The sequence below is a fragment of the Conger conger genome, chromosome 17 (genome assembly GCF_963514075.1).
Source record: "Conger conger chromosome 17, fConCon1.1, whole genome shotgun sequence".
NCBI classification, from domain to species: Eukaryota; Metazoa; Chordata; class Actinopteri; order Anguilliformes; family Congridae; genus Conger; species Conger conger.
The window spans coordinates 34,062,373-34,134,461 of NC_083776.1; the positions used below are offsets into that span (position 1 = coordinate 34,062,373).

The 72,089-nt window shown below is 43.4% G+C and overlaps 1 protein-coding gene across 1 annotated transcript; it reads left to right on the forward strand.

The window, feature by feature from the left end:
• The first annotated feature begins 34,610 nt into the window (after window positions 1-34,610).
• On the forward strand, window positions 34,611-59,403 carry pudp (pseudouridine 5'-phosphatase). The gene is made up of 4 exons (XM_061225444.1): window positions 34,611-34,781; window positions 35,347-35,565; window positions 35,717-35,946; window positions 58,633-59,403. Exons 1-4 carry the CDS (start codon window positions 34,715-34,717, stop codon window positions 58,807-58,809), a joined length of 693 nt encoding a protein of 230 aa, XP_061081428.1. The 5' UTR covers window positions 34,611-34,714; the 3' UTR covers window positions 58,810-59,403.
• Window positions 59,404-72,089: the final 12,686 nt, after the last annotated feature.

The window sequence follows — 72,089 nt, forward strand, 5'->3', positions numbered from 1 at the left end:
TTAATGTTGTAAGAGGTGAAAAAAAAAAAAAAAAAGGTTGCTTCTGTTTATCCATTTGTATTTGGGCTTCGCAAAGGTTTGTTTTTGACAATCTATCACATGATTGGCCTGCTTTGAACTGGGCTTGATCTGTCACATTCAGTGTCATGATTACCTTACTCTACATCAGAAAAATACAGCTAGTGAGCACACGTGATGCGAAAATAAGGACAAAGGAGGAACTGTAAAACCCAGCAAAACTACCAAAGGTAGATCCAACTAGCAACTGCCTTTGGCGATGTGTGCACTACCTTGATTCTCACAATACAATACGACTGCCACCACAGCCAAACGCTTGTTCTCAAAACTAAAAACTTATCAAGAACTGCTTAAGGCGCAGAATGGGGCAAGAGAGACTAAGTGGGTTATCAATACTTTCAATTGAAAATGACAGCCATGAATTTGGACCTGTAGAGCTTGGTGGATAATTTCACAGAGTGCAAGTTCCGCTGGATGTAATTTCAAATGAGTGAGCAGCATTTTTGCTTTTTGCCGTTAATCCATTATTATTCAGAAAGAGTAATGTAATATTGAGATGTTGTCTCCTATCTGTTAGCAACATTACTGCTGTCTGTTAGGAGGACTGGCTAGCGCTTATCCCTGTGCATTGTTTACTGTTACGGTCTGAATGGCTGGTATATGCGTGCTGCAAGTGTGAAAGTAGGTAATGTTATTGAAGGGGATATATTTAGTATATTTTGCACCAGGGCCTGATGGGTATTAGTTACGCCACTGGTCAGAAACCGTGTCCTCCAGGGCTGAAATCAAGCATTTCCTAGTGAGAAGATCCAAGGAACCTCTCTGACCGACAGATCTACTGATACAGGCAGCTTAAACCCCAACCCAGAGGATGAAGTGATTGTCCAGTCCTCTATTACTGTGGAACTGACTGTTCTGGATATAATGAATAAGGGCTTTGCAGATCTTAAAACTAATCTTGCATTTAATCAAAGGCAAATTGGTGATTTGCACAAGGAAAATATTCTCTGACATTGCCAAGGGGAATCCCTGAAAGTGGAAAAGATCATTATCCAACAGAATTTCCCAAGATGGAAAAAAGAATTGGTCGAAAATCCAGAAAGGCCCACATCAAATAGTTGCCGGCTTTGAACACTTTAAACAGGGCACTAAATACAGATTAAATAACCAGTTAAATTAAAGGAAGCTATCAAAATATGAATGGCAGAACTAGAAAAGCAGTACTCCATTGATATAGTTTACTGTGTAACACAGTAGCAGATTTATTGGCTAAACAATTCTAAATACAAATGAATATATATCTCATTCATCCATCCATCCATTATCTGAACCCGCTTATCCTGAACAGGGTCGCAGGGGGGCTGGAGCCTATCCCAGCATACATTGGGCGAAAGGCAGGAATACACCCTGGACAGGTTGCCAGTCCATCGCAGGGCACACACACCATTCACTCACACACTCACACACTCACACACTCATACCTATGGGCAATTTAGACTCTCCAATCAGCCTAACCTGCATGTCTTTGGACTGTGGGAGGAAACCGGAGTACCCGGAGGAAACCCACGCAGACAAGGGGAGAACATGCAAACTCCGCACAGAGAGGCCCGGGCCGACGGGGATTCAAACCCAGGACCTCCTTGCTGTGAGGCGGCAGTGCTACCCACTGCGCCATCCGTGCCGCCATATCTCATTCAATATATATTTATTAAGAACAAAAGAAGAATTTAAGAAAAGTCAGTTGATACTAATGATCTACCCAGTGTCATAAGTTTTGTGTGTATCTATTTTCTCCTCTATCTCCTGCTGGGCCTGTGTCTTTTCTTTTCTAATGGGGTTGTTGGGTAAGGTGTGGGGGTGGTCAGGGGTGGAGGTTTGGAGAAGAGGATGCTGGGTAAGGTGTGGGGGTGGTCTGGGGTGGAGGTTTGGAGAAGAGGATGCTGGGTAAGGTGTGGGGGTGGTCTGGGGTGGAGGTTTGGGGATGTGGTTGTTGGGTAAGGTGTGGGGGTGGTCAGGGGTGGAGGTTTGGAGAGGAGGCCTGGGGAAAGATATGTGGGTGGGGTTACAAATGAAAAAAGTTTGGGATCAAAACAAATGCATTTCTGGAAGGCCTTTAGGATACATCTGTGCCTGTGCGTACTTTAGGATACATCTGTGCCTGTGCGTACTTTAGGATACATCTGTGCCTGTGCTTACTTTAGGATACATCTGTGCCTGTACTTACTTTAAGATACATCTGTGCCTGTGCGTACTTTAGGATACATCTGTGCCTGTGCGTACTTTAGATTTACATCTGTGCCTGTGCTTACTTTAGGATACATCTGTGCCTGTACTTACTTTAAGATACATCTGTGCCTGTGCGTACTTTAGGATATATCTGTGCCTGTGCGTACTTTAGGATACATCTGTGCCTGTGCTTACTTTAGGATACATCTGTGCCTGTGCTTACTTTAGGATACATCTGTGCCTGTGCGTACTTTAGGATACATCTGTGCCTGTGCATACTTTAGGATACATCTGTGCCTGTGCGTACTTTGTGTCCCATTACTCTGCATAGCTCTGTGATGTACTGCACTATACACAAATGTTTATGCATCACTCTCACACAATCTGCCGTTGAAGATTTCTCTCCATAATTAAACCTACTGGGTTCTCCTGTGGCGTACTTGAGCGAAAGTTTCAGACTGAATTATCCCTCTGCGCTGCGTTATAAATAAGGGATCTAAAGCTCCCCCCAAGGGCTTGTGGGTAGAGGGAAGGATGCTCTTTCACACTTAGGATTATGCAGGATAGCGCATTTGCACAAGTTTGCTGTGTTATTAGGCTGAAAAAGCCTGTTTTCTTTAATGTATGAGCACACAAGGTGCATACCTTTTTCCAAGCAAAAAAAAAGAGTAGTGCTTTGCAATTGACAGAAAACTTTAGTGCTTGTAGAACAGTTAGTTTGCAAACCGCCCTCAATAAATGTGAAACTGTGAAGCTGAATACAGTATATGAGTTTAAATCAGAATAGTGTACTATTCTATCACTAACTACTGTTTTTTTCCTTGATTTTTTTCTTGTTGCTTAGTGTAAAACAATGTTTTCCCTTCTTGTGACATTTCAATTACCCCAAAATTTCACCAAATGTTGTCATTATGTAAGCAGATGGTTTGTCCGGGTCAGTGCACAGTCCTGTAATGAGAGCCAAAAACTGAAACAGGAGGACAAAACAAGACATCTGTCACACAGAACGGTGTCTCACATGTGAAAATCTTAATGACTCCTGCCTGTCTGCGGTTAATTACTGGGCCTTCATTCCATGGAGCCGTAATGTCATTATACAAGTAACTGTCTTCAGAATTTCACCATTTCTAGTATTTTTCCCCAGCTGTCATTGAGTGTACAAACACACATCTATTATTACCTTGTATATAAGACCTGTCATCAGGTCTCACATTGACATGGCTCCGGCATGCTGACATATGATAATTTCTGTGTTAGTTAATTGAAACACTATTCTACGCTAGTTAATAGCTAATGACATCTACCCTCCTATTTGTGTCTAAAGAGGACATTATCAGCAACTGCACACCACGATGATGTGAATCATGTCTGCTATAATATTATATCATTAATATTATATACTTCACACAAACAGGTATGAGTCTTAAATTAAATGTCAGATCACTGTATGTCCCCCTGAGAAAACTCCCATTACAGCCATATGGCTGTCTTAAACAGGATAGTATTGTCTCAAGCAGATGTCATAGCAGTTGTGTTTAAATGTAGGTATTTAGCGGATGTTGTTTTCCAGAGTGACTTACAGAAACATGTGCATACTACATACAGGTTTAGGCAATGAACAGCGCTGATGCAAAGTCATCAGGGTCACCGCCGATGGTAGCAGTCAGTATATAATCTATCTCTTACAACATACCAACATGTAGACACTATAGTAGGTTATAAAAACATACAATATTACTAGGACACAAGTGTGATAAGGGATGTAGTCTTACATTTAGCATACAGCTAGTACACCCATGCTAAATGCTCAGACTTCAGCATTAGGTGAGCCTAGGTGTGCGTACAGGCTACAGTGGAAGCTGGACAGTGACTCCGCTGTCCTAATTTCAGTAGGGCGCGCATTGCACAGCTAGGGAGCCTGGAGACAGAAGAGATGTGGCTGAGAGTTGAAAGAAGAGTCCCTTTAGGGAGGGGTCCGTGAGTGTGGAGCAGAGCAGTCTGGCAGGACTGCAAAGCTGGATAATAAATTGCAGGTAAGAGGGTGCTGTCCCTCCAGAGGGAACGTGGACCGGGACTAGAGTTCTGTATTTTATTCGGGCCACCACCAGTAGCCAGTGATGGGAGATGCGTGACATGCATGCTTCTCGGCCGATCGTGGAAGGGAAGAGCAGCAGCATTTTGAATGAACTGAAGGCGCCTGATGTCACCTGAGGGGAGACCAGCCAGGAGAGAGTTGCTGTGGTCCAGTGGGGACTTCATCACGAGCTGGGAAGCACAGATTGAGCAGATTTTCAAAGACAAAATTGACAACTCCAATTTACTGTCACAGTACCCCCAGTAAAAGACTCCCAGTGTTGTTCAGGACTACACCAGCATTTTTCACGGTCTGGGTTACCAGGGGTGATGGGCAGATCCTGGAGGAGAGGGTGCACAGTAGCTGGCAGAGCTAGATTAGTTTATATAAATCTCATTAGGTCTCATCGGGTTCAATTGCATTACTCCACACTCATTTTTTTTTTGCAGCAGCTCTGCCAGAACAATTGCATATGCATGAGGGCTGTGTGCAATCAGAGAAACAGACACACTAAGTTTAACCCAAGCTAAATCTAATGCACATGATTACCAAACATCATGACTGAGCTATTGCTCTGCTTTTGCTGGGATTTCACACCCACACATTTTTTAGCAAATCACAGACTCAAAATGAAATCAGCAAAAACCAATTCATCTTGGCGTAACTTGCACTGCAATAAGATAAGCTGTTATTGTCATTCATACGAGAGGAACACTACGTCTTAGAAGATGGCAGTCAGGGTCCTGAATGACTCTCAGGCCTTTCGCTCAGGGGCAGCAGATTGGCCTGGCAGAGACCTTCACATAAGACAACTCTGAACACTTTTAAAATGCATTATTCTGAAATAAACTTCGGTGACTATGCTAAATTGAAGGTGATTTGAAGCAGAAAGTTGTCCCTTATCTTCACTAGGGAAAGAAGACCTATCACTGGCCTTCTTCCAATCTCGTCAGACAATGCTTTCTGAACAAACTCGCATTTCATTAATTATGTATTATCTGTATTATCTGTGTGTATTGCTCATATTCCTGAATATTAATTGAAGAGCTTTGTCACACTTTGGAATTAGCATATTAATACTTACATTGTAATTGTGTTGTTGTCAGGGTTTATTCTCCGGTTATATTCTTTCCAAATCACAATTGAGGTCAGCTGTGGAGAGATCATAAGACCATCATAAGAACAATGGTTTACTTAAAAATCTGATAATTGGAAGCATTCATGTGTCCATCTGTCCATGCCTCAGTGATGTTAGCGGTCATATTAGAAACAGTGAATCCCAACCCAAGTAATTTTGTCTACCTGGTCTTCCTGGCTCTGCTGTGGTCAGGTATGGCCTGGGCATAGATCGATGTATGTAATATGATATTGTACTGGACAGAGTACTGAAGGAGAACGTTCTTGAGCATATTCATTTTACTTTCTAAAATTCATGTATAACAAATGCAGTAAGAAATAATTCGTTTGACACTGAGTTGCATCTACCTCATTAAATGGGATTTTCATTGTATCACAACTTGCGATGTTTAATGGATTCTATCGTGACTGTGTTTGTAGCGCTTCGTTTGCACAGACATACTTCGCCTTTTTTTTTGCAGTTATGCTAATAACCATTACTAATTTTAGATTTTAAAGAAATAGTTTTAAGTCAGGAGTTGGAAAAGGTTAATAGCTGGCACATTTGCAGCCCACTGGAAACTAAAAAATGAGGAAACATGAGATTCTATTGAGCATCTGACATACTGTATTTCAGGCTGACTACTTTTAAACTCAGTAATTATTTTAAGCAATTTGCCATCATGTGGATAATGCATGGGAATTGAGGGTAATGTGATGTTTAGCCTATTTGATTTGTGCCTTTGAAAAGCAAATGCCAGCTATCTAGACTGGCAGATATTCATTTCCTTTTCATAGCGCAATGTGTTTTTTCACGATGCCAAGTTCCATTTGCCCAAAGTGACAGGCTTCAAACCGCAATAATGAAGGGAAAAAACAGCGAACCGAAGCAGCCATTTGGGCGGAGGTCACCTTAAGCACAAACACATCCGAGTGTAAAAAAGAGCCTTCATTTCAACCTTGGGTTCAACAAAACGTACAGTATCGCCGGATGCCTAAAAATACGCTTTATATCACATCACGGCAGTCGCGTCGGAAAGAATAAAAGCTCTGAGCTGATGCACTCAATCTGTATCATAAACAGCCGTATGCGTCCGTGCAGTTGTTTGACATCGTTTTGAATGCTACTAATAAAGGCGCGTGATTAACGTCAAGCGCTCGCGGGGAAATTGTGGAGCAGCCGGCGTGTGGCGACGGGGTGGACAGGCAGCCACGAGAGCTTGGACCGTGGAGCCATTTAAAAATTGATGCGCTGGGCTAACTGTCCCCAGTGTTCCTGCAGTACGCGCTAATGCAGAGCCTCTCATTGTAGCCGGGCATTTCTAGCCTCATTATTCATGCTGGAGAGGCCCGGCACGCCACTGCACTGCGGGGGGAATTGCCTCTCGCAACAAAATCTTGTTGAATGGTAATCAAAATGATCTGCCCTCCGGTATCATAAATCTAAACACCTTGGAAAATGACCTACTTTATATTTAGTAACTTCCAGAAGCGTGAGTCCCTGGAAAACAATGCGTGTGTTTGTGTGATATCTAAAACCGATATAACATGGAGTAATTTAGGTTGAAAATAAATGACATGCATTTAGGGCAGGAGTGTCAGTGTCCAAGGTCTCCAGACACTTCAGGATGCGGTCGATGATACTACAGTACCGCACCAGCGGTGGTGAGAAGGGCCAAAAAGATTCAACTCTGAACCTGACACATTTTTACCCTGTACTCCCTATGTAGAAAACAGCACTGTTAAGTGTGTTCTTACATAAAATAGCTCCTGAAAGACACCTGGTCAGATAATCACTGTTATTAATGACTCAGAATGTGTGTGTATAAGTGCGTGCGTGTGTGTACATGTGTCCCTCTGTGTGGGTGCGATTGAGCATAGGTGTGATTACTGCCTCTCCACAGGTGTGCACCAGTACACCTTTAGCAACATCTGCTGAGCGTGGATCAGATTTTTTAACCAATTGCACCCCAGACTATGCGTCAGGAACTCTTGTCAAGGGACAAGACCTCATTCACAAACGCCAGAGAGGACGAGTCCAGCTGTCGGGCAGCTCCGCGCAAGGAGCTTGCCGCTACTCCTTCCTTGCGGTAAGGATAACATGATTACTCAGCTGTCATATTCATAAACTGGTTGCCATAGGTAACGGTGTGATGCCTCTGCTTGGCAAACAATAGCTGTCTGGTACAGCAGAGCTGTGGTGATGTAATGAGGGGGAGAGTGTGCACTGTACATGTTTTTCTTGCTGATCTGTACATTCCCCACGGTGCGTCCTAATGGCTCATCTCTTCCCCCCCGTGCCTCCTAATGACTCATCCCACCAGCGTGTTCCATGTAATCATCATGTAATCCAACACATGTTTCTCCTTCGCCTCACTTGTTCATTTACCCAAACCCACTTCAAAGTGATTCATTTCGTTTAGTGATTACAACAACGTGCAGTAATCAAGCTGACTAATTACATTTCTTTAAAAAAATGCTTCATTATTTCAGCTCTCCTGCTTAACAAAATTATCCACTTAAGATTAGTTATTGCAAATCAATTAATCTTTTTGAAAAGAGATATTGCATCTTATTTTATACTTTAAGTGCTAACCGCAGAAGCATGAATGGGAATGTAAACTAATAAAATGAAAGCAGGGGGAGGCTCTGATCAATACTGATGACAGGATTAGTCTTATTTAAAATATGATTTTCAACAGCCTAGTTGACAGACATTGGTGTACCAACTGCAGTTGACATACATTTGCAGTTTTCTTGGTAATATTTTACATAAATTAATCATCAATGCGCTTTTATTTTTCCATTAGAAGACATGACGCAAGCATAAAACACGCTTTAAATCCAGGTAACTGACTGAATGGAAAGCATTACCTCAGTGTGAATCATGCAGCACACACTGGGTGAAATGGGAAGTGTTTGCGTTAAAGTGTTAACATGGCTCCGGATATAAAGGTCAAATTATCCCATTCTCCTCTGAGGTAACAAACCCGGGTGGGAAGTCTCACACCTCCATGTCCTTCACTGAAATCTTTTTAAAAAATCATACTTCCACCTGAAAAACATTTACAAATGGAGGCCCATACTGTACTGAACCCATAAAGGAAACTCATTCATACCATTATCCTCGTGCCACTGTGTTACTTTCCCAGCTACCTCACTGCACAAACTGCAGGTTATTCAACACGGTGTTGTCAGGACCCATAATGTAATCTGGAGTACCATGCAGATCACCCCATTCTGGCTAGTATACTTTGACATCCTGTTCATTTTACAATTGATTTTCTCTTCCTGGGTTATAAGACTTGACTATATTATGCCAGTCCTATTTATCTGTTTGACGTAGTCATCATCTACAATCCCTCTCATTCTGTCATCAAAGTGTTCAAAACATGGTAGCACCCAAAATGGGATTGTGCCTTGTGTTCCTGGGACCTGTGCCTCTGGAATTCTGTCTCAGATCATGTTATGATTCCATCCGGGCTTTTGAAATCAACTTTGAAAATTTTTACCATTGATAACATTTATAAATGCTAAACTATAAACCTTTTCAGTAGTCTTTATTTTTAGTAGAATGTTAATGTGCCTCTTCTACCAAGAGCAGGTCATACAAAGCAAAACAAGGGAACAGAAACTACACAAATCAGGACCTGACAAAATAATCATATACAATGCACTCAACATCGACAGCGTTGCTCTCCTTGTGTGTGCAGAGGCGAGTATGTTGTGGGAGTAAAAGTAAGGGTTAGGAGAAGGGTCGATGCTCAACCCCAGTACTGGTGGTAATCGCTGTTTCACCACTGTGGCAGGCATTGGGAGTCCCAGTGTGTGCTGATTCCTGTCTGCAGCTGCAATCTGCTCAAATAGCCTCACGCAGGGAGGACTGGATCAAGCAGGCACTAAAGTAAACAATGTTACCCAGAACAGTTACACGCAGGAAAGGAGGGTGTAATCTATGCAGTATTAATGAGGGCACTCGTGCTGCTGAGCAGACTGATTCTCATTCCTCTCGCTCGTGGTTAGGAACAACACTCATATCAGTTCCCATGGCAACATTTCAAAACTCCTGATCACATAATGGGCCAAATGTCACAACTGTTTCCGCTTTTTAAATAACCTTCCAAACAGCACTTCCAGTGTAAGAGAGATGCTGTCTATGCACAGGGGTGGTGACTGCTTCAGCTGGCATCAGTCGTGAGAGGATCCTGCTTTTCCTAAGGTGCTGTCCAGACTGTCGTTTGATGCTGGTCACTGACATTCCTGCCCTCAGCTCCCCATAGGTGACATATGTGTGTGTTTACATCATCCAAAAAATACTTACATACTGTATATATACTGTGTATAGAATAATAAAGATCAGAAAGAATTGTAGTTTGCCACACTTCCTCAAGTCAACTAATTGTGCTGTGGTCCAGATGAACTCTACAATGACTAGGTGCAATAAAGCAGTGGAAATATTATGTCCGCTTTAATTGACTAAAAATGAATAGTTGTGACAACCCTGTGTTATCTAGCAACAGGAAACAGAGGAGCAGTATGCAGAGGTGAGAGTGTAGGACTTGCACAAATTACTGAAACGTAGGTGTACATGTACGTATTGAGCAATGAAGCAAAATCATCATTGCTACAGTCTTATTAAAACAATTGTATCATCCATATTAATAATATTATTAAGTTTTCTATTGTATTATCCTAATAGCTATTTTTGTGGGTTTAAACATTAAGCTTTGCAAAACCTTCACTTAATTCCACACACTCATTTTGGGATTTACATTTGCCCTTGACCCATGCTATTTCATTAAGAAAATGTCCTTTCCTTTATCATATCTGCCAGGTATGAACTTAGTTTGGTGATGTAGCTTAATTAATTGACACCCCAATAATCCATGCACAGATGCAATGCATAATTTATGCCTGCAGCAGTTGCCTAGACACCATATCCTATTTTAGAATAATGACAGGCAATGACAATTGTGCTACATCTGTGGTGTGAAATATTAATTCATGTAGTGCCTTAACCCAGTCACCCCACTATGTGAAAACAGTACAAATACAGAATTCCCCTTATTTTATGCTGCATTTTGTAGTTTATATTCTGTCATTAATTCTATATGTTTGCATGGGACATTTTAAAGCCAATGACATATATTTAAAATTGCAGCAAGACCCATTTGAAGAACCATTTGTTAAACCAAATACAAACTACAGTGCTTAAATTAGACACTAGCACATATCATACATACATATATTTTGTGTTGGATTTTATAAAACAGGCAGTACAAATCTTGCAATTTTATTGGTTTATAGCTGTGATAAAATAACAATACCACTGCAATGACTTGTTTACACTTCTATTTCAATTATCACTCTGTGGTTAACTAGCTAGCCAGTTTGGCAGAACAGAACAATGGCAGAGTTTGTTTTCTTGTAAATTGTAATTGTAATGACATTGTTAATAAAAACCCTTTAATATTATCCTATATTATCTGTATTATCATATTTGGTAACCGTTTTATAAAAGCAGCAATAGCTATAATTTGATCACAGCTACAGGGGTTGCGACCCTCCTGTTTGAATTAATAATCAATTCATCCAATTTTGTGAATGAATTGCATTGGTGAGTTTTGATATTAGAATGCTCAGGTGCATCTTAAACCGGGCCATGATGGAACCCTCTGTGTAAACTGGCTTTTGTTTACAGGACTGGGACCCAGAAGGTTGGTGGTTCAAGCCCCGGTGTAGCCATGATATGATCCATGCAGCTGTTGGGCCCTTGAGCAAGGCACTTAACCCCACATTGCTCCAGGGGGGATTGTCCCCTGCTTAGTCTAATCAACTGTATGTCGCTTTGAATAAAAGCGTCAGCTAAATAAAGGTCATGTAATGTAATGTAAATCCTCTTGTGAAGTTTGCCCCAGATCCATGGGGAGCCATCCTATTAGGAATGGAGTTGGAGACTGATTTCTATTTGATGAACTGGTTTTCCTTCAGTACTGTTTATGCATTTGGAAAGTTCTGGAAAATTGCAGTATCTTTCCCAAAATGAATGAATACTGAATACTCAATATTCTCAAGGAGGAAGCTTTAGAGAGAAAGTGCAGACTCAATGCAGCTTTGAGAGTGCATGACTTGAATTAAACGAAATGAAATTATCTGCTCTGCTTTCAAGCTGGAATAATAGCACCAAATTTTCACTGACACTTTCATTGCTATCAAGAAATACATCACTTTCAGGAAATTGCATTATTGCATGATTATTTTGCCATAGTGACAACTTAAATTGTAAGACTTCTAAATAATGAATTTGGATATCATTGTCCTATATTATCACACATCAGCATAGATCAACATTCAGTCTAATGGGGGTAAGGAGTAGGGTTTGTCGAAAACTTTGGTGGTCAGGTGGTGGTGGAAATCTGCCTACGTATACTTCGATCCATTGTCATTTGTATGTCAGTGTATTAGACACGCTTTTCAGATACAACATGGCCTCGCCTAGGAGTTTTAGAAGAACAAATACAAGTAGACAAGCAAGGTGTTGGGCAGAAGTGAACACAGACACTGGTTGCCAGTGTATCATAGTAGCAGCTTATGCATTTAAGTTCATTAAACATAGTTGTCTCAATTACCAGTTAAGGAGTTCAAATAGTTAGAACAAATTATACAACTGATACAAATACAACTAATATTGACTCATTTGCAACAATAGTTTTTATGTGTTGTTTAATCATACTGAAACAAGGTTAGTTTACTGTTTGACTTGTCTTTTTCAATAAAAATGTACATAGTTTGGGCAGACCAGTGATGACCAGTGATGACAATTAATTTCTTAATAGCTAATTATAATCTGGGGTTGTATTATAACAAACACGGCAGTATATAACAATTGAATTGCTCCTTTTGCACACAATAATGTATAAAAGTAACACTTAATATCATATGTTGCCAGTACAGTATGTAGAGTACTGTATTGTCCCTAGTATAGTCTACCAGTATCTGGAATACTGCAGGAGAAATACGACATCACTCTCCCATTAGAAAGCCAATCAAATCAAATCAAAGAGTCTTTTGTTTCAGAATATCCCCAAATTACTGGGCCGGTTTTGGATCTGATGATTTAGAAGGCCAAGGCATATGGACAGACTCAGTGTAACGATCCACGCTCTCATTCTGAAAGAAGGATAGTAGGAAGGAATACTGTTTCTAAATAAAGCTGATCCAACCTTCCACAGATGCACCCAAACTATACCAGGAAAACGTTCCTTTGGCCATTATGGAGTCATCAGAACCTATTAATGTATGAATGTATTAATGCATGAGGATGACTTGGTGTGCAGCTCTATTACAAGATGCAACAACTCACAGGGGGAAAAGCATATGCACAACTGCACTACAATCTAAAGGATGTGCCTTACAGCAGCGTAATCACCATACAGTTATACTTCTTACCTGGACTGACACAACGCTGTTGGTGTAGTTATTAAGCCAGTGCTTATAATCAAGCATGCAGTATAACATAATAGATCACAAAGCTTTTTAACATTTTATTTTGATGGCTTTTTAAACGTACTGCAATTGTGCTTAGCTAATGTTAATGCCAATGTGTCTGCCCTGAAGCTGCTATCACAAAATGACATTTTGGAAAATCATCTTTGTCTGCCAAACATTTTTCTCTCAATTAAAAACAAAAACGTTATGAGGACATGTTGATAGCATATGGCAAAAATCATATGCTGCAGGTAAAACATATGCACACACACACACACACACACATACACAGTGCAGGCTGTACATCTTTAAACAATGGAACATTTTTTGTTTTGCTGGTTCTGTACTCCAGCTCATTGGATTTGAAATGAAACAATGAATATAAGGGCGGCACGGATGATGCAGTGGGTAGCACTGCTGCCTCACAGCAAGGAGGTCCTGGGTTCGAATCCCCGTCGGCCGGGGCCTCTCTGTGCGGAGTTTGCATGTTCTCCCCGTGTCTGCGTGGGTTTCCTCCGGGTACTCCGGTTTCCTCCCACAGTCCAAAGACATGCGCGTTAGGCTGATTGGAGAGTCTAAATTGCCCGTAGGTATGAGTGTGTGAGTGAATGGTGTGTGTGCCCTGCGATAGACTGGTGACCTGTCCAGGGTGTATTCCTGCCTTTCGCCCAATGTATGCTGGGATAGGCTCCAGCCCCCCTGCGACCCTGATCAGGATAAGCGGGTTCAGATAATGGATGGATGGATGGACAATGAATATAAGGTTAAAGTGCAGACCATCAGCAATAAGCTATAAGATATTTACATCCATATCGGGTTATCCTTGTAGGCATTACAGCAACAGCATTACTAATCAAAAGGGTTGTAATTTTGCGTAGGAGGTACAGCCAAAACAACAGAAATTGTTTATACACAGTGCTGTCTGTAAATATGTGACTGCCCAATGTTTTTGGACAGCACTGTATATAATAATTTGTTTACTGTCTGTGGGATCTTATTGTGTGTGGGTATATGTTTGTGTTGTGAATCGTACAGTATGTATGAATGCATACATGTGTGCCTATTCTCGTGTGTGTGTGTGTATGTGTGTCTGTCTGTGTGTGTATGTGTGTGTGCGTGTGCGTATATGTGTGTGTGTGTGTGTGTGTATGTGTATGTGTGTGTGTGTGCGTGTGTGTGGGTGTGTGGTGTGTGTGTGGTGTGTGTGTATGTGTGTGTGTGCGTGTGTGTGTGTGTGTGGTGTGTGTGTAGTGTGTGTGTATGTGTGTGGTGTGTGTGAGTGTGTGTGCGTGTGTGTCTATGTGTGTGTGTGTGGTGTGTGTTTGTATGTGTGTGTGTGTGTGTGCTTGTGTGTGGGTGTGTGATGTGTGTGTGTGTGGTGTGTGTGTGTGTGTATGCGTGTGTCTATGTGCGTGTGTGTTTGTATGTGTGTGTGTGTGCGTGTGTGTGGGTGTGTGGTGTGTGTATGCGTGTGTCTATGTGCGTGTGTGTGCGCGTGTGTGTATGTGTGAGTGTGTGCATCACAGCAGGGCACTTGTGTACAGCTGAGGATGTTCCAGGAGCCACAGCGGCTCTGGTTCTGTTCGTGGTGGGCGCCTGCGATTGCCGGAAAATGCTCTGGAGAGCTCGCCAGCCAATTTTCTACATTTACATCCAGCCCTCAGCAAATAAACACGGCTGCTTAGATTTCACGGTGTGTGAGCCCAGGAGCCAATCTGAAGAGGGCATTTATGGATGTATCGCCCCGGCGTTCAACACCGGCCGTTTAAATATTTATGAAAGGCAAGATAAATTGCCCATCAGACCTCGTTTAGTCATTTTCCAAACGAGGGGAGACGGGGACCCGTGGAGGTGAATGGTGCGAAGGTGACTCTTCCGTGGCAGCCGGCGCAGCGATGCCGTTTTCACAGATAGGGAAGAGAGAAGTTCTGAAAATATGAAATACACTTTTCATTGTGCTTTAAAAACAGGTTTTTCACGGAGAGTAGGGCATGTTTGGAATCGTTCATGGAGGCGGTTGCGGTGTGAATAGGTCTCTCACCCTCCACCTCACCTGTGTCTCTGCATGTGTGGGTGGGGTGGGAGAGGAGGGGGGTGTGTGATCAGAAATAACATGCATTTTCACTCTTACTGTAGCTTAAAATTGTAAATTGGGTGTCAGAGGAAAAGTGCATTGAACTATATGTTTTTTAAAGGTCAGGGTAAAAACAAGCCTGACTCGACTTGTACTTGACCTGCCCAGCCGTACCTGTAACATCACGTGTTTCAGCGAGAACAGACAGCAGTGTGTTTTACTGTATATGCTTCTCGGCACAGCGTTAATCTCATGTCTATGGATTTTCACCTTGTGTGCCCGCTCCCTGTGTTATCCTGTGCTGTGCAAGGGAAGCAGGGAAGCACGGCCATTCCCCACCCCTGCAATCTGTCACAGTCAATCAATAACACATTGATGCTGTTTATATAGCTCTCTGCCTGTTAACTGGAACATTTTAAATGTTTTTCTTCTTGAGAAAATAGCGATATCCCCCATCAATATGAAGACTGCAGAGTGATTTCCGCAGAGCGACAAAGGAAAGAACTTTGTTACTTTGCAGAAATATCAGTCTTCAGAGAGGCGGAGAATGTGTAAATGCATGATACGCTTGAAAATGCTCTTTATACTGGGCATAGCAATGTTAAAAAAGGTGTTTACATGCTTTACATGAAATATGATGGGTGCTGATATTCTTGTATAATATTCCTGATGGTGATGCAAATATCCACAATGAGCCGTGCAAGGAATGAAAGCCAAGTCCTGGATTCAATCATTGTTTGTCCTTAGCTTTGACTTACAAATACATGCAAAGGTTAATTTTCCCTCCATGAAAACAGCTTAACTAGTAGATTTATATTGATTGCCTTGCTTGATTGCCAGAACTGCTTTTAGAAATAAATACACACATGCATTCATTGTCTTTGCAGAATAAGCATAACTGTTGATCTGAATGCCAACCTGTATCGTATTGGTGTATTGCGGGCTACAGATGTGTTTATAAAGTAATTATAAGGCCTGTTCAGACTTTTCTTTTGTCAAGTATAAGTTTTCTAAGCTGGTATTTAGACCAGCCTTCTGCATTTGCTTCACCACTGGGAGCTGCTTACTTCCATTCACTGGAAAATGCAAATTTGTTCAAGTTAAGCACACATCCAAGGGTGAGCAAAAATATTGGTATTGGAATTCCACTTACAGTACACTACCAATTCTAGTGTTCCTGATTATTCTAAACCCAGATGAGACTTCATGAAAAATGTATGAAATTAAAGCAGCCGTGAATTCAAGAAGTGATGCACATTCGCAATACAAATATCACCATAAGCCATCTCCACAAAGCTGAAAAATATTTGAAAAGAATAAAACAGTTTCCAGTAAAACAACAGGAAATACACATTACTGCGCGTGTCCTTTTGTATTTTCTTTCTAAATAGGTCAATCTGAAACTGTAGCATCTCACTGTGCTAAAAAGTCCATTTTATTAATTTGCAGCCCATATCTTGTTTCTACTTGAACATTGTGAGGAGTGTTCTCTCAGCTCTCCTCGTGCTTGTGTTGAATCAAGGGGCAAATTGTTAATTTAAATAATGATGTCAGGACTCGCAGACAAGGACCCAGATGCAGATCGGATGTAGTAGGCCAAAAGAGAATAATTTATTCCAACAGGATCAGACAAGGCAGTCACTCAGAATACAAACAAAGATCAAAAATCCAAACTCAGTCACTCCAGAATTCAAAAATCAAAAATCAAAAATCCAAACTCAGAAAAATGACACAAGAGCAGATCCAAAAATATTTATCAAAACACTAACTAAGAAAGCAACCATGAACAGAAAATCAAAGATCTATCAAACTCACATGGGAACAGAGCAAAAACGGGTAGAATCTCACCAAACATCTCAGGCACGATCTGGCAAGGACTGAACAAGGGAAGAACTTAAATAACAGAGGGAAGCTACTAATGGGCAGGAGACAACGAGGAACAGGGAGGAATCAATCAGAACAATGAGAATGCAAATGAACCAGGGGGGCGTGGCTAACAGAGGCAGGTGTGGGCGGGGTTCAGGACAAAGAAAACACAAGCAGGGATGCTGGCGACGGAACTCCCTAATGAGCGTTGGGTCTAGGATGTGCCGAGCCGGGACCCAGCACCTCTCTTCGGGGCCATAGCCCTCCCAGTCCACGAGGTACTGGAGTCCTCGGCCCCGGCGCCGAACATCCAGCAGTCGCCGGACGGAGTATGCCTGAACCGTCAATGAGGCGTGGGGGTGGGTGGGGGTTTAGGGGCAGGATGTAGGGAGCTATGGAAGATTGGCTTGACCCTGGAGACATGAAATGTGGGGTGAATACAGCGAAGGGGGTCAGGGAGTTTGAGGCAGACTGTGGTGGGGCTGATGACTTTGGCAATGGGAAAGGGGCCGATGAACAGAGGGGCGAGTTTACGAGATTCGACCTTGAGGGGCAGGTCCTTTGTGGCGAGCCAGACCCGTTGTCCTGGGCGGTAACGCGGGGGGGGTGGGAGCGATGTTTGTTGGCTTGGGTCTTCATTCTGGCTGAGGCGTGAAGGAGGGCTGAGCGGGTGTGCCTCCATGTCCGATGACAACGGCGGATGAAGGCCTCAGCCGAAGGTACGCCCACCTCCTTCTCCTGGTCTGGGAAGAGGGGCGGCTGGTATCCCAGTGAGCACTCGAATGGGGACTGACCAGTGGAGGATGGAATATGGGCATTGATAGCGTACTCAGCCCATGGTAACTGCTGGCTCCAGGTGGTGGGATTCTGGGAAGCCACGCAGCGTAGCACCGTCTCCAGTAGCTGGTTCGCCCTCTCAGTCTGGCCATTCGTCTGCGGATGAAACCCAGAAGACAAACAGACAGATGCACCAAGAAGTTTACAGAAAGCCTTCCAAAAACTGGACGTAAACTGGGGACCCCTATCGGACACCACTTCCACTGGCAGTCCATGTAATTTAAATACATGTTGCACCACTACCTGGGCTGTTTCTCTGGCAGAGGGAAGGTTAGGCAACGGAACGAAGTGGACTGACTTGGAAAACCGGTCAACAATGGTGAGGATCATGGTGTTCCCATCAGATGGGGGCAGACCAGTGATAAAATCTAGGGAGATATGGGACCAGGGTCTTCTAGGGACAGATAGGGGTTGTAGCAGACCGGCAGGTGGCTGAGTGGAATTCTTATTTTGGGCGCAAACAGAACAGGCTTGAATGTACTCCCTGATGTCCCTCTCCATCGCAGGCCACCAGAACCGTCGGCCAATGAAGGCCTGTGTTCGTCTGATTCCAGGGTGACTGGAGAGCTGGGATGAATGGCCCCACTGCAGAACCTGTGGGCGGACAGAGCTAGGAACATACAAATGGTTAGTGGTGCATTGGCTGGGCCCAGCCTCACTAGCTTGGGCTGCAGCCACAACAGACTCAATTGCAAACTGTGCTGCTCCTACAACACAATGTGAGGGGAGGATGGTGTCAGGTTGTTGGGGTCTTTCTGAGGGGCTGAATCTCCGTGACAGAGCATCCAGTTTCTGATTTTTGTGACCCGGACGGTAGGACAGGGTGAAGTTGAATCTGGAGAAGAACATGGACCAGCGGGCTTGGCGGGGGTTGAGCCTCTTGGCAGTGCGGATGTACTCCAAGTTCTTATGGTCCGTCCAGACCAGGAAAGGCACCGAGGCACCCTCTAGCCAGTGTCTCCACTCCTCAAGGGCCAGTTTCACCGCTAGCAACTCCCTGTCACCCACGTCATAGTTCCGTTCCGTTGGGGTGAGACGGTGTGAGTAGAAGGCGCAGGGATGGACCTTGTTGTCCTTAAGTGAGCGTTGGGACAGGTCCGCCCCAACTCCCACCTCAGAGGCATCCACCTCCACTATGAAATGTTGGTTGGGGTCGGGCTGGGTGAGGATAGGGGCTGAGGTGAACCGCCGCTTCAGGGTGCGAAATGCCTCATCGGCAGCAGGGGACCAGGTGAACCTAACAGAAGGTGAGGTCAGAGCTGTGAGGGGCACCGCCACCGTGCTGTAGTCCCGAATGAAATGGCGGTAGCAATTGGCAAAGCCCAGAAAACGTTGTAGCTCCCGGCGGTTAGACTGCACCGGCCACTCGACCACAGCTTGGACCTTACCTTGGTCCATACGGATGGTTCCAGGAGAGATCACATACCCCAGGAATGAGACGACCTCCTGATGGAACACGCACTTCTCAGCCTTCACAAATAGCTGGTTCTCCAGGAGGCGCTGCAGGACTCTACGGACGTGAGCAATATGTTCGGGTAGGGACTTGGAAAAAATTAATATGTCATCCAGATAAACAAAAACAAATTGATTGAGCATATCTCGGAGAACATCATTGACAAGGGCTTGGAACACAGCTGGGGCATTGGTCAGACCGAAGGGCATGACGAGGTACTCATAGTGGCCAGAGGTGGTATTAAAGGTCTTCCACTCATCCCCCTCGCGGATCCGGACCAGGTGATGGGCATTCCGAAGGTCGAGCTTGGTAAAAACCGACGCCTCCTGTAGCAGCTCAAAAGCAGAGGACATGAGGGAGAGGGTACCAATTTTTGATTGTAATGTCATTGAGGCCCTGATAGTCAATACAGGGGCACAAGGAGCCATCCTTCTTTTTGACAAAGAAGAAACCGGCCCCTGCAGGGGAGGAGGATGGGCGGATCAGGCCAGCTGCCAGGGACTCCTGGATGTACTTACTCATGGCCTCTGTCTCAGGTCGGGACAGAGAGTACAGGCGGCCCTTAGGGGGAGATATACTCGGCAGGAGGTCTATAGCAGTCATAGGGCCAATGTGGGAGTAAGGAAAAAGCTCGGGACTTACTGAAAACCGCCCGGAGATCCCCATAGTCCAGAGGAACACCTGACAGATCGGGGAACTCCTCTGAGGGTCTGGAGATCGGGGGCGAAGGAGTCTGGGCTCGAAGCAGACAGACAGAACGGGCTCCAACCCACAATTCTCTTGTTAGTCCAGTCTATGTGGGGGTTGTTCGGATAACCAGGGGTAGCCAAGGATTATGGGAGCATGTGGAGAATCAATGACAAAGCGTTAGCAGTTCGTGATGATTGCCCGACAGGCAGAGACTCACCGGAATGCTGGTTTGTGTGATGTGGGCCAACCGCTGACCATTCAACGCGTTGGCTACTACAGGGGTCCTGAGGTCCCTCGTCGGCAAGCCCCAGCGATTCACACAGCCAGAGTCAATGAAGTTCTCCTCGGCCCGGAGTCTATTAGTGCCCCCACCTTTTGTCATTGGTCGCCCCATTCCAGGATGACAGAGGAGAGGACGTTGGCCGGGAGAGGGTTGTGCAGATGATCCACACACCAGTACCCCTCTCTCTACTGGTGAGCGTTGGCTTTTACCGGACAGGATACTGCGAAGTGTCCGGGTTGTCCGCAATACAGGCAGGAACGGGAGTTGATCCTCCTCTGACGTTCGGCCGGGGTCAGACGGGTGCGGCCTACCTACATTGGCTCTGTTCCAGAGGGTTCGGGAGAAGCCGGGGAAGCTGGTTGGTCACCTGGAGAGTCTGAGAACCATCGCTGTGATTCCCCAACGGCTCGCAGACGATGGTGCTGTTGGTGCCTTGCGTCTATCTGGATGGCCAGTCTGATGAGGTCCTCGCAGGTGTGTGGCAGATCATGGGAGATCAGGTCATCCTTAACCTCACAGACCATTCAAAAAGGTGTCAAACAGAGAGTCCTCATTCCACCCAGTTGACATGGCCAAGGTCTCAAACGCTATTGCATGGTCAGATACCGACCTGTGCCCCTGCCGCATATGCAGTAACTCACGCGTTGCCTCATGTCCGTGCTTGGACCGGTCAAAGACTCTACTCATCTCGACTGAGAACTCCTGAAAGTTGCCACAAGGAGATAATCCTGCCTCCCAGAGGGCGGTTCCCCACTCTCTGGCCCGGCCCGACAGCTGAGTAATCACATAGGCCACTTTGGCGCGGTCAGAGGGGAAGGTGGTAGGTTGAAGTTGGAAGATGAGCGAGCATTGAGAGAGGAAGGAACGGCAGGTGCCAGGCTCACCAGAGTACCGCTTAAGAGGGGGTAGTCGGGGTTCACGGGTTGGTGGCACGGGCATGGCTGCGGCGGCTGATTGGGTACACTGCAGTGACTGGATCTGGTCGGTCAGGTCTCTGACGCTTGAGGCGACGGCCGCTAACTGGGACTGGTGTCTTCCCAGGACAGTCCCTTGCTGTTCAAGGACGGCTCGCACCTCATTCGGGTCTGCTGGGTCCATCGTGGCCAGATCGTACTGTCAGGACTCGCAGACAAGGACCCAGATGCAGACCGGATGTAGTAGGCCAAAAGATAATAATTTATTCCACCAGGATCAGACAAGGCAGTCACTCAGAATACAAACGAAGATCAAAAATCCAAACTCAAAAAGTCACTCCAGAATTCAAAAATCTAAAATCCAAACTCAGAAAAATGACACAAGAGCAGATCCAAAAATATTTATCAAAACACTAACTAAGAAAGCAACCATAAACATAAAATCAAAGATCTATCAAACTCACATGAACAGAGCAAAAACGGGTAGAATCTCACCAAACATCTCAGGCACGATCTGGCAAGGGCTGAACAAAAGGGAAGAACTTAAATAACAGAGGGAAGCTACTAATGGGCAGGAGACAACGAGGAACAGGGAGGAATCAATCAGAACAATGAGAATGCAAATGAACCAAAGGGGGCGTGGCTAACAGAGGCAGGTGAGGGCGGGGTTCAGGACAAAAAAAACACAAGCACATGGTAAGGCAGACACAAACACAGGAATACTATGACAGTCAAGACAAACATGAATATGAAAAATAATAAATTACAAAAATAAAGGATAATAAACAATGAAATTAATTCACAAAACACAGATCATGACAAATGAAGCGGCAAACCACCTCACAAAAGGTGTTTGTCTCCCTCCTCTTCACATTTTGAGCCTGCCCCATCCATAAATCAGTAAAAGAGGCTACAAATTATTGTTTGTACTGTAAATGAATAGATAAACTCGTCTGTGTCTAGAGGAGTTGGAGATACTATGAGACAGAGATTCTATGAGTGCAGCATCAGTGGAGACCCTGTGCCAGTATTGTTGTCGTCACGTGCGTAACCGTACACAGTTTTTCAGTGTGCACAACAGTTTTGAAAACACACTTCAAATTCTGAATAGAGCTTGTAGTAGACATAAATTAGAGACCCCAATCTAAAATGGCTTAGGGTAGGGTGTTGCACAACTAAGTTTTTGTATGTACTGTGGGATAGATTCAACCAGCATTAGGTATTTTGCAGGTTCAATATGATAGCACTCATATTCAATGAACTCAATGACGGTTAAAAAAACAAAAAATTAAACTTCAATAAATGCTGCTTGGCTAGTGAAGCAACTGCCACACTTGCCCTAATAATCACCCCTCTTTAAAAGTCACTAAGGTCCTCTCCTGCACCTACGCTAGCCATAATTATACTCCTACTTACATCCCTGACCAGAATTTATATACACCACCCTATGCATGCTGGGATGATATGCTTATTTAATAGATGGACCACACTTGTATGGGAGTATCTGCTTTGCATATATATTAATGGTATTTATTGTCACAGAGGTATTTTGATTTTACCTGACCACAGGATAATGAATATCGTGCATTTTACAAGTCACGTTTTTTTGCATTACTCTTTTGCTGCTACAATAAAAAAGTGAAAGTGTGTGTGAAATAATCTACTTTGTTTGTAGGGCGGGTGGATTGCAGCCATTGCAGCTGCAGTGCTGCTAGTGTGCAGGTCACCAGAAAAAAAGCGGAACAAGCGGAATCCTGCTGATGGTAATTTAAAGCTGGGATCCTGAAATACGGCCCTTGGGGCCAATAGCGCTGCTGGTTTCCCCTCTTCCCTTCTAATCAGGAGCTGATTTAGCCCTGTGACATGAGGTGGACTTATTCTGCAGTCATCTCCCACTCCTCCAGAGGTATCCCTAATACAGGCGCTGGCAAAGTTGGTTTTTACTGTGAAGGTGAGTTTGCCCTTGACTGCTCTGGCGCACCCATGGAAGTAATGACCGCCGGTGAATGGCCTGTGCTGTCCGAGAGCATGGCACAGAGAAGGCCCTGGCTGATTTATACTCCTTCGCCACCTCTACGCTTCACATTAAACAGATATGGAAGTTAGAGAACTTAATTAGACCTTGGTGAAAACAGCAGAGACCAATTACAATGTTCCTGGGCGCGTGTTTGCAAGCTGTCAAACCTTCTTCGTCCAAGGAGATTTTAAAGAATACAGATGCCCGGTGTACTTTCCCAACAAGTGCATTTTTGCATATAAATTAAAGACAAGACCATACCAGCATATTCTTAGTATACTAAACTCAAGGTATATTTAGTAATTGAAGCTAAGCTGAATAAAAACTAGTTAAACATATCATAAGAAACATATTATATCATCATAATCATAATGAATTAATATTTGCAAACTGAAACACATAAAGGGGAATGCATTCAGTCAATATTCTATGGTGTTTTGCCCTTCACATTTAGTAATGAATTCATGAAATACTACTCAATATTTTTAATTAGCTGCAGTAACTGCAAATCCAAAATAATCAAACTTAAATCATGCATAATCTTATTTCCTCAAACTTAAAGACCAAATCGGATTGATTAAACAATCTCACGTCCCACAATGTGGAGAAAATGCCTTACAGTATGTGTTGGATAACTAAAGTTTGGAAGAGTCACTAGTGCACAATGTACCATTGCATGTTTTTCAGTAGAGCTATTAGCCTATGTCATGTCAATGTTGCATGGTTTGCTACCTGACTGCTGTGAAACAAAGAGAGATTGTTAACATTAGCAGACAGGGGTGTGGATTTTGAGCTTTTTCAGCAGTGGCAGCATCCAGACCCACCACCAGGGTTCAGTTTTAGGGAGGGCAGATTAACTCTTATCGGCAAGAATAACTAAGCTAAACACTTACACACAATGCAGAGAGGTTGCATAACACCTGGGGAGTGGGATTGTGAAGGTGGATCATATATACTGTGAAGAATATTTTAATCCAAACAGTGAAGAGAATGAACCATCCTCTCCTGTCAAACAGCTTGTCTGCATGTAAATATGTCTTTGTGATATTCAGTGCTAAACTATAAAAACATGAAAACAAGGCGTTTTGTTATTATATCGTATTTTAGTGTATCTTTTGTGTACACTGAATGTACATGCTCATAAATTCTGTCAAGTTCTGTCTCAAATTTCTGAATGATACAAGCCTATTCTTTAAGTATTTTATCCATGTGTCTGCAGACACTTTTATTGGGGTAATACCAAACAGGAGGAAATTGAGAATGGGCGAAGTGGAAAGGGTTAAATTACAGAATTAAATTTAATCTAGGGCTTCACTCAGATTTAGATGCCATAACTGTTGGGTCTGTTTGCGTGATTTTACCAGATACATTCCATTGCTCTAATTATGGATTTTTAATACCTTCCCACTCTTGTACCCAAGCTCAACATGTTGTTGTCAAAGTCTGAGAAGTGAAAATTCAGTTCTTTTTGAAAATCTATCTTTGTTTGATAGGGTTGGAGACCCAGTCTCTTGACCTCTTTTTCCAGGAATGGTTCTCTTTCTTTTTGTCTTTTTTGAAAAGACTTTTCCTCTCATACTAGTTTGGCTGTTTCCCATAAAATACATGTTCATATTTCAGGAGTGTTTCATGAAAGGATGACCATTCACGCCAAAAAAAAAAAGTAAGTAATAAATAAATAAATATTGTGGAGTAGTGAGATGTTAGAGAGCTATCTATTGGGAGGACAGGCTGGAGAATCAGATAAGAAGATTATACTAATGGGGGCATAGTCTGAGATAGTGATGGTGTTGATAACTGGATCTGTAATAATGTGTGTGGTGAGGTTATTTGTGAGAAATAAATCTATGCATGAATATAATTTGTGATGGGCAAAATACAAGGATTCTCTGTTATAATGGTTTTGCAGTATCCAACTTTATATATATATATATATATATATATATATATATATATATATATATAATGTGATGGTAGTTTGGAGAGGTCTTGGTGGGGATTGAGGGCTATGTTGAAATCACCTCCCAGAATGGTTGGTGAAGTTTGAAATTCAGAAAATAGGGTATTGAATGTTTAGGAGTTTGTGTATGGGCTATAAATATTTGCTATGGTAATATTGTCTTTGCTGTTGGTACCATTGATTATAAGATAGCATGCTTCTGGATCTGTCATAGTTATTCTGTGAGAAAATTGGATATTTGTTTGATATAGGTTGTGTGGTACAGTAGCTGCCAAGATGTTGCCTCTTTGAAATGTGTTTTTGCAATAAGACAATATCTGACATGATTTCTTATTTCAATGAGTTTCAATATTTTTGTTTGTCGTGCAAAAGAGCTGATTCTGCTGATATTCCAGTGTTAATTTTCCTGGCAGTGTTATTGTAACGGTCAAGAAATGTGGTATGTCTCTTTAAGAGTTGATGTTTGGGTTGCTTGTGTGCGTAAGCAACGTCACTGCCCCGCGCTTGGCGCGTAAGTCGAAGAGTTGAGAGTTTGCCTACCGACAAAGAGGACAGCTATTTCACATTCTATATTTCTCTTTTATTGCTATGATTTCTAACGGTGATGTTTTGACATGTGGACACTGTTCATATATGTAAATGTAGAATAGAAGCCGTGAGACCTGGCTCGTATGGTCGATGTGGGGATATAGTAAATAAATGCATTGTGAATACCCAGTATTTGCTCCCCCACTCTGCTTGAGCTCCGCCATTACGGTACCAGACAGAAGAAGCATTATATTATGTATTCAATTTCATATGTAAAGAATGTTGGTCTCCTCTGGGTACTCCTTCCACAGTCTGAAGACATGCAGTCCAGCAAATACAGATGCTGCCTCCTGCCTCCTGCTTTGGCACATTTCCTAAAAATGTTATTAATGTACATTGTACCTGTCGGAGGGTTGCCAGTTCAATTCCCTGAGCCTGAGCAAGACACCTTACCCCAAAAATGCTGGTTGGTGCATTACATGGTAGCTGATTGCCATTTGGTGTGTGTGTGTGTGAATGGGTGAATGAGAAGCATCAATTATACAGTGCTTTGGATAAAGGCGCTATACAAATGTCAGCCATTTACCGTTCTCCCCATTTTATTGGACAAATTAAGAATCTTAAATAAATTAATAATATTTAGTACTTGGTCGCAAATCCAGGAATAAGAAGTTGTTAAAGTTGTTCCATACAGGCTATGATTGTAAATTATGGCAACCGTTTCTGAGTGAGCTGAATACCTTCCCTGAGAATAGTTTTGCAGATGGAATAGTGGATGCACATCAAAGTGTGAATAAGACCAACCTGGCTCAGTTTGTCATTTTTATAAAAGGTCTGGAAACAAAATGACTGGTTTATTGGATCTATAAATGCCTCTATTCATTTGTGCTTGTCAGTGAATGGGAAGTAAGGATGTTAAGCTGATATCTACACTACATCTCGGTCTATTTCATGCCGTGCATTGCTGACAAACACTGTTTCTATTCTTTCTGCACAATTCAGTGTGAACGAGCTAAGAAATAAATTAATTAATGTGTACAATTAATTAAGTACTCACTGTGTGAGTGTGTGGGTGTGCAAGCATGTGTGTGTAGGTCCAGGTAAAAATGTACCTATTTTTGGCATATGACGCTAGGGGGGGGGAGGTTACTGAGGCTCGTGAATGACTGAGATGCCCAGCCGTCTCTGCGATCTTCCTCACGGTGTAATAAAAAAAAACGTCTGCCTCGTGAACCCAGAGCTAAATTTGCACATCTTTAGACCTCGTTAATCACCTCCACCCCTTCCCCTGTCCTTTACGTGAACACGGCTTGTAATTAAAAATCAAGCGAGGCTGTCATTAGCCCTATAATCACCATTATTATCATCATTCAAATGAGCGCACCCTTAACTTCCTTCACAGGATGTTTTGAGTACAGTCAGCCGTAGGGCCTCTGCTCCCTTAATTAGACCACTGCAAGAGAGAAAAGGAGGCTGAAGTCACTCTGCAATCATTCACATCCAGCCTCACCAATTAAGTCTAATTGTAATGGGAGGATTTAGATAAAACTCATCAGAGGTTGCTGTATGCTCCAGTTGTTTGTCCAACAAACCTACCGTGTGATTCACGTGTCACTGATACTCCCAGGTCCGGCCCCCTTTTGGAAGTGGTTTCGCTTGCCCGTGTTGTGGAGTTCAGAGTGTGGTCGGTTTCTTAAACTCGAGACCATTGGTGTTTAGCTTTGCAGGCTAATAATATTTTTTTCTGCGCATTGCAATGGTTTTAAAGCTGCAGTAGACCTCACCCCGTTACATGTACTGTACGCCTGAAACAATCGAGCAGTGGCTAATCAGCCAGTTATTATGAAACAGTTTTGTTCTTCCTGTAAATGAGATGTGGCTGGGACTGCAAGGCTAGGTACTGTAGGTATAAATATACCTACAGTACCTAGCCTTGCAGTCCCAAATGGGGAATGGCATTTATCAGTGAATTGTTACTGAAAGTACCACATATATGATAGAATTTTTTCATTGACTGCATTAATGATGCTCCAGCCCACCTCCTGCAAGCAAACACATAGCGCTCACTGGGCTGGTCACGTCTCATTGGCTCCATGGCTGACCTGTCTTCTCCAGTTGAAAGTTGAAAGTTGTTGTCCTTTACCAAATCCGCCCTAGCCTGAAAGCAGTTAGAGTACCATAAACTTTCAACTGCTGTGGAAATGCCTCAGGTGCGCTCCTGCAGTTCAATGGGAAAAAGTGCTGCCGCCTGCATCTTTTCACCCTTTCATCTTTCACTCTCTCCATACATTTCTGTCATCTCCAGTCACCTTCTGAGCGCTCTATAGACCAGATGGCTGGGTGAGTGGCCCTGCACTGGGACTGACAGTACTGTGCATACTCAGAGAGATGAACTGAAGGATGCTATACAGCGTGTGGATGTCGCAGGCAGCTATTTCATCATTTCCAATAATTGTGAATTGCAACATTCTTGAAGATACTTATTACATGCAGTTTGTATTTTAATTGCACTCCAGCCTTGTTATGATTACATGCATCTTTGAAAGATGGATTTATGTATATGGACCTACTACTACTACTACTACTACTAACAATAATAATAATAATAATAATAATAATAATAATAATAATAATAATAATAATAATAATAACAACAACAACAACAATGATTGTGCAGTCAGGATCTAAAAGTGGTATTTCTTTGGTATTATTTGTAATTTACTTTGCACTGTTTCCTTAGCAACTGAAAGTAAGGCTGATGAAAGGGTTTTATTTAATTTTTTTTTTTTTTTCAAGGTATGTTTTGTATGTTTATCTGGGGGAACCGTGTGGGCGCATCGTTCATTTTCTAAACAGGATTCAGTTTCCACTTTAATCCGGCAACATTGTTTTTGGTAAGCACACTTCTCTTTTGACATATAAGCCGGATTTAAATATTTTAATTTTTTCAGCTTCAGACTTGTCATTTACCTAGGTTTGCACAGGCTAAGATCTTTAATTGGGTACCCTTTTAAACTGTATAATTTTACTTCTGAAGATAGAACAACTTTGTTTTCAGGTTTACATTAAGATTTAAGTGTGAAAATTACCATAAACAAACAGTGATTGCTGGAATGTATGGACCGTATGCTAAGTATTATGGCATAATTAAATTTTTGCATGAAAGTTTGTTGTGTGTATGCAGTATGTCAGGTAACACTTATCAATAAATCTACTTTTTAAATGAATGAAAACATGACCAGAATGTTTGAAAAACACCATTCAGGATCTGAATTTCTTTTTATTTGACAAAGCAAAATGTCCTAAAAAATTTTTTTTCCTTCATTATGCACTGATATCATGTGGTCTGGGTGGAGTCCTGTGCTGCCCTACCCTCATAAGTTAATCAGCCAAAGTTCAATATTTACAGTTCCCTGTGCTGTTTTTTCAATGTGGGAAACATTTGCGGTTGTATTTTCATTTAATTTGACTCTTGGTAATTCAAAAGGTAATTGCTAATTGTTATCTCTAGTCCTAGAATGATTGAATAATTGCATCGGAGGGTGAAACCAATCAGTTATAGAAAATGAACAAAAGCATTAGCACCATGTAAATTGGTCTGCTAATTGTATGAACTGAAAATGACTACCCTGCAGTGCCTGTTGTTGCACCTCTACCAGGCAGGTTAACCACACTAAGTGGTTTAAAAAAACCTGTAATGATACACATTGTTGGGTACTGACAGCCATGGCATTATCCCAAAGCCATGTTAACAACTCTGCATGAATACGCACTACTCTGCCTAGTTGAAATTCTTTCCAAACCAACCAGCAGCCACTTTCAGACAACCTGCCTTTAATAATAGCTGTGTTTATAACGGTAATTTAATTCATTCAAATGCAGCTAAAAAGTGCTTTCCAAGCATAAAACATAGAACATAAGCATAAGCATAGAACAACAAAAGATAATGTCAGTAGAAAGTGTGGATATCCAAAAATGAAGTGTAATGAGAACGGGAATAAATCCTGGAATAGGAGACGCAAGAGATGGAGATAGCAGCCTACATATATATGTTAGCTAGACATGTATTTTTGTTCAACTCACTATGCACCGTAATGTAATAAACCTAGCAGCAGCACTTTGCCAGGCAAATGAAGCATACCATTCCCGAACTGGTGTCAAAAGCGGTAAGGCATTTTCCACGACCATATCATATTGTGGTTGTTCATGATAACTACCCGCATTGGCTACAGAGAAGTACAGTGTGCAACCTTCCCACCTTAGCCGTGTTTGTTTGTTTATATCTTTTACTCATTTGCACATCAGTGGAAGACCCTCAGCAGCCTGTGAACCAGGCTCAGATCAGAGACAGGGCTGTTGAAAACTTAGCAGTTTTCAAGGTTGACCAATTTCTGCTCATGCTAACCATGTCACATAGTTCAGAGAACACACACAAAAACATTACAGGATTTAAGACAAGGTTTCCGTTAGATTTAATTTAAAGCCTGCCTAATAGTGGAACATGGTGTCAATAGTACTTTTTATGTATTTGTTTGTTACCATCTCCTGACTTGGGAAGGTCAACAACCCTTTGTCTTGTTTCTTCTAAGAGTTCTTTGCCTTCTCCCATTGTGATGGATGACACATATTACCTCTGTGTCCCAAATCACAGACTTCCAAGCTCTGTATTACCAAGCTCCCTAAAGAGCACTCAGATCTTGCTTGGAAACACAAACAAGGAAAATTTGTTCAGTTATGGGATGCACTATGTGGCAAGCCCTGACCTGAACTTTGGCAAAACTATCTGGAAAATACCAATTACAACACAGGAGAAAGACACTATTAGATAAATATTTTATTGTTAATCATGCCCAGTTCCTTGCATTAATATTATCATTTCATGTAGGAAAATACTGGACAAAGTATAAAATACTGGACAAATACATATTATTCAAGCTGATTATAAAATGTACAGCAGTAAGATACATATAAGAAGGTGTAATAATTATTACCTGTTTAACACAGGTGCTAATTGTCTTTATTTTTGTTTTATGCGTATATAATATTTAGTGCATATTACACAAAATACATATAAGTACGTATTATGTGAAAAGATAAATTGGTGCAAAATATTGGATTAATTGTCAAACTCTTTTTAATACAATAAAGATTAATAAAATACAGTATTTTTTTCATTTGTGCCAGAACTATACAGAGCACATCATATTTGGAAAAGTGAAGGAAAATAAAAAAAGATTACTCAACGCTTCCCACATGACAAGCTTGCTAATTAAAATTTGACAAGAAGCCTTGGTTAAAAGTTTGGCATTTTAAAAGGTGGTGTTATAAGTTCTATATTGACTGTTCTCAGGGCAGAGGTACAAAGAAGTAAATACTCCCTGACTACAACATACAGCACCCAGCAGGCAGTCAGTGCTAACTCTGTTCTTGTTATTACACTGCTCACACCACCTGCTGTTTGAGATATTTTGGAGATAAAGGCTCCTTGTTTAATCTGAAGAACATTTTATGCAACTAAAACTATGTAAATCTTATGAGCCACTGTGATAACAGTATGCAAGACACAACCCAGGTTCAGTCTACAAACACACTTGCCCATCACTTTAAGAACAGCTCTGCATAACAAATACAGTATATTCAGATTTTTTCAGTGACTGCCAACCCAATCATGTTTGGTGGTCACCAATACAGGTTTTAATTGCATAGAAATGGAATTTGCATCCTCTTTTTTAAGATGCTGTCCCAAGAACATTCACACGTGATAAGCAGAGAAGCAATTTGAAAAAGATATTACAACAAGCCATTCTCAAAACATTTGCACAGTATGCTCGATGCCCCAAGACAGTACCTGCCACAAGTTCTCTTATCAGAAATATTCTAATTAAAATGATCATGATTCACTGAGAGTATCTTGTTGTATCGCACATACCGTACTGTAACTATAACAAATAGAATTCAGTGGATATTGTCAGTTCTGCTGCATGAACCTGGCAAGCCTGATACCAGGCTTGTGAAGTTGTTTCTTTGCGTTCCCATTTGTGTTCTCCCGGTATAGCTCATCATGTACCACAGTGAGCATCCCAGCACTGGATCACACTCCATTAGCATTTCATATAAAATGCTACTTTAGGCATATCTGATCAATTACATTGTGCATGTTATGCACTTCGGTATTTTAAAGACAAACTATGTGCTCTTTGAATGTCAATACAGTACAATTTATCAGTAAGACCTCTTCCGTATCAAAATAAGATGGTGAAATAAATTGGTATTCACATCTGCATTAAACAAGCAGGCTGGAATCTACCCAGAGAAGCATGTGTAAGGGGTATACAGTCTTAAAGTTTAAGTTTCTTTAAGACTCTCCTTAAAAAGGTTAAACCAGCATAGTGTCCAGACCATTATTTTCCCTCTTGTCTTCACAACTGTTGATGATTATGCTTCTATTCCTGATGTTTTAGCTCTTTAGGCAAACACAGGGTGGAATATGGCCAAATACTGAATTTAAATTGCAGCCTCACCCAATTAGGTTAAGATCCATAGCCTTATTATGAAGCCCTGGTTTCAAAGCTAGGACAGTGTCTCTTCTTAACAAGATACGTTTAATTGACTGTATGTTTAGATGGGCCTTTGTTTGTGTGATGTGGTGGTACCAGACTGTGGACTTCATTATTTCAACATTTTAATGGCCTCACAGTAAGATGGATAGCTTCAAGGGTGTTATCAAGCAGCCTAGCGCATGCCCCTGCAGAAACTAAGGTAAATATAGAATGATCTTCACTGTTCCATTTTTATAGTCAACAAAAAATGACCCTTCTGTATATAAAATGGAAACATTGAGTATCAGGAGTATAATTTTTTTAAAGTGCATGTGACAAATAAGCAAAGCTGCTGCATTTGGGTTATACATTATTCTAAACTCAAAACTTCTATACATGGCAAATACTTTAGAATAACAGCCAAAATAAATACAACTCAAGTAAATTAAGAACACAAAGTAATGAATATTGAAAGTAGGTGTGGTTCCTGAGTTAATTAAGCAATTAACATCTCAGCATGCCAATGGTGGTATATAAAAAATTCTGGCCAGGTTGTTGCCCAAATTTTGGCAGGACATGTTAATTACGCCTTTGCATGCATTTTAAGGAGAATACCAATGTCAAGAAAGCTACACATGCTGCATTTTATATGTAACTTTCAGAATGGAAAGGTGAGTTTAAGGTCAACTGCCTCCTGCCCACGGTACTAATGCACCCGTTGTGTGTGTTTTTTTCTTCTTCTTCTATGCATTAATGACCTGCATGACAGCTTTTTATCACAGCTAGCCACTTATGCTGATGGCGCAGTGCTATTTGTTATCCTGGGTTTCCGTTCCTTCAACCCGGCACACATCTTAGCTTAGCAACATGTCTCTATCATTAACTACCCACTCCCCTGGGAACCATCTCAAAGTGATGATACCCTCCTTTTGTCAAATGCAATGATGGTCTTGCCATTTATGCTGCAAGACTCCAGCAGCATCCCTCAGATTCTGTTGCTTCGACAGTAAACAAAACACAATAGCCTGACTTTAGCCTGACTTTAACTTCATACCACACCTTTTGACTAGGCCTATACCGTAGATAATCTGGTAATTATTGACAATGTACTGTGCACACATTACCAATGTTTTTTTTTGTTTGTTTGCTTTTTTACCAGGTATTCATTTTCTGAAGTACCATACCAAAGAAATTATTAACTACAGAACCTATAAATAAAATAGCATGTAGTAATACATATTTCCATGAACTAGATAATTTTAAATTGTATTATTTTCCCCAGTTTAAAAGAATATATCTTAATTGTTATTTTTCTTCCCAAACCTATTCTCATTTTTCTTTCTTTCTTTGAAAGGTAACCCCTGAAAAATTACTGGATTTTATTAACTAAAAAAAAAAGAAAAAAAGAAATTGATGTACGTGGAAGTCAACTGAATAACTGGGGCATGTTTACTGAGGAATAAAGCCTGCACACTTTCCTTGTGTTATAATTGCATCACTTCCTCAAAACAATGTCATTCTTCCACGGCCTGCCACATGCCTCTCTTCTGATCAGCGCTACATCACTCTAAGAACTTGCTAGCGGACTTGTTAAGTGCACTAGAGGATGTCATATGTTCCAGCAGCAATGCTCCTTGCATTGGTGCAAACTGCACTGGCCAGGTCAGTACCGCTTTCTGTATGGCTCAGCTTCTTGTAGTATATTCGAAGCAACAGAGTTCATCCACAAACGTCCCTCCCCAAGGGATCTGCAACAGCATTGTTATATCATTCTGTGGTGCGCAGACCTGTCTTCTGCAACGGCATTGTTATATCAGTCTGTGGTGAGCAGACCTGTCTCCAAAGCAATGGGTGATGGCAAGGCATCGTAATGCACATGCAGTAAAGGGAATCAGAATTCTCTCACCACAAGGATAGAAGTATAATTACCGTAAACTGATGATGTAGCTATTCAATTATAACCGATAAGCAATGTTCATGTATCATGCCCTGGACTGTAATATATAAATGGTACCAGTGAAAGTGCACATCTAATTGCTGAGAAATGTAGATAATTAAATATATTCACATTACTGAAATACTCGTGTGATGGTAGGCTTATTTACATTTTTCACCATTCAAGTCATGCTTGAATCGTTTGACAGCAGTTTATCTGTTGGCAGAATTTCTGTAATTTGCCCAACCTGATTCACTTACACCAAGCCCAGTCTGTAGACGTAGACGGCTAGACGCATAATTTTCAGAGGCAATCACATTCTGGGTGATTGGATCTGCGTCGCCTCTGCGCAGATTCAATGATATTTGAAATTGGGAACCTTTTACCTTGGTGATCTGCATCATATTTTGAAGACGCATATAGCACCCAGAAAAACATTTATGTCTGCTTAAGTGCATTTTAGTTACCATTTTGGTGATCCTAATATTGGATGGTAAATACACCAGTGAAAATGATTAGAGATTTATACTGCAAACGTCCCAAAACTGCAGAGCTTCCTATCTACGTACGCAGACGCTGACGTCAGATACAAACAACCGACGCGACGCAGACACTAGAACGGAAACAGAACCAAGTAGTCGGAAGAGCGTGTAGTGATCTAATGTTAGCGCAGAGAAAGTGATTGTATTCTGAAAATGTCAGCAACAGGGAGTTTTCAGTCAGTGACACATGTGCTATTCGACATGGATGGACTACTGTTAGGTTCGTAAATGCATTGCAAATGAAACTAGCCACTTTAGGAAGCTATGCGGCAAGCTAGCTAGCTCACATAGCTGAGGTCAAGTGCTTGTCACTCGCTTAACGTTTAGAGTTAAGCTCTGCAACGTTGCTGGTTGCATTGCCAGATAGCAGTAAGCTAACTTAACCAGCGCCCTAATCAAATGTCGTTGCTTGATGTAAAATTCATAACATACAAATATATACCTCCTGCTGGCACTAGCAAGCTAGCAGGTCCCCAGCCAGTTAACTAGGATATACAGCTAACTAAAACAGTAAAACTACATGTTAATAAGGACAACCGGTCGTTCGCTGAGAGGCTTGCTGGTGAATGTAATGTAACGTTAGTGCAGCAGGCATGCTTTAAGTTGTCCCACCTGTACTTTTCGTCCAACAATGCAAATGAAAGGTGTACAGATGCCACGAGTAGCATTTAATTAATGTGCTGTTTAACATGCGTATATTTAATTGAGTAGCATTTCATTGAATGCAATTAATTAATGTGCCGTTTAACATGCGTATATATCACTAACGTCTCTCTTCTGTGAAGATACGGAGAGGCTCTACACAGTCTCGTTCCAGGAAATATGTGACCGTTTTGGAAAGAAATACACATGGGAGATCAAGTCATCAGTAATGGGCAAAAAAGCACTTGACGCTTCACGTATCATTCGAGATGCTCTGGACATTCCCATGACTCCCGAGGAACTTCTTTCTGAAAGTAGAAAAATACAAGAAAGGATATTTCCATCAGCCGAACTGATGCCAGGTATGGAATGATGATTGTTTTTGTTTTTTTCACCAGGCAGTAGATGTTCTTTTAAAGTTTCCAGTTCGCACACATCGGTTTTCAGCAGCAAGTGAGCACTGTAGAGCCCTGTGTCATGGTGTAAGAGCTCAACTTAATCCTGCATGTTCAGGTGTGGAAAAACTCATCCATCACCTGCACAGCCACAACATCCCCATGGCGGTGGCGACGAGCTCTGCGGGACTGACATTCGAGATGAAGACCAGCCGACATAAAGACTTCTTCAGCCTCTTCAGTCACATTGTGCTCGGAGACGACCCAGATGTGAAGAATGCCAAGCCGCAGCCAGACTCCTTCTTGGTCTGTGCCAGCAGATTCAACCCTCCAGCTCCCCCAGAGAAGGTACGACTGGCCACCTCTCATTTACATACACTGTACACAGGAGCCTGTTCAATCCTCCTTCTTCATTTCCATCCTTCCTTTAAAATACTAGCCTTTTCTATTTCTAAACATTTTGGCTTTGTGGTCGCATTCTATTGACAGACAGATCTTCTCTGTGAACTGTGACAACAGGGGAAAAAAAAACATTTCAGAGATTTTGGTTCAAGGAGAACTTTGCTCAAAGTCATTTTGATTTGTCTGATGTTATGTTGATATTCTCAAAACCACATCAGGGTTTTTCTGCAGGAAAATGGTTAGATTCCTTTTCCTTCTGTACTTCTCCCCTAGGCTATCATACAGCTGGAAAGGGAAGACCTGTCAATCCACATTTCACTGTGTGTGATTAGAGCCAAATCTGGTCTATAGTGCTGTTGCATGATGAACCCAGTCATCAATAGTGTTGTAATACCCGCCTTTAAAAAACGGTTTAATATACAATTTTTATACCTGTTCTTCTGTCAAAGTTTTTTTTGTGTGTATGTGTGAAAAATGTCACAAGGGGGACAGCTAAACTACTGGTGTGTGTGTCTGCATCGGTGACTGGGAAAGTAATCTACATGAAGCATAAATGAAGCGAAGAAAGGAACGCTTCTGTGTCAAAAATTCTGACTGTGTCATGAAAAAAATAAATGAAAATGAAAAGAGCAAATCCAGGCACCACTAAGTCACAATACTTATTCCTGTCTTGCATGATAATTCTATTTCAAGGTAATTAGTCCACACATCGAGATATATAGGAACTGGAGACTTTACGTTTGCTTTTGATTTATGCTAACTGGAAAAAGATACTGAGGAGTGTATCTAGCTACTAATTGGGCTGCATTAGTCTGCTCTGGAAATGTTCAACTTACCAGCACGTGTTAATGAAAAATTGTTAGCATAGAGCTCTGGCCTGCGTTTCCTGATAACGGTGTCTATAAGCTTTTTACGAAGACTCGAAAGGTATACCTTACTAAAGTTGCTTACTTTTCTAAGCGTGTTTCCTGAACTTAGGAGGTTACTTAAGGCATAGCTTCTATGTGCGACGTTACTAGGCCCATTGGCCTTTCTAAGACCGATTATTCACTCCATGAAGCTTGACTGTGTTATGAGAGAAAGTAGTGTTCTTTATGAATAAAACACTACAGGAATAGTAAAAAATATTGCACTTATCACGACTGGTGGGAACTTAATATCATTTAAAAATTACAAACTTTGTAGTCAGGGTTGATTTGCCATCAGAAGCACCATCACATTACCGGTGTAATTCACTATTTTCACTGATTAGCTGATTTTAGCATTTTCAATAAAAGGGCAGGCGGCACGGATGGCGCAGTGGGTAGCACTGCCGCCTCACAGCAAGGAGGTCCTGGGTTCGAATCCCCGTCGGCCGGGGCCTCTCTGTGCGGAGTTTGCATGTTCTCCCCGTGTTTGCGTGGGTTTCCTCCGGGTACTCCGGTTTCCTCCCACAGTCCAAAGACATGCACGTTAGGCTGATTGGAGAGTCTAAATTGCCCATAGGTGTGTGTGTGTGTGTGTGTGTGTGTGTGTGTGAGTGAATGGTGTGTGTGCCCTGTGATGGACTGGCGACCTGTCTAGGGTGTATTCCTGCCTTTCGCCCAATGTATGCTGGGATAGGCTCCAGCCCCCCTGCGACCCTATTCAGGATAAGCGGGTTAAGATAATGGATGGATGGAATAAAAGGGCACTAACAAGCAAAACGCGCCAACACGAAAAGAACATAAGCTATAGCGGAAAAAAAGAAAAGAAAGAAGCGGTCCCACAGTTTCCCAGCAAATGAAATGGAGATATTGTTAGAGGACGTGGCGTGGAAATTTTTTTCCAGTTTTAAGACTACGGTGTCTAGCAAAACAGAGAAATAACTATGGTTAAACATCACTCCAGCCCACAGAGAGAGTGGGAAATCATCAGTTTATAAATATCATTTAAAAGGCTTCTATTCTTTGCATGAAAACAGTCCCATTAATGTGGTATTTCAGAGATATTATTAGCCAACTACAAGTGTACAATTATTAGCGTATATATTGCTTAACAGATTGAGATGTAACTAAGAGCAACAGCTGATTTCAGAGGCTTGCGGTCGTAACAGTGGTGGCCACTAGCGGAGTATAGCTAAGGTATAGCTAAGAGTGGTCCAGACCAACCATACAAAAGTACGACGTACAGAAGGTATACTTTGTTCAGAACGTTTCAGGAAACACGCTGAAACGTTAAGGTACAACTTACAGACTTCCTGTCTGACAGGAGGCAGCATGTGAAGCTGGGAAAACATGTCTCTAACTCCCGGACCATCAGCACCGGTTCCCCCCAAGGCTGCGTTCTTTCCCCTCTGCTCTTCTCCCTGTACACCAACAGCTGCACTTCCAGTCACCAATCTGTCAAGCTCCTGAAGTTTGGGGATGACACCACCCTGATTGGACTCATCTCTGGTGGGGATGAGTCCACCTACAGGTGGGAGATTGACCATCTGGTGACCTGGTGCAGTCAGAACAACTTGGAGCTCAACACTGTGAAGACAGTGGAGATAGTTGTAAATTTCAGAAAGAACCCACCCCAACCGACCCCATCACCTTGAGAGACTCCCCTGTCAACATTGTGGAGTCCTGCCGCTTTCTGGGAACCATCATCTCCCAGGACCTCAAGTGGGAGCTGAACATCTGCTCCCTCATCAAAAAAGCCCAGCAGAGGATGTTCTTCCTGGGGCAGTTGAAGAAGTTCAACCTGCCAAAGACAATGATGGTGCACTTCTACACCGCCATTATTGAGTCCATCCTCACCTCCTCCATCACCATCTGGTATGCTGCTGCCACTGCCAAGGACAAGGGCAGACTGCAGCGTATCATCTGCTCTGCAAGGTGATTGGCTGCAATCTGCCATCTCTTCAGGACCTGTACACCTCCAGAACCCTGAGGCGTGCAGGAAGGATTGTGGCCGACCCTTCTCACCCCGGACACAGACTATTGGAAACACTCCCCTCTGGCAGGAGGCTGCGGTCCATCAGGACCAAAACCTCTCGCCACAGAAACAGCTTCTACCCATCGGCAGCTGGCCTCATCAACAAGGCCCAAGGGTCCCCATTGTCACAGACTTTTATCCCTCCCCCATAAACTTCATAAACTTTATATTTTATTTATTTTTATTTTTGGTATCATTCTTTATGTTGTCTGCATGCACCCACAAACCACAGTAAATTCCTTGTACGTAAAACTACATGGCGAATAAAGAGATTCTGATTCTGATTCTGATTCTGACAAACGATGTGGCGTTAAGAAGGCTTCGGGAAACGCAGCCTTGTTCATTCTTGCAAAAGAGGCTAACGTCTTTGACTATGGGTACTTAGGGAAGTAGCACTGGAGCCTGGAACTGACCTGGTGAAAACACTACCAATGATTACCCAATGCCAATTCAATGCCAGATTTTTGAAGTGCTGGTGAATTCAATAGAGGTACTGCCTCCCTGCTATTAACACCTGGGGGAAACCCTGAATTTGGTGGAATATGGAATATATTCACACTCCATTTCTGCAATCTTGATGTTGCCATGGTACATTTGTAAAGCTGCAATTTGGATAGGTATGACCTGAGCTCACCTCTGTTTTGATGGTGTTGTGCACACCTGTAAGACTTCATGAATAAAAAGGGCATGAGTCTTATTATCTCAAACTCACTCTCTGTGGTTGAATGTGTATCACTCATCAAAGGGGTTTAACCGTACAATCTGTGTTGTCAACATGAACTGTGAAAGTCCTCACCTCATTACGGTGAATGCAGCTCTTTTTTCGACTGTTTAAGCATGCCCATAAAAAAAGAAACGTATAGCTTTAAAGGGCCCCTAGGATGCATATTTCAATGTTTTGCATGGGTTGTACAGCACACTCTGCTGCAGTAGTGTAACATTGTCAGATATGTGAATTTGTTTGACAAGGTGTTTTCAGTGTAGCTTTACTTGCTATTTTAATATATCAACTCCTCTGCCAATGGGGACCACCCACCTTTATGTAAACAACTGGATATGCTGAGGGGGGTGCTAGCTGTTTAGTTTTAGAGTTGTAAATATAAAAACAAATCTTTACACCAGCCATCCACAAGCTCAGCTTGGCAAACAATTTGCTCAGGGCATTTCTCCACAAGCAATATTCAAAATCAGATTGAGTACACTGTTGGATTTACCTCCAAGTTTACTAATAAATCTCTGTTAGTTTCATCTATATAAGACCTGATTTCTCAAGTATCTTGGGATTTTTCAATGAATTGACATGGAATGACTTGGACGAATGTTATTGAAAGATACTGTAATCATTTTTGAGATGTAACAATAGTGATGCATTATTTTTTCTTTTGTGTACTGGGCTTTTGTACATATGCAATACACGGCAGACACATGTATAGTGAGATGATTTCCCTTTGTGCTGTGGTTTTGTGTGGATTGTGCGAGACGCCCATAAATTATTATGGGAATGCACAGTTCAGAAATATTTTTTAATTGCTACTGGTATCAAGGAAATAATTTTTGTCACCAAAGGCAGTAGAAAGTCGTGTTCGTTGTGATCTTCGTTTGTCGCAATTGTATTGTCATATCTAGCTTGGTAGATGAATTGAAAACACATTTTGATTGAAAATAATTTGCTGAAGTTAACAGTAGCTAATGACTGTGACTGATGCTAATATTTGTGGTGTCGACACAGCGAGCAGTTCCTTACCAAATCAAATTCTTAAATGAATTGCATTTCTCAAGTCAGGATGCTTGTCTGTGCTGCATCTTGTTTTGCAAGCTTGGTTATTACCCAACGAACTAGCTTTTTGCCAAAGCACGCATTGAGTAGAACTTGGCTAGAATTTAGCCGGTATGATTTGAAGCCTGCCTGTTGAATTTTCTTGTTATTAAGCTTGCTAATAATTTACTTGTGGCTCGCACATAACGTAACCCTGACCGTGTTGCATTGGTTGCAATGTGAGGGCCTGTGTTTGTTGTTCTGTCATCAGTTGCCTACCTTCAGCCAATCTGGTAAGCAAGCTCTCGGCCAATCAATTAGCTACTGAGCTCATGATTATTAGTATATGCAATGTAAACTGCCTGGTCGGGATGGAAAGTAGCCTACATTAACTAAACTTTTTTTTCTTCGACACATTTACTTTTTAGACAATCAGGAATGCTTAAAATTGCAAATAAAACTGCTGTATGGGGAAATTAAGCCAAAGGTTCCTAACCCTGGCCCTGAAGAACTTCTACAATCTCTTGCTTATTTGAGCAGGGTTTCCTGCAAGAATGTAGTTTACGGTTAGGGATGGGCAAAACCTGAAAGATCGTTGAGCGTTTACCTGGTGCAGAAAATGTGTTTACTGCACACATTTAAGCGACTAGATTCCGGGGTATTTTTTTGTGCAAACAACGGCAATGTGTTGGGTTTACTGAATATTTCAAAAAAGATTCTACAAAAATAAAAAACTGGCAATATAATAAATTCATAAAGTCTGTGGCCGTGTTTTCTTGCCTAGTTTTATTGCACCTTTGCGAAGTGAGAGCTCTCCTTGATGTTTGCTGAGAAGAATCGAATGCAGTCAGGCTGGAACAGATAGCGTGGCTGCTACAGTGCACGTTACTCACAGTCACGGCGCTGTGTTTATATCTCGCGTGATGTTGTTGGAGTACAGTATGTTAGCTAGCTCAGTGTCGCAAAGTTTATATTTGACGCTTGACGCTTTTCATCTTACATCCTTTGTGAAGCATATCAAGGTTCTTTGTGAATGTTTTAATTTTCGTCTTCCATTCTTTGTTAAGCATTTCAAGGTTCTTTGTGAGTGTTTTCATTTCTGCCACACAAAAGCTGATGCCTATGTTATTACTTGAGTGCTCAACTGTCAAAGCCAACATGAGGTCAGCGGTAATATTTTTATAAAAAAAAGAGTAAGAATAGAGTAAGTAAGAATAGAAGAAAATAGAAAAATAGCATTTAGCGTTTAAACATTGACAAGTCAGACCCCTAATTACAATTGAACACAATTGCACAGTTCACACATGGCTTCACAGTGTTCGCGCGGCATTACTTGCTGAACAGTATTCATGCACAGGGAACGGAGATTACTACAAACACTGTTAATATTACACGTATATTGATATGTCGTTTGATTATTACGCACTCGCTGGCTAGTCGTCCCATGCTGTAGTGAATGTAACAGCACACTTAATGACACGTGTTCTCTTCAAAATCTGAGGCTTACAAGTTGATCATTAAGTCGTTGAGTTACTAAGAACCCACATATTGTTAGCACCGCGGTGGCGCACAGTTGATGCAGCTCCCTGCAGCTGCGCACCGAGGTCCTGCCAAAGCCGAGTGCGGCCAGCTCTCCAGGGAGCGGCGTAATTTGGCCGCTGCTCCGAGGGTGGGGGAGGGACCCAGCCGCATACCACAGAAGGGCCCCGGATGCCCCCCCCCGGGATCACGATCCGGAGCTCGAGACGACGCGGCTTGAAGATGGCGCGTCGATCGCCTTCCGGACGCTGGGGGACGGGGTCGTAGCCGTGTTTCCTCAATTAACACAGCCAGTTTAATTAAACGGGGTACAACTGGCAACCAAAACTGGGGAGAAAAAAAAAGAACCCGCATAGACTGTGCAATCAGCTGTCCCCATAGCAGATACTGGATCAGTTTACTTTCAATTATACTGAAGTGTCCACACTTTCAGCTTCATGGATTTCAGCTATTGTTCCATAAATTAATCAATACAAAGTGTAACCCCCTTTGAAAGGAATCATTTGTCACAGTAAATTACAGAAAATGAAAACCTTAGTTGTCTAAGAACTGATCTGACTAATTAAAAGTCCTTAAAGGAATATGGAACATTAATTCTTGGTAACATGAGTGTACGCTTCTGACATAAGAATGTAATTTATCCTTCGTTAGACGTTAACAAAAAATAAAACAGCTGTTATTACTTAAATAACTGCAATTTGGAATGAAAGCCAACATATTCAGGGATTCTCCCAAGACCCCTGGTTTAAACTGCTAACAGACTTTTCTATGGATTTTCTTGATCCATATAAAGTCTTTTGGTTTTACAAGAGAGTTGAATGAAAGGTTTGACCTTGTGTTTGTCGATGTGGAATTTTAAGCACTTTACCATAAAGTAACTATGGATTTACGCTTAAATGAAGAAGTGCAGGTTGTTTTCTGTGATTTATTGTTAAAATATAAATACTTTTCTCCCCTCACATCCTGATCGAACATGAAGCAGCCATTAATTCTTGTTCTCAACAGTAGGATTAAGGCTGACAGCAGTGGATTAATATTGAAAATGTAACGGACTATCCTGTTTTTCCGTGTGCATGGTACACAGATTATGGACAGGTGAGCAGTATTCAAACCACAGGGATTCTATTTCTGCTCCTGGTTAGATTGTAGTAATGGGAGAATAGGGCTTACTGAAACCAAAATGGGCAGGGCTACCATATGTGTATAACTACTGTGGATTTGTTCCCGTCATTTTTTGTGCCCTGTGGAATGTAGAGCCTCTTCATTGGTTCTGACACGTCCAAAACGTATTGTTGCTCCAACCGTTATGGGGTTGATGAAACCTCACTCTACCATCCCTGCTAGAACATGCTGTGGTGAGTATAGTCTCGGTTCGGAGGACCGTGGCTACAAATGCCAGACTGGGGGTTGATGTCTTACTCATGAGCAAATCTCAGTGGGCTCCACTTTGCACAGGAGAATATTTCAAAGGAACGTTGTCAGATCCTTCGTGAAAATATTTGCGAAAAGTAAGACTGGCTTGCATTTGAAAAACAACCGACACTCCAGAGGCTGCGCCGCACGGCCTAATGGGTCCTTAGTTTTCCGGGCCCGCCGTTTCGGATCCGCATTTGTCTTGATAATGTATGAAGCAGCTGCTGAAGGACTTGACAATACGCACAGCAGGATAATAAACGACGGCCTGCCCCTCCGACGTGTGGCGCCTTCACGAGCGCTCGACAGCCCGCGGAGCGAGAGCGGGCGCCGGCCCGGCCGCCGTGCCGCGGCTTAACCCTCACAGCCAATCCGCTGTGAGCCCAATCAGCATCCATCAGGACCCGGACAGCGGGAGAGATGCAGAGGCCCCTCCCCCCTTATATACCTGCGCTCTGTTACCTGAGCACATCAGAGCCACTCCACATTACTTTCCCCGTGTCATTTTCAGTGTGAATTATGTGCATTTTTGTTGCAATTATTTTTGCCTTTACATTTCTTTTTTTCTTTTTTTTTCTCCAATTTTCTCAAATTTAATTTATTTTCAGTGTATCACGCTGCCTCTTGCAAACCGCTGCATTTTCATTTTCAATCCGCAAACAGACTTAGTTCCTGGTCACAGGGGTCTCTATCCGAGCAACTGTAGGAAATGGAATTCAAATTTATGGAGATAAACACTGACAAACACAACACATAGTCTAAGTCTTTGTATTACCGCTATACAATCACTATGAATTTTATTTGGTATTTACTAGATGCGTTTTTGCCTGCAGAACAGTTTTTTTTTCATATTTTTACTTTTAACTTCTTAAATGTTTGCTTGTTTTACTGTGGCACGCTCTTGGGATGTTGCATTTAGAAATGTCTTTTGGGGTTGGAAAAATTGATAGTTCAGATACACAAGGCAACCAGTTTTCTGGCCTGGCCTTCCAAACTGAGGCATCAAAGTCCACAAGATTGCCAGTCAATTATTTTGGGTCTGGATGAACAAAACACTGTGGTTGGCATTTCTCTTTGGGGGGCCTTCAGTTGGTTTTCTCTGATTAGGTTTTTAGCTTAGCCTACAAAAGCTTACTTGCCATGATGAAAAAACGAACCGCTTAGCTAGCTGCCTTGCCTCATACATGTGCCTCATACATGTGTGGTAGTTGGCTGGCCTCCCAGCGTCCGCCATCAGACCCCTCCAACTCATCCAGAATGTAGCAGCTCGTCTGGTCTTCAACCTTCCCAAATACTCACACGTCACCCCCCTGCTTACTTCCCTCCACTGGCTGCCTGTCATGGCTCGCATCAAATTCAAAACATTGGTGCTAGCCTTCCAAGCAGTTAAAGGGTCTTCCCCAGCTTATCTACAAAAAATCATCAGACCCTACACCCCTGCCAGACCTCTTTGTTCAGCCTCCACAGGCCGCTTGGCACCTCCCCCTCTCCGAACCTCCACCTCACGCTCACGACTACTGTCTGTTCTGGCTCCACGGTGGTGGAACGAACTCCCCGTTGAGGTCAGAACTGTAGAATCTCTCCCCACACCTCTTCAAGCAGCACCTCTCCCCATCCCTCCCTACCTCCCTGTGAACCTTAATTGTTGTCTCTGTGACTTGCTTTGTGTATCGGTATTTTTAGTTGCATAGGTAAGCAGTGTTTGGATAGTTAACTTTGGTCACTTTTGCTCTGTTTCTTTGTTTCTTTGTTCTCAATCTTTGTTCTTATCTTTGTTGTACAGATAGCAGTTGAAATTGTACTTCCCTCTAGGGTCTTTCAGCGAACTTATCCCTGGTTATGGGTATGCACTTTGTTGTACGTCGCTCTGGATAAGCGCGTCTGCCAAATGCCAATAATGTAATGTAGTTTAACTTGATGCCAATTTACAAGGCAACTGACTTCATATTTACTCTGGGAGATGCCCGAGTTGAGCATTGTTGTCAGTGCAAACTGAGTAGAGGGGTGAAAAGGTCAGGTTAATTCAAATAGCTTTTATACTGCAATGGTCACAAAATAAAGAGTATGTTTAAGCAGGAAGCAGGAAGCAAGACCTGTTTTTGATACAATTTTCTTGACATTGTAGGTGGCCATTTTGTTTCTTTTGAAGTGATCACAATTCTGATTTAGATAATTACAAACTACTGTATTTTAATAATTGTACTGTATTTACACATCAAATAATACAGATGCTAACAGATCGCTTGGTTACACCCCTTATCTAAACGCACCAATATACTCACAGAAAATAAGTAACAGCTATGGATAATAATATGCACAATGTGTTCAACAATGGTATGCTCCATTCATGGGGAAAAAAAAAAAAATCTGGCCCTGGTAAGTAGCAGGTAGAATACTGCTGTACGTCAATGCTGTTGAGGTGTTCTTCGCATTGATTTTTGCCTACAGGTGTGAAGATGAATAATTTTGTTAATCCTGTCTTTCTGATTTATTAATATGTTACCATGCTGTCCTTGAACACAGATCAAAATACTTAAAATGACATGAGGGACAACCTAATCATCCGTAATTCAGAATCAATAGCGCACAAGGCTCGCATTCCAGCTCTGTATAAAGGTTTCAGTTATTTTATGGGGCGATCAATGGAGGCAGTCAGTGCACATTTTAAGAAAATATTGCCCCCAAAAAAGCAGTAAATATCACCTCTAGACTCTAGAGTGCTAATCTAAAGTCAACCCAGTGAAGCGCTGTCTGAGAGACAGATTCTCTGGAAGAGGCTCTAGATGAAGCTGTCAGAAGAGCTCCAGGTTGCCTTTCCACTCACCGCAAGCTGCTCTGTTGGTGATAAAACTGCTTTTAATTGCTCCGGAAACCAAATTCTGCATTAGAGAGTTCAGTAATTGAAGGAGTTGCCTCTTCCAAAAGCCTGAGCATATGTACTTTTAAAAGACAAGCTGTCATTCAAGTCCTGTGTTATAATCTCCTGAGGAAGCTTAAATTGAAATGTTTTATTTTTATTTTTATTTTTTTTACTTGTGAAACAAGTCTTGTTTTTCAGTTGAGGCCAGGAAATGGTTCAGGCTATTTTTCTGTGTGTCTTTCAGTAGGGCAACACATTTTATATGCATGTAGTCTTTTCTGTTTTAAGGGGTCTTGACACAGTTTTCCAGGCTTATTTGTATTTTATTACCAGTGCACACTGTCCTACCCGACAGCATGGTCTTTATCAAACGATAGGCTGGACCTCGTTGACCATGTGTAGGCAACAGTATTATATTTGTTTTATATTGAAATCAATACTGGGTAAACCACTTTCCTAGCTTTGTTGTGTTGTTTTAAATGATTGCAGTGATCAGCTATGCCCCCCCCCCCCCTGCATTTTCTTACTATGCCCTGTACATGGGACGATTTATAGCAAAACACAGGGCGGCCTGTAGAGTAGTGGTTAAGGTAAATGACTGGGACCCGCAAGGTCAGTGGTTCGATCCCCAGTGTAGCCACAATAAGATCCGCACAGCCTTTGGGCCCTTGAGCAAGGCCCTTAACCCTGCATTGCTGCTGGGGAGGATTGTCTCCTGCTTAGTCTAATCAACTATGTGTTGCTCTGGATTAGAGCGTCTGCTTTTTGCACTGCAGCCTATTTCATGGCTGATATCTTGGGCAGGTCACCCTTGAAAAAGAGATTTAATCTCATGGGACCTCTTAGTTAAATTCATTCTGAGAAAATAAATACATATTTTGCTTAAATATGCTTATTTAATCGAAGTTAGCTCATTGCCCAATGGGCTAGCTCATAGCCCAATGGGCTAGCTCATTGCAGTTGTTCTAGAGATCAGGTCAGCAAAAAGGATGTGTGGTATCTAGTTATTCACATTCAAATATATTTGACCATTCCATGTTACCTGTTTAACTGGAAACAGTTGTTTGATTTTAATTTTTTTTTTTTTTATGGGGTTAGCAGTTGCACCATGATTAGCACAATATGTAGGTAGGTATATATTATATATGGCCGAATGTGTTTTTTCATTACCTTATGCTGCATCTTGTCAGTTGATTTTAATCTTACTGGACCTTTCTCCACATTTTAACATTGCTGACCATATGATCCTCTTCTCCTTCCTGACCACACTTAGCATCTCTGTCCAAATTTATATGCTGTCGGTTACTGTTGCAACCTTTCGTTAAACGCAGAAGACATGCATAGTTCACAACTCCGTAGTACAGACAGAGTTAAAGTAAATGACTTAAACACGTGTCCCGGTTAGACATCCACAATGTCCTTTAGCTGACGTTTGTGCTGTTTGTCACTGATTGCCAGCTTTGGCTGTCCCAGCTCTGCTCCTGTGCCGGCTGATATTCAAACCAGGCAATTTTCTCAGCTAGAATTTTTTAAAATGCGCCCTTTATCAACAGCCGCATATTGAAAACTCCCGGGTATGAGCTGTAGGTTACTGTGCGCATTACACCAGAGACAAAAGACAACATATAGTAATGAATTGGATGTGTCTGTTTGCTTTGTGTTATTGAAGAAACTGTAAAGTATTGGTTGAGGATATTGATTGTTGGAGTCTATTTCTTTATGCCTGGAAAAAATTTTCAGCAGAAGCATGAGAAAATGAGATATGAATTTGAAGACTGAGAGAACATATATAATCTGCAAATGCATTCATCCTCTTTATGCTTGTTTTTATGAGTGTGAGTAAACGGCAGTAGGCCTGTATCTTGAAAGTGCAGCTTTTTAAAGCAGTCAAGTGGCCTGTATGGAACGTAGCATTCATATTTCTTTTTGTATTCTCATCATTAACAAAACCTAATAAACCGGTGTTTCATAACCTAGTATCGCCCTAATGTTTTCCTTGGGAAAGGCGTTACCAAAGTGAGAGTTTGTTTATTGTAACCATGGCTGGTGTTTCGGTGTGGTGCTGCTAAGCAGCATTGGAAGTAAGTGCTCACCAGGGCTGTGCAGAGGACTGCACACACTTTGGCACACCAACGTAGAGAATTTTTACGACACCCAGTTATTCTCCGTTCATGAATTAAAATTAAGGACCAACTCCAATCAACGGGGCGCATTAGGTCCCTGCTCTGTACAGTAAGTGGCACGGGAGGCTCAGTGACCAGACTGAGAACCTGTTTAAGGTCTTCTCAAAAAGCATCTCCTTCAGCACAGTGTCCTCATCTCTGTACTGGAAATTTTGTGATTGGTGCAGAGGGAAAACCACGCCCTACTGACCCACCTTCCCCTCATCTAGCAGCAACTTAGTTTCCCATCAAAATACACATGAGCAGCTGGGCTTAGCTAAAGCCATCATGCCACATTATCTGCCATATCTGTTGAATAGGTGTTCTGAATACTTGATGAAAATACCTCTTTGTTAAGGTGATGACTAGGAGACGTACTGGTGACTGAAGTTTGCAGTGTGCACCTGTCTCAGTGTGCACAGAGCATCCGTTCTCCAAACGGCCAGCATCAGAGGTCGACCATCCGTGCATCCTCATTCTCTCCCAAAATCCAAAGGTTCTCCGCTCTTTTCCCACACGGCTGAACGGCTGGAACATTTTCACTTGGGAAGTTGCATTGTATTTCTCTGCACTGCTTCAAACTTTAAAAAGTTACAGTAAGTCACACACACACATACATACACACGCACGCATATACACTCACACACACACACACGCACGCATATACACACACACACACACACACACACACACACACACACAGACTCACACTAACATTACATTAATGGCATTTGGCAGGCGCTCTTATCCAGAGCAATGTGCAGTTGATTAGACTAAGCAGGAGACAATCCTCCCCAGGAGCAATGCAGGGTTAAGGGCCTTGCTCAAGGGCCCAACAGCTGTGCGGACTTTATTGTAGCTACACTGGGGATCGAATCACCGACCTTGTGGGTCCCAGTCATTTACCTTAACCACTACTCTACAGGCCGCCCTGGTGTTGTGGGCTTGCTGCTAAGCAGTATTGGAAGTAATTGGGCTGTGCAGAGAACTTTTCAGGTTGTGACACACACACACTCACACACTCACACACACAGACACACGCATGCGCACACTCACACACAACACACACACGCACACACACAGACACATGCACACGCATGTGCACACACACACACACACACTCACACACAGACACACACACACACACAGACAGACACACGCATGCGCACACTCACACACACACTCACACACACACACACAGACACACGCACACGCATGCGCACACACACACACTCACACACAGACACACACTCACACACACACACACACAGACACACATGCGCACACTCACACACACACACACACACACACAGACACACACTCACACAGACACACACACACACACACACACACAGACACACACACGCACACACAGACACACATGCGCACACTCTCTCACACACACACACACACACACTCACACACACACAGACACACACACACACACACACACACGGCCTGCCCCAGGCTGGCTGATCGTTTAGAAGATACGGCTCATGATCCGTCACTGTCTCTGCTTTCCCTGCGTTATCCTCAGCAGTCCTCTCATCCTCACTCCATTTGCTCCCTTCCTCTGTTTCCACACGGCATGCTTGTGTGTCTTCTGCTTTCCTGGCATCGGCAGCGCTGCTCGCTGTGTAAATACTCGCTGTGAAATGTGTCTCTGGTGGGACCGTCGACAGGAGCGCTTCATAAGCACGCGCAGAGCTGTGTGTGTTTAATCCGTGTGTGTTGTAAACAGTCTTAATGTAATGTGCGAACAGCCTGTGTGTGCGTGGGTGCGTGGGTGCGTGGGTGCGTGGGTGCGTGTGTGCGTGTGTGCGTGTGTGCGTGTGTGCGTGTGTGCGTGTGTGCGTGTGTGTGTGTGTGTGTGTGTGTGCACAGGGTGGGGCCTGCAGTATGTGTATGAAAGTTCATTTCATAGTCTGGGGTTTCATGGTTTACAACAATGTCCAGATATTTGTTGGGGACCTAACTTGTGAGTTGGGCGCATCCTGTTCTAAAGCTAGGCTGCTGATATTGATGCTGCCTGTATAACCATGTCACGTGAAAGACAGCATTTTAAATTAGATGATAAATATGATAAAAGGCTAAGAGATCTGTAAAATGTATTTATTATAATTACATTGCTAGCCTCGGGGTGAACCAGCATTAAACTCATCTGTTTTAGTTATTCAGGCTGTAAAATATTTATTAACTTTGTATCCCTTCCATTCGCTTTTGCTTGGGGTCTATTCCAAAGTGGCTCCCTGCTGTTGCACTGTAGTTAGCAAAATAAGATCTTATTTTATAGTATCTCATTTGAATGTTTAGTTTTCCCCCATTTAGACGTCTTTCATGCTACACCGGTAACGTCTAAGCTCGTCATAGCTACAGCACTTTACTTGCACTGCAGTGAGGCATTGACACACTGCTCCCAAGTTACCAGGGAGGTGTGTTTCTGCTCTTATTGGAAACTGCAGTTTGTGTTTTTATGATTTTTAGAAACCGTCTCTTGTGGAACCTTTGCTGAGTGCGTGTTGTGAGGGCGTGTTTTGTATAGGGTGTGCTTGTGAATTAATGCATGTTTAGAGCACAGTATACATGAAGGTTTACATATGTGTGTGCTCTTGTGAGAGTGTGCACGCATGTGTTGAGTGGGTGGACGAGGCCGTGATCTCTACTGGCAGAAAGTTCACACTGAGCGTTGAGGCACAGGGAGGGACTTGTTGATTGATGGCACAGGGAGGGACTTGTGGATTGATGGCACAGGGAGGGACTTGTCGTTTGATGGCACAGGGAAGGACTTGTTGATTGATGGCACAGGGAGGGACTTGTGGATTGATGGCACAGGGAAGGACTTGTCGTTTGATGGCACAGGGAAGGACTTGTCGTTTGATGGCACAGGGAGGGACTTGTCGTTTGATGGCACAGGGAAGGACTTGTCGTTTGATGGCACAGTTGCGTGCAGTAGGGAGCCGGTTATTACACCACACCTTCAGAGCGAGCGCTGACAATTGCAGGGAACTTAAGATGGTAAATGGTCTTCATTTATATAGCGCCTTTATCCAAAGTGCTGTACAATTGATGCTTCTAATTCTCATTCACACGCGCACACACACACACACACACACACACACACACACACCAGCGATGGTTGGCTGCCATGCTCATCAGCAGCAATTTGGGCACTTTTTGGACACTTCGACACACCCAGGGCGGGGTGAAACCGGCGACCCTCCGACTGCCAGACGACTGCTCTTACCTCCTGAGCCAATGTCGTGAAGGAAGCCTCTCTAACAAAGAACAGCCAGGCAGCAGACGGCTTTCCACGTATTGAAATAACTCCGTGTGATATAGAGCGGCCGCTCTCTGCCACACTCATGATATCTCTATGTTCTTTCAAGCGTTTCTTAGAAATTGCTCACATTCTCGAGGGGTAGGAAATATCTCCCACGCCTGATCTTTAGCTCAGCGTTTCTTGTCTGATCAGCTCTTACTGTAAGTCAGGAGCGCTGAGGGGGTTTGAACATGGAGGCTGCAGGCACGTTGTGATGCACTGCTTACATTTTCTGCGTCTTCCTCAGTTCAGGCTCCAGCCCTCCACTCTGTGCAGTCCTTGCATTTGTTTATTGATGCACTACTACTACACACTTGTGGGCCTGGTTTCAATTTGGCAGGTTCTTAAAAGATTAAGCATTACATGATCTTTGACCCAATCTTATGGGCATGCTGTTATGCATTACTGTCTCTTATTGAGCTTTATTACACCACAGAAAGTGTTTTCTTTTTTGGAACTGGAATTAGTAATGAGATTTATAACGCCCATGTGTGGAAAGTTTGCCAGATGCCTGTGTTTATACTTCCCCAGTGCGTTACAAATTCAGCCATACTGTACCAGTACGCAGGTTTAACCTCCAGAGGGGACCGTTGGTGTTATTCACTTGTGAAAGGTACAAAGCCTAAACTATTTCAGTACGGCTGCGCAGTACTTCTCCAAAGAAACCATACGGGTCATCTATTATCGTTTTATAGTTGAAGCTCTTGCCTCATCTTAAAAGCTTCGCATTGATTGAAGCTTTAATGTATGCACACGCTGTGCATGTTCTGCCAATTTAATGATATTCCACTGTGTGCAAATGTGTAAATGTAATATAATGTGGCAGTTTCAGGCACATTCCGTTAATATAAATTAATGTAAATGTAAAATAAAGATATGAATCTGAATATGCGTATAGTGTATGCACACCAAATTTGAATTAATGTTTTTATTTTTATTTTTATTTTTTTTATTTTTGCGCTTTCAAATCAACGCCAATAAACCGATTCCAAAAGGGACGGGTGCTCTCTTAATTCCAGCTCCTCTGAAATTGCATTGTTTAATGAATTATTAAAACACGTTCCTGAAGGCGCTACTGTCCGACGTCTGTAACAAATAACCCAACAAGCGATGACCCGGAATGGCTTTGTACTTGTCTGTGGAGCCTGCCCGTTGGTGGTGCGGCCTCCGTCCGGCACGTGTCCCTGAACACTCCTCTCCAGCACAGCGCTGCGTCCCCGCCCGTCTTAAAGCGGAGACGCACGAGGGACCTCTCCTCCTTTCTCTCCTGCTCCGTTTCACACAGCCGCTTCCTCTCCCACTCTTGCGACGCGTCTGATTAATAACCCGTCTTCTCCCGGCACATTTCCCCACAGCGAGGGGTCCGGTATGCACAACCAGGCCGCCGGGCCGCTCGTATGAACGCTGGCTCCAGAGGGCCGCCGGGCCGCTCGTACGAACGCTGGCTCCAGAGGGCCGCCTGGCCGCTCGTACGAACGCTGGCTCCAGCGGGCCGCCGGGCCGCTCGTACGAACGCTGGCTCCAGAGGGCCGCCGGGCCGCTCGTACGAACACTGGCTCCAGAGGGCCGCCTGGCCGCTCGTACGAACGCTGGCTCCAGAGGGCCGCTCGTACGAACGCTGGCTCCAGAGGGCCGCCTGGCCGCTTGTACGAACGCTGGCTCCAGAGGGCCGCCTGGCCGCTCGTACGAACGCTGGCTCCAGAGGGCCGCCTGGCCGCTCGTACGAACGCTGGCTCCAGCGGGACGCTTATACGAACGCTGGCTCCAGAGGGCCGCCTGGCCGCTCGTACGAACGCTGGCTCCAGAGGGCTGCCTGGCCGCTCGTACGAACGCTGGCTCCAGCGGGCCGCCGGGCCGCTCGTACGAACACTGGCTCCAGAGGGCCGCCTGGCCGCTCGTACGAACGCTGGCTCCAGAGGGCCGCTCGTACGAACGCTGGCTCCAGAGGGCCGCCTGGCCGCTTGTACGAACGCTGGCTCCAGAGGGCCGCCTGGCCGCTCGTACGAACGCTGGCTCCAGAGGGCCGCCTGGCCGCTCGTACGAACGCTGGCTCCAGCGGGACGCTTATACGAACGCTGGCTCCAGAGGGCCGCCTGGCCGCTCGTACGAACGCTGGCTCCAGAGGGCCGCCTGGACGCTCGTACGAACACTGGCTCCAGAGGGCCGCCTGGCCGCTCGTACGAACGCTGGCTCCAGAGGGCCGCTCGTACGAACGCTGGCTCCAGAGGGCCGCCTGGCCGCTTGTACGAACGCTGGCTCCAGAGGGCCGCCTGGCCGCTCGTACGAACGCTGGCTCCAGAGGGCCGCCTGGCCGCTCGTACGAACGCTGGCTCCAGCGGGACGCTTATACGAACGCTGGCTCCAGAGGGCCGCCTGGCCGCTCGTACGAACACTGGCTCCAGAGGGCCGTCTGGCCGCTCGTACGAACGCTGGCTCCAGAGGGCCGCTCGTACGAACGCTGGCTCCAGAGGGCCGCCTGGCCGCTTGTACGAACGCTGGCTCCAGAGGGCCGCCTGGCCGCTCGTACGAACGCTGGCTCCAGAGGGCCGCCTGGCCGCTCGTACGAACGCTGGCTCCAGCGGGACGCTTATACGAACGCTGGCTCCAGAGGGCCGCCTGGCCGCTCGTACGAACGCTGGCTCCAGAGGGCCGCCTGGACGCTCGTACGAACCCTGGCTCCAGAGGGCCGCCTGGCCGCTCGTACGAACGCTGGCTCCAGAGGGCCGCCTGGCCGCTCGTACGAACGCTGGCTCCAGAGGGCCGCCGGGCCGCTCATACGAACGCTGGCTCCAGAGGGCCGCTCGTACGAACGCTGGCTCCAGAGGGCCGCTCGTACGAACGCTGGCTCCAGAGGGCCGCTCGTACGAACGCTGGCTCCAGAGGGCCGCTCGTACGAACGCTGGCTCCAGAGGGCCGCCTGGACGCTCGTACGAACGCTGGCTCCAGAGGGCCGCTCATACGAACACTGGCTCCAGAGGGCCGCTCGTACGAACGCTGGCTCCAGAGGGCCACTCGTACGAACGCTGGCTCCAGAGGGCCGCTCGTACGAACGCTGGCTCCAGAGGGCCGCCTGGACGCTCGTACGAACGCTGGCTCCAGAGGGACGCTCGTACGAACGCTGGCTCCAGAGGACCGCCGCACAACCGCGCCATTTCGTGAGCGAAAACACAGAAAGTATCGCGTGGCTCCTCCTTCAGTGTAGCCGTTTACAGTGAACACGCAAAGCCCCTTGTTCTGCTGTGGAGATCACACTGTGCAGTGATGGAAGAGCTAGAATGAACAAGTTACGGTGCACAGCAACATGGTGCATAATGTCTTGGTACTTGCTGGAGTTTGCGATTCCAGTGACCTAATAGCTCAATAGATCAATGCAAAACAACCCCATGTCATCAAAGATTCAGAACCATATCTGATCGTATGTATGAGGCCCTTTTCAACATAATTTTTTCCGACACTAAATCCACCTCTGGTTTATGTGGTCAAGAAGCTCAATTCTGGTCACATCTGACCACAGCGCCCCAGGTCCAGTGTTGAAGCAGGTGTTTGAATGTATCCGGTAGTTGTGCCACGTTTCATTGATTTTGCATGGGTCGACCCATTAATCCTGCAGCTGAGTGAATTCTTGTCTGTCTTGTTTTTGTTCTGTGTTCGGAGTGAAACACCCCTCTGCATCTTTCAGACCAACCGCATCAGTGTAAACTATCATTTTCCCATCCTTTTGAGCGCACGGTATAGTTCATAACCTGTACTGTTTATGTTGTGTATTTTATGCAGCCTTCTTTACTCATCTTTATCAAATAAATTTGGAGGGAACCTGAAGTTACACATATCTGCACGCGGACACGCACACACACGACCATGCAAGCACACACCCACACACACACACACACACACTCATATGCGCACACACATGCAGTGACTTCCAGTACACTCTCTCTCACGATCTAATTAGAAACTTCTCTTATTCATGACATCCTGGCCGTACGTAATCCCTAGAGTTTGATGTTGGGAGACTGCAGTGGGTGTCAATAACGCATGGAATATGTGTGCAAAGCATTCTTTTTCCATTACAACACAAGCGCAATAATTACGGGTCATTAGCGTGGCTTCTTGAGTAATTAAGAGTTTTAATTGCCTCACATTCAAGGGGCACAGTTAAGCCTTTCCATTATGCACATTACTTTTCCGCAATCATTGTCCGCTGCCAGACAGTAGGCTTAGTGACATCACGAAAGTCAATTAGGCCTTTCACGGAAGGAGAGTCAAGTGCGTGCCTTTGTTCTTCCTGGGTATAGAGAGCCGTCCTTAAAATCCCAGATAAGGCCCGTTTCTCCATAGCTCTGTGCGACCGGCCCCTTTATTTCCCGGGGCGGAACGAACCGCGGACTGGAAATCTCACTCCAGTTCCTCAGATTGTGGAGTCGTGCCAGAGGAACCGGGAGAAGAGCGTAATCCTTCCCCCCGACCGCGTGAGACGCCTCAGAGCCGGCCGGACCGCGCGACCGGACGTGGGCGAGTGCCGCCGACAGGATGCAGGAAGTCTGAGTGCTTTACAGCTGGGGCACGTCTTTGTCTGCACCCGACCTGAGCCTCAACCTGGAGTGGCAGGGCTTTGATGTGCTAGGACACGGAACAGGAACTTCCTGTCACTCTGTGAGAGGCCTGGCCTCCGATCAATCATTCTTTTCACTCAGCCCTAGCGATATTTTCCGATATAGGAAAATAGTAAAAATGCTTCGGTTTTCTGTGGTATTAGTATGTATTAGTATTACTTTTTGTATGTTGGCAATGTCTTACAGTTGTATACTAAGGTCATGACTATATTAAGGTTTTGGTGGAATTGAAGCCCTAAGCCCTCAAATGAGTGTAAGTCACGACATCCTTGCATTTATTATTCATGTTTTGCATTATATTTAGCCTTTTAGCTGGTGCTCCAATCCAGAATGACTTGGATTACATTTCTACATACAGTCCAAATATAGCTGGATATTTATCAAAGTAGCTCCATGTTCAAGAGTACAGGGGCAGCTCCCCAGCTGGAAACAACCTTTATGTTATCAGCCCACTTTGCTAACTTTTATATTGTTCTACCACCGTGTAAAACCGTAGGCCAGAACCTACTGGAGCTCTGTTGTTCCTGGCGAGCAGGTTTCCAGGTCTTTAACCCTGAGGGCCCCTGTGTGTTCCTCATGAGCAGTGCCTGGTGTTTAACCCTGAACCGTGTCTTCCTCATGAGCAGGTGTTTAACCCTGAACCATGTCTTCCTCATGAGCAGGTGTTTAACCCTGAACCATGTCTTCCTCATGAGCAGTGCCTGGTGTTTAACCCTGAACCATGTCTTCCTCACAGGCAGTGCCTGGTGTTTAACCCTGAACCATGTCTTCCTCACAGGCAGTGCCTGGTGTTTAACCCTGAACCGTGTCTTCCTCATGAGCAGGTGTTTAACCCTGAAGCATGTTTTCCTCATGAGCAGGTGTTTAACCCTGAACCATGTCTTCCTCATGAGCAGTGCCTGGTGTTTAACCCTGAACCGTGTCTTCCTCACGGGCAGTGCCTGGTGTTTAATCCTGAACCGTGTCTTCCTCATGAGCAGTGCCTGGTGTTTAACCCTGAACCATGTCTTCCTCACGGGCAGTGCCTGGTGTTTAACCCTGGACCATGTCTTCCTCACGGGCAGTGCCTGGTGTTTAACCCTGGACCATGTCTTCCTCACGGGCAGTGCCTGGTATTTAACCCTGAACCATGTCTTCCTCACGGGCAGTGCCTGGTGTTTAACCCTGAACCGTGTCTTCCTCATGAGCAGTGCCTGGTGTTTAACCCTGAACCGTGTCTTCCTCACGGGCTGTGCCTGGTGTTTAACCCTGAACCATGTCTTCCTCACGGGCAGTGCCTGGTGTTTAACCCTGAACCATGTCTTCCTCATGAGCAGTGCCTGGTATTTAACCCTGAACCATGTCTTCCTCACGGGCAGTGCCTGGTGTTTAACCCTGAACCGTGTCTTCCTCATGAGCAGTGCCTGGTGTTTAACCCTGAACCGTGTCTTCCTCACGGGCAGTGCCTGGTGTTTAACCCTGAACCATGTCTTCCTCACGGGCAGTGCCTGGTGTTTAACCCTGAACCATGTCTTCCTCATGAGCAGTGCCTGGTGTTTAACCCTGAACCATGTCTTCCTCACGGGCAGTGCCTGGTGTTTAACCCTGAACCATGTCTTCCTCACGGGCAGTGCCTGGTGTTTAACCCTGAACCGTGTCTTCCTCATGAGCAGTGCCTGGTGTTTAACCCTGAACCGTGTCTTCCTCACGGGCAGTGCCTGGTGTTTAACCCTGAACCATGTCTTCCTCACGGGCAGTGCCTGGTGTTTAACCCTGAACCATGTCTTCCTCATGAGCAGTGCCTGGTGTTTAACCCTGAACCATGTCTTCCTCACGGGCAGTGCCTGGTGTTTAACCCTGAACCATGTCTTCCTCACGGGCAGTGCCTGGTGTTTAACCCTGAACCATGTCTTCCTCACGGGCAGTGCCTGGTGTTTAACCCTGAACCATGTCTTCCTCATGAGCAGTGCCTGGTGTTTAACCCTGAACCGTGTCTTCCTCACGGGCAGTGCCTGGTGTTTAACCCTGAACCGTGTCTTCCTCACGGGCAGTGCCTGGTGTTCGAGGACGCGCCGAACGGTGTGCTGGCGGGCCGTGCAGCGGGAATGCAGGTGGTCATGGTCCCCGACGACAACCTGGACCGCAGCTTGACCAAGGAGGCCTTGCTGGTGCTGAGGACCATGGAGGACTTCAAACCCCAACTCTTCGGCCTGCCCGCCTACAGCTGAGCTCACTGTCTGTGTGTGATAAAGCCTTGTGCCAGCCAGCAGGTTATTCTGCTCAACTTTTCTGTTGGGATAACAATTGGTTTAATTTGGTTGTTCACCTGGGTTAAATTGCGGAATCGTTTTGGATTCAAATACTTGATGATTTACAGATTTTGTCCGGTGTATTGGAACTAATGAAATACTCTCAAAAAATACAACCCACGCCTTCTGGTTCTCTTTCTTGGCTCAATTACATTAATGGCAATTGCACCAGGCAAGATCAATCGAGCACAAAAAATCATTTGAATCCAAAGCGATTATTTATTTGGCCCATGTGTGTTGTTCACTAGGTTTAATTTCTGTATTACCTCAAATCAAATGTGGATCATTGTAAAACTTGTAATTTTAATTGTCATTTTTACTTGATGGTAAATTGTAGTTGGTTGCAGATCGTTGTACTCTGCCTTCACCATTGATCTGATGTCTTAAGATACACATCCTGCTCCTGGCAGCTCCTGCGTACCTCAGATGAACTCATAAGACCTACATCCCTGGGGTTCTACTCTATATGGGGCCACACTATGGTAGTATCCTGTATAAAATAGAACGCATTAACATGTTTCTCAGCGAGTGTTACTTTACTTCTTCTGTGTCCTATTTAAATGCACAGTGCGGTTTCTATCTTGGCAACAGTTTGTGTAAGTTGTTATGATTATGTGTATTAATTAGTCATGGTCCTGAACAGTGCTTGTTCTTCTTTAATGACTTAAGGACACACATTCTCATAGTTGTGGGCATTTCAGTGCTGTGTGTTTTCTGAGCCGTAGAGAATGTGAGCAGCCTTTGGCCTTGAATGACCCCTGTAGCTCTGCTCCAGACTGGTGCTAAAGCGTGAGAATACACACGTACACACCCACCCCCACACCCACGCACACCCCACACACCACACACCCCACACACACACACCTGCACACACATATAAACATACACCTGCACACACACACCCCCCACACTCATACCTGCATACATATACAAACACACCCCCCCCACACACACACACACAGACACACACAGACACCTGCACACACCCACACAACCCCACCCACACACACACACACGCGCGCACACACACACACCTGCACACACTCATTTACACACACACACACACACACACACACATACATGCGCACACACCCACCCACATACATGCACACTCACGCTCACACACACACACACACACACACACACACACACACACACACGCACACACGCACACTCACACACTCACACACACTCACACACACCTCTCACACACACACACACACACTCACACACCCCCCACACACACTCACACTCAATGAGGATGTTTCTCACCCAGCCCCAAAACAGGATTTCACAGAGGAAGTCCCTCTGCCTTCTTTGATCATGAAATTACGGGAATCAGAGTTTCTCTGGCCTGCCCTGTACCTTCACCAAGGGATTCTGCTCATAAATATAAGGGCAAATGCAGTCTCTGAGAGATTTAATGCATGTTCAAATTAAAAATTCAGCTTTGCAGGTTTCACTCTGATAAACACTGAGTTAAATGTAGTTAAACACCTTTCAAGGAAGCCATTTAACGAACTTATTCGTTAAAGCCATTTAATGAATTATTATTTGCAATCAAGCGATTATTTATTGAGAGAATAAGATTAAGGGAACAACACATGCTCATAAAAGTCTCATCTCAGCCTTTTAAGTGTAATTTTAAAACTGGAAGCATATGCTGAGATATGTTTCAGGTGTAAGTGTCGGGCTCCGTAGGTAAATCATTTCTAAAGAATTAGCTTATATTTCTGTCCTTTTGAAACTTCCAAATAAACATTTTTTGACCCTGCTTTGAGGTTTCATTAAATTCGTGTTGGTAAAAAACAGTAATATTTGAGACTGAATACAAAGTATTTACACAAGCCGTTGAACTCAAACCTACACAAGGAAGAAAACTGCACAGATAATATAAAATGTCATACTGTAGCACAGTATATATAGCATTTGACTGGGTTGAGTCAAGGGTTGAGTCATGGACATTGAATCGTAACCCCAGTTGGCATGGCAGTTCAGCCACAACATTAAAGAAGCATGAGGTGTGATTGGGAGTCCAGACTCTGGGGGTCATCCTAAGAAGAAGCATAAGAGGCCAGCGATTTGGGGGGAACAGCCGGGCTAATGATCAGAGGCGGCCCAAGTTCCCATGCCCGCGGGCCCAGAATCTCCACACGGCCGGGCTCTCTGGCCCGGGGAAGGCCGGCGGTGCCAGGGCTGTGTTATCCGGCTTGCTGCTGGCAACTGGTGACCCCGGAGTGATCTGGGGAAATAGGGATTGTAATTTAATTCAGCTAACTGCAGGACAGCGTTTTCCCTGATGAGATTCACGTGGTACGAATGAGAGGACACAACGCACGTATGTGCGCTCTCTCCCTCTCCATACCTCAGCCAGCCTCTCTTCTGATTCCTGTCCACCTGAACCGGCTTTTGATTTTGTCAGGATAATAACAAAGAGAACAAGGCTATGTTAAGACGGCTCCAAATGAGGCTTAGGTCTTGCGAATGTGGTGACGGGATCATGCAGCAACTCTCCGTGATTTTACTCTCACTTGGAGATTTGTCTAAAACTCTGAAATCACTTCAAATATCGTCTAGTGTAAGGTCAGAATTAGATGTAGTGTTTTAGTGCATGTCTCACTCAGAAATATTTTGTGCCATGTTTCTTCTAAACAGTTGGGCTGGTTCAATAATTGCCATTCCTTGTGAAGAGCTTATTTGTAAATTTTAAGGGCAGTTATTTCACAAACCATTTCTTTCTTTCTTTTTTATACACACAATCACACATTTTCTTCCATAAAACATTAGTCACGACTCTTTCTAAGTTATGACATTTAGAATAACATTTAGATAGCACTTAATTATTTGGTTATAAACACATCAAAGTTTCAACAAGTACTGTGGACAGATGAAGAAAACCACAGAAGCTGAATGCCTACTGTCAACTTCAGGCAATTTTTGTTATTTCCATTAAGTAATGAAGAATCCACTCATGGTGTGTAGTTATCTGTCCTTCCCTGATGTACATCAGGCACAGAGCGGGTGAGTAAGCCTCAGGTTGGACATTTGTCCCGCCCCGGGTGTCCCCGTGACCGCAGCCGCGGGTGCAGTTACTCTGAAGTCTGAGGGTGGAGGGTGGAGGTGGAGGAGCACTGATACTCGCTGGAACCTTCAGGCAAAGCTTCTCACAGGAAATGCACATTTCCAACTGGTTAATCTCATCTGTTTTCCCCCCCCTTTCTCACCCCATCACCTTTGTTCTAGAAAGTTCTTCCACACGCTCTGTGAAGGAGAGGGCGTGTGAGCAGGAGCGTCTGAGAGAGCTTTCACAGGTCTTCCTCCCCAGCCCTTGCTGTACAGCTCTACAGCTCCTTTCTTTGTATTACCACAGAGCTAACAGAGGGCCTTAAATACATTTGAGCCCTGCTTTAAATGCCGGCAGTCTGGAAGCTAGCCCCTTTGGTCTGGCACCGGAGGCCGCTCAATGAGAATCGTTCCGAGATACCATCTTCATCTGAGAAAGGGCAGCCTTTTCAGACTATTGTAATTCAGATTCCTTTCGGCCTTAAGCTAAGAGACATTTGTTCGTTATTGTATAATCAAAGGGAGAGGAAGATTTGAGAGCTGGGTACTTTCAATCGTTCAGCCAGCTCTGAAGCGAAACAAAATGTTTCTGGTCATGGTGAGACCCAGGCCTAAAGAACGTAATCTAATTTTCCCATGAAACAGAATCAAGGTTTTTTTTTTTTTCTCCCTGCTTCTGTGCATGGCACCTTTTAAATGCAGTTGGAAGTGTTATTCACAGTTGACGAAAAACAATAAATCTAACCGGCAGCGAGGAGTGTCATTGGCGTTTAGTTTAAAAATGCCCGTCACGCTGTCTGATAATACTGACTGGGCCTGACTGCATGCTGGGTAGGCCTGCTGGACACACAGTTGACCGTTGCGTTGGCCAGTGTGGGAGGGATTCAGTTGGCTGGCATGACTGTGTCTCATTGCTTACCACTGACCCCTGCTGCTTAGCCAGGTGCCCACAGTCTTCTTGTTAAAGCTGCACATGGAGTCTGATTCATCTCCGGAAGCCCAAGATATATATCAATACACTTTCCACAGAAGAAAAAAGGAGGATACAAAAGAAATGGAGGATACAAAATATAAAGCATTGCAGACCACTATGCATGTGTTTCTATTGCTGTTTGATATTCTGTTTGCTCGTTCTTTTTACCATTTACAAATTTACTCATACTACTGTGCCGTCTGTATTGGGAATTTGGCAACCCTTGTGAAGTATTGCTGTGAAGTTTTGTTCAAATCCTGAATAAATTAGCTAAATTGATTATTAGCCCCTTATTGTAAATAATTACAGGATCAAGGAGAGTGTGTAATTGTGTTTCCCCTCCTGGGATAACTAGATTGCTGATGGTCGTGGTGATGTTAGCATGGGCTAGCAGGAGTCTTTCCTGTGAACCAAACAAACACCAAAGCTTCAGTGCATTGGCAGGGGCACTATGCTTTGGGTTGAAAAGTAGGAAATTAAAATTGAAATTTGTTATTTGAGGGGTTGAGCTCTTGAGTACTTGGCAATTTGCATTGCGATTGATCTCTGAAAGCGAGAATGAATTGGCGAGCTGTCCCATGATGTTGAGGTGAGTTAATGTGAATGTTCTGAGTACGGTGAAACTGATCGGAACATTGCATTCCTTTACATGTTTTTTATTTTATACACATTAGTCCCAAACTTACAATTAAACATGTACTGTACGATGTGCTGTGCGTGCATATTTTAACTATTATCATTTTTCTTCCCAAACTGTGACCTAGTTTTAATGATTGCTAGACTAACCAAGCTGTGGTCATGAAAAATAATGAGTTGCTTTTAAATTTTTAGCCAACATAAAGAATAAATGTGGAGTCCCATCTGTTTAATCCTTCAGTTCAGCCATATTTGGTCTGTCTTCTTTACTGTCTTTTCTTTACTTGCATGAACTGTACATGCACCTGAGCTGTGACAAATATTCTTTCTCTAGGCGACATATTGTAGTCTCTGGGGATTATGGTGCAGCTTTTTAAAGAAATTATTATAGAATACACTTTAAATTAGAAAGCATAAACATTTACATTTCTTCCTCATTCATTACTGCTTTTGTGACAGTGTAGAATTATTCTTGTGTATGCCCTGAACATATGCGCTAGTATCTTTTGTAAACGCGTTTTGTGAAAACAAGTCATCCCTGCTCCGTAAATGACACTTGGTAGAATAATAAAAACGATGAATATGAAAAAAATAATGAAAAACATTCTTCCTATCTCCAACTGACATTGTTTATTGGAATCCAATATAATTTAAACTGTGTGAGTGTGTGTGTGTGTGTGTGTGTGTGTGTGCGTACGTGTCTGCGTGCTTGCGGGTTGTTTACACGGCAGATTGAAATTGGTGATCTGAATGTCTAAGTAGGATGTGACCCAGACTGCACTCCCTTGTTTTATCGGTGGGAAATATGGAAACGTTTCTCTGGATAGCCGGACAGCTGTGCGATAAACAGACGTTTATTAGTATTTCCTTGCAGAGTGACTGAGGGGTCGAGAGGGGTCAGCCACCCTTGTTAATACCCATGGCTCCCTGAGAGCCATCTGTATTCACCTCAGCCCGATGGCAGATTACACTAAACACTGATGACTGAATCACACCCGCTCCCGAGAACATCGGCACGGCTCTTCAGGGTGCGATCGAGTTTCATGCAAGCTTTAACGGGTCGATAACTTTGTTTTTGTTGGAGGTTATCACCTGCAGAGATGTCAGTAAGACATCTGGCCAACTGTAAAAGGCATTGTAAAGCCATCACGGCTATTACATGGCTTAAACTGGAGCGTACTGTTAGAGAGAGTGTGTGTGAATGCGTGCCTGCGTGTACTGGTGTGTGTGTGTGTGTACTTCTTGCGAGTGTATGTGTGTCTGTTTGCTTGGTTGAGTGTGCATGTTCACATATGCTTGTGTAGCTGTAGGTTATTTTAAGGTCAAGTAGGGATTAAGGATTCTGGCTACACATCAGGGAAAGAAATGGTTCCCTCAAAATATATTCACAACCTTGATAAAGATGAGAAAAAGCTGCCTAAATTAAAATACATTTTGGGCTCAAAAAGATTGGAAAATTATATCTCATAATAATACCATTGCTCTGAGAAAATGATTTTAACAAGTCTCTAAAAAGATGACAACTAATCTTTCAAGCCATAGTAACTGTCCTAAAATACATTAAATTTGTGGTAGCATTTTATATTAATCTACATTTATCCCAATCTTAGACCATTCAGTCGTGTAATTATTGTGAAGGAAGGGTGCACAAAGTACTGAAGCTAGGGGTGTGAATATTTTTTGTCGCACTTATTTTGGGAAATAGTTTTTAAATATAATTAGTAAATAAAATCTGTAATTTGATGAAGTGTTTTTTTTTTTTTGTTAAATTAGAGTCATTACTACAGTATGAAATAATGAAGTTTCTGCTTTATTTCATGATTAACTTTGTGAAGTTGCCTGTGAGTCATGTTCAGTGACATGTTGTGCGATGTACCCAAACCGATGTAATTGGTAGATCCTTTTTGCAATTTGGTGAAAATGTATCTTTCACAGACAAGCTCAAGGATACGTGCTGCACACGTCATATACATTCATGGCCTTCAGTGCTTTGCACCCTTGCTGTGAAATTTTATTTATTTATGATTTCACATTGAGTTATTTTTTGCATTGATTCAGTTTTATTTCTTTTCCCCATTGTATTGATTTTTTTTTTGGATGAGACACTGTATAGCACTGCATAATGTTGCAATTTGCAACATTAAGGCCCGGACACACCAAACCGACGGAAGATCGCCTCGCGTCGATACGCGTCGTTAATGTTGGCTGTGCCGAACACACCGCAACGACGGTCCGCCGACGGCCGAGTTGCACGTACGTTCTGCGCCTGCGTGAGAGGTAATAACTCTCCACACCAGCAGGTGGCGGTAGTCTGTATTTGTCTTTCAAAAAATGGAACCCGGAAGACCGGGGAATGCGTTTGCATTGTGTTGGACCTAGAAGCAGCCATTGTCTCGCTCACAACAAACAGTTTGCAGCAATTTCCTTGTTCTCTCGCTATTTAGTAATACTAATCAAAAATTATGTCTGGTAGTGATAGTAACTTTGGAATGGCTTGCTTTCGTCGCTTCCGTTTCTCTTCTCGTGCACTGATTCGCTAGCTGGACAGCCAATCAGAGAGCTCTCTCTCATCGACGGCTCCGGGGGCTCCGACACCGATTCAACATGTTCAACTGATCAAAACACGCCAACGGAGTGTCGGCGTGCGGGACACGCCGGAAAGACTCGGCCGACAGGGCGCCACCGACGTCCGACGGCCGACCGTCGGTTTGGTGTGTCCGGGCCTTTAGCCCAACCCAGAGTGAAAGGAAGTGTAGGAGCTCATCCTACATTGTCGTAAGAGGTATGTGTGCCTCTGTGTATGTGTGTGTGTGTGTGTGTGTGTGTGTGCTTCTGTAGGCTTAATCATGTAGGTTTTTTTCTCTTTTCACCTCCGCACAATCAGTTGGCTCTGAGGGTGACTGTAACCTGCCCTCCAACCAAGTGTCATAGCGGAAGGCTTGAACACCATCCAGGGAATAATCTAGCAGGTTCCCATCCTCCCTCCCCGTAGAACATGCTGGCAGTATGAGGATAATATTTCATAAATGGAAAACAAACATGCGAGAAAATCAATTCCATATAAACACTTAGGCAAGCAAATCCATCTGGCTGTTGGGTAAACAGAAGTCATGAATAGACTCAATTAAAGCTTTAAGCACCTCACGTTGCAGAAGCTCAAACACAGATGAATGTGGAACAGGACGCTGTGGGGGACCTCCGCAGCACAGAGCAGGGCTTACACTTCCATTCCAGCCATTCATCGCTTGTTTCTTTGTGTTTTTATTATCTCATTTTGTTTTTGCCTGTGTTCCGCTTGTATGGTGCACAGCTTTGTTGAACACTGACTTATAATACTAAAGAAAACAGGAAACCGATTGCCAGTTTAGTGAAATAAATAATTGAGTTCTGACTACTGAAATATTGATTTGACTTCTGTTAACTAGTTGTTTTTACAATCTTCAATAATAACTCAAAATCAGTGTGTTCAGTTTACAGTATGTTCAAGCTAAGGCCTGCTGTATGTCGGGGTGTCCAACGTTATCCGGAAAGAGCTGTTGTGAGTGAAGGTTGTTGTGTCAGCCTGAGTACTTATTGAGGTCTAGTTAGAAGACCAAGATTAGTTAATTAGTCGAATGTGGGGTCCCTAAAGCAGGCTCAAGAAATATTGAAGTGACTATCATTACAGCATACAATTAATAACTATGCTGTACATATTCATTAAAAAGCATACCTCAGCAATAGGACAGCAAGGGGAGTGAGCGTGGAATTTACAAATATATTTTTTTATGTATTATACGTAAAGTCTCTCTATGCCCATACTGTAGTTTATTGTAAACTGGCACAGTTTTGCCACAGGCCCGCTCTGATGACCCTGGGCCCATGCAGGCACTGTAACCAGGCCTTGAGGAGTGAGATTGCCACCATCCTGGCTTGTTTTTGGCTACGGACCAAGTTTTAATGAGTTTGTGCTCCTGCTTCAGGGGCCGGGTAGGGCATCGTCAGAAAGGCCAGGCAGAGATCGCCTCTATCTCCATCATACTGTCCGTTTTCAGCACACCGTATATAAATCACAGTTACATAATCTTGAAAATGCACTGAAGCAGAATGTATGACTATGAAAGGTGGCATACCTCCTTCATATCAATGAAACAAGGTGAACTCTCAGAAAATTCTCACGCTGTGGGCAGGTCCCGCAGTAAATTATCAGTTGCATAATGAACTGTAATGTAGGATAGATTTGCAAAGGTGTTAAATGTTGACTAATACTGATATTATTCGGCCACACTGTAAAACCAGTTGTTTAGCATTTGAACACATGCTTAAACACTTCTCTGTAACGCCTTTAGGTATGAAACCCATCACACATTCTTTGGCTTTACTGCCCATTGACTGCCTGCACATGTGCGTATGATGCACGCCTTTGCTTTGTCCACAAGGTCTGAATCTCCAGTGTTCTACCAAAACCTCCCATTTGCAAAAACGCTGGCCAATGCCAGGTTTTGTAATGGAGTGAGTGATATGAGCTCAAACTATGATGTGTGATATGATCCTTTACAAAGTTAATAAAGATAAAATGAAGATAAATGATCGATTACCTTGAAAAATGATGAGAGAATATCTAATTATGGTTAAATTATTCTTTCTCGATGTAAAGCCTGGCAAATGATTTCCATATCCACAGGGTTTTCCAAAACACACACTACACACAACTGTATATTTACGGTGAAATGTTCGTATAAATATGCTGTATTTCACTGAAGTCATGTATTTACGGCAACAGACCTAACTCATCATTTAATGGTCACCCAATAAACACAGTTTTTTCACTGTTTTCACCTGCTAACTGTCACCTAATACATCTCACCAAACACTGCAAGGTTGGTCGGGTTTGTTCACGTTAACCTGCTGTTTCAGAGCGTACGTTACCATAGTTACTGACACAGGCTTCCTCTGATCCTCATATTTGGAACCGAAAATTCAGGATTTCCCAGATAACTTGCTAATCCTGCTTTCCTGAAAGGACCCCAGGTTTCAGGGTAAAACAAAAATCTGCACCAGCCCTTTTCTGTTTAAGATTGGACACAGCTGGCCTATGTCGATTAAACTAGGCATGGTAAACCAAGTCATGGCCTCTCTTTCTATTTAGTAGAACTTAAGCAGGAAAGAAAATAATTTCCTTTCTTTAGTGGCTAGCTTGCTAGTGAGTAATGTTAGCCTCTTTCGAAGAATGGCTTCCAGGACCAGTACCACCCAGCCCCTAGGTTTGGCATTGTCTGAAGGCGCCCATAGACCATGAGCACCCACCCATTCCAGGTACCTGGAGCAAGGGCAGTCATTTGGGACTGTATCCCTGCACTCATTACAGGTAGAGCTGGCTGAGGACAGCTACTCTTCTGAAAGAAGAGTAAATAAAAACTAATAAAAGAACAATTTAGATCGGAATTCCCCTTTAAAGAAACAGTCCTTTTGACAACCAAGGTGATGCCCTGTATTGAGCAGTAGGCTGTGTGAATGAAAATCTATCTGGAGCCTTGCAGTAGCCATTGCATCTGATAAAAAAAACTGATGCAAATAAATGTAAATATACAAGTGTATTATAGTGCAGGTTGTCAGATTGAAGGAACAAACACAAAATAAAAAATATAAATATGTTGTATCTATGGAAAAAGATGAATTCTTGTAACATTGGCTGAACAGAAGGTCCTGATAATAAATAAATGCGGAATGCAGAATAAACGTGTTTCTGTACATATTTCCACAGAACCGCTTGTAGTTCAGTGATAAGAAAAAAAAAACCCTGCCGGAAGCATGCATAATAAACACAGTATATACAGTATACCTTACTTTTGTCTCTTATATTACCCTTTTTAATTTTTATTTAATTATTCTTAATGTGATTTAGCCTTAAAGGTGACATTCACTTTTATTGTTGCCAGTCATAAATGTCACATAGAATAATTTATTTTTTATGCGATCATATGTCCCCAGTTGGCAAGAAACATAACTTGTTCCTTGCAAGCCCATAAACTCTTCATTGATGAAATGGATGATGGTGTTAATAGAAAACAGCAGGATCATTGTTTCCAGACTCTCTCGTACTCCCCCTTGTGTGCATACAGGTCTCTTAATAAACATTCCTGTTCCTGTTCAGACAGGAAATTATGTCAATGGCAGAGGTGGACAACAAGGGCCGTATCCGTTTCTAGTTTCCTTGCCAACTTCTGGCCTCAAATACTTAATTTGTGCTAACATTTATGCCCGCTGACATTTTAGCTACAGTTCTTTATAAGTGCATGACTGACAGCTGAAGACATCTTGTGTTCCTATTTGCAATGTCTTACTGTGATCTAATCCATAAGTGAACAAGTATTGGCGTGTGTAGTCAATTTGTTAATTTAACCATTAATTGGTGGAAACAAAAACCTGCACATACACTGGCCCCCCAGGGCGCTAATTGCCCACCCCTGGACTATAGGGATGGTTCACTTCATAATATGTCAATTCTGTCTCCATTCTGGTCATGCTGGAGCAAGGCAGTAGGAGTATAGTTTCCGGTTAATCTTTAATGATAACGGTGATGCTGACAGTTAAGGAAGTGAACTCCCTGACAACACACTCTTGTGACAATACTGGAGAGGAGGTTAAGCTGTTTTCTTATTTGGTCAGTCGTTGCCTATGCAATATTAAAGTATCTGTCTAGCAGGAACAGATATATCTGATTGGATGGCTGTGAGCCACAACCAGCAGACGGTGTATTTTTACAGTGGCATGATGGTTTAAAAAAAAAATCAAAGTGGTACCACTCTGTTTGAAGGACCCCTCTTCTCATGAAAATGATTTTTTACCCATGAGATGGGTAACTCCTCATAAGCACTCTTTAGGAAAAAAAAATATAACCAATGTTCCATTCCATTTATGAAGTGCAAAATAACTTGTGGATCTTTCAAATCCTTTACCATTTAACCAGTGATCCCCTTCATCTGAGTCACACTGCAGTGGCAAATGTGTATATCATGTGCTAGTGGAGATGCGGTTGCATCAACCCGATTTAAATGCTCATAATGGTGAGCTATTAAAACCTTTGAACTATTGCTCATTTGAGTTCATTAATAGATCAGCATGACACATCAGTTTCATTAGTCTGGTAAATAATGTTTGTGATGAATAAAATGTCATATTACATTCAGCAGCACAGGCTGTAATTATACCACTGTATCATTCATTTCCAGCACTCTGAATAAGGCCTGCATATAATTCAAATATTTCCACTGTGTGACTGGCAATCAATCTATTGAAAATAATACAAATAATAATAATAATAATGGCAGAATTTATTTTCTGCTTTACTATTGAATAGGCAAATGAAGCTGGTGACATGCTTTGTTAAATCCAGAGTTATGAGTGCTGAAATTGTGAACATTTATTTGGCACTTTTCAGGTAAATGTTCTCCCCTTCTGTGTTTAGACACAGCTTCATTTCACCCCGGCGTTGGCCTCTGAGCTTTGCATTCTGTTCATCACCCCCAGCCACAGTTTGCCTAAAAAATGTAATAAAATATAAAGCCTATTTTATTGTGCTTCATCCTGAGAGCAACAAGATTAGTATACTGCCCTCTACAGGACAATTTGGCATTGGTTATTTGGAGTCCATGTTTTTGTGTAATTAACATGGCATTTTAGCATTTACCAATCAGCAGAACTACCGTTCATTTGGCTGCCAGTCACATGTGAACTGAAGTGAATATCAGAACGGACAATATGTGCAGACATTGAGCTCCTATGTTTTGAAATGACATGCAGTGAAATAAGTGAGGACTGCTTCCTGTTTAGAATTAGCGGTTTAATGAACGCTTACGATGCCAAATGTAACTTGCCTCGGGTCCTTTAAAAGTTCTTTGAGAGTGCGTCTAAAGATCAGGGTGGCTCTGGGTCACCCTTCCTCCCCCAAATTTTGCCCAGCAACACCTTTCCGCTCCCTCTCCTTCCATACAGCTCGAAGGGGAGGGTCTGCTACCCGCTGTCCCTGCTTATATCTACTCCACAAGAAATCTTGTTTATTTTCCAAGTGAAATCACTACACTTCCTGAGTTCAAAGAGCACAAAAGCGTTGTTTTGGCTTCGGGTAAATGAGCTGCTCTTTATCACTTGGCCTGTCACCAGATGCTGTAAAATAACGCTGCATGCATTTGTCTACTTCAGCACATTCTATTAAATAACCATTTTGAGAACGCTAAATGGACGATAGAGGGAGAATAATATGGATGTTACGGCGGTAATGATGTTACCTGGGATTTTCACAAAGGCCACGCCACACATCACTGCATCGCCGTGCCCTTTTCCCAAAGCTGTGCTGCCGCAACTTTTCCATAACAGATATTTTTCAGAGCGCGGTGGCGGAGACAAAGGCTGTGTGTGACAGGCTATAGGAGGTGTGTGCGCACAGTTGTGCCCCGCTGAATGATATGCAGCAGTGATTTAATCACGATTGTGGCTCCTTCCTGAACAGTGTGCAGTGTCTGTGCGGTCCCAATATTTTCATACAATT

What these genes read in the sequence shown, in the direction of transcription:
- pudp (XM_061225444.1), top strand. Translation starts at nt 34,715, where the DNA reads ATGTCAGCAACAGGGAGTTTTCAGTCAGTGACACATGTGCTATTCGAC. An exon ending in CATGGATGGACTACTGTTAG is followed by an intron (nt 34,782 to 35,346) that starts GTTCGTAAATGC and finishes TCTTCTGTGAAG; the next exon opens with ATACGGAGAGGCTCTACACA. An exon ending in CTCCAGCTCCCCCAGAGAAG is followed by an intron (nt 35,947 to 58,632) that starts GTACGACTGGCC and finishes CCTCACGGGCAG; the next exon opens with TGCCTGGTGTTCGAGGACGC.